We start from the raw sequence: 71,876 nt of genomic DNA on the forward strand, positions 1-71,876 counted from the left end.
TTTCCCAGGCTTACTGAAGTGGAAATCATTGTAGCCCTTTGCCAGTTTTGTTGTGTACTCATTGCAATTTAGATCTGAATCCTCTTGGAAATAATTGCTTGGTGAATCGCAGTGTCTACATTTACATATCTGTGCCCAGCATGGACACTATCATCCTGCCATCAAATTTTGCTGTTAGTTTTTAACAATGGCATGGGCTCATGTTTCTAGTTTGTTGGGTCCCTTTTGACTCACTTTTTTTTATTCTCCAGGCCTGATAGTTGTTCTGTTATCAACTTAGCTTACTGACAGGAAGGTCATCTATAGATATTATAGAGTGACCCAATCACTTTAAGATCTCATCATCATTGGTGTAAATGCTTCCTGGAGATCAAAGAGAGTAATGATCAGAATTTTGCAAGACTTCAGTGCACCCTGACAATTTGATAAGCCAAAAATTTCATAATAGCTTCTTATTTGCTGTTTTTCTTGCCACAAATTTGGATATAGGAATCCTATAACTAAAATTTCATCTGCAAAGGAAAAGAAAGAAAATGATGCATTTCTGGTGATTATAGATCCTATTATCCTTGCCGTCTTAAATTTAGAGTATATCTGAATCTAACGTAGGATTGTTTTTATGTCAGTTATCTTGTAGTTGGAATTTGAATCACTCACCCACCAAAAGTGGTCACTTGATAACATCTTTTCTGTTTGCTTTACATGCAGGCCAAGCCAACAGAGAAGCCATGTCTCATTGTAGCGAAGGTTAGTATTATGGGTCCTATCCTTGTATGTTCATATTGATGAATTGTTTCTCTCGTTTGAAGAAAATTTGAAGTATGTTTTGCACCAAAAAACAGAGAAAGAAATAGGATTGGCCTACAGCTGCTAAAGGGGTAGACACAAAATTGTTTGAAGGACTCTACTGTATCCATTATATGTGGCACTTAGTCATTTAGGGAAATTGATTTGACTGTAACCTATTGGTGAATGCAGAAGGAGATTCATAAAACATAAAACTTTTAATTCGGCAAAACCAAGACGAAGTCTAGGTGTGATTTTACATGGGATGGGTTCAATTTATTTTTGGCCTCCCACCGAGGTTATGGGCCTATTGCTAATGTAGTGTGTTCTTATAAATAATCCATTTTGTGTTACAGTATTGATATGTAATCTTATGCTCTTATTGGGTTTCTTTATTTGTCTGGCAGCTCAAGCGATGGAAGCGGAAGGAATGTAAGCCAAACAGCCTTCCAGTTCTACTCAAAATGCATGTTAAGGTGGGAGATACAGTGAAATTAATATCTGGACGTGATAAGGGAAAAATTGGCGAGATTACAAAGGTCTTTAAGCATAACAGCTCTGTGATAGTGAAAGACATAAACTTGAAGACAAAGCATGTGAAGAGCAGAGGAGAGGATGAACCAGGCCAGATTCTTAAGGTTATTTTTACTCCAATGAAAACATTCATCAATTTTACTTATAAAGTTATTATTATACTCTACTACATTCTTGCACATGCACCCGGTGGAACTTGAACCCACAACCTCACTCTCCACCTTGCTACATAGGGAGAAAGTACAATTTGAGCTAAAGCTCATTGGCTGACATACATATTAATATTCCTCCTCACATCCTATTGTTACATTGGATGCATATGGTGGAAACTGATCAAGTGATTATTTAGTGATCTTAAAACTAGGATTCTTGATTACTTTGATTTTCTCATCATGTTTGGGAATTTATGGACAGCACAAATTGATATTCCTTTGAATTTTATTGATGTATACGGTTTTTATTTGATCGTTGCCGGTCACGAACAGATGTTTTAATTTGGTATTCCAGATTGAAGCGCCTGTCCACAGCTCGAATGTGATGCTCTACTCAAAAGAACAGAATGTAGCAAGTCGGGTGGGTCATAAAATCCTTGAAGATGGTAATCGAGTCCGTTACCTGATAAAAACTGGGGAAATAATCGATACTGCAGAGAACTGGAAGAGACTAAAGGAAGAGAAAACGAAGACTGAAGTAGCTGCTGCTTCTTAGAAGTCAAATTCATTACTTCACCACTGATGTAGTTTCTGAGTCTCTAGATGTATTCCTGACCTGCTTTTATCTTCATTTGTCCAAATATTTTGTTACTGCCTCTTTGTGGATCCACATGCACAAGAGTGATATAGTTCTCTCCATGCTGTATTGGTTCGACCATCTAGGGCGAATTGGAATATGGAACCCTAGCCTAAACATTTAGGTTGAATTGCCTTGTAGTTCATGTAGTTAATAGACAGGCTTGTGCATGTTCTCTCATTTTCTTTTACCTTTCCATGCATTCAAAGTGAGAATCCTCTATATTTTTTTTTTTTTTGTGTCTGAGTTCCTTTGCATTTTGAGGTACGTGTGATGCAACTTGGGACAGCATGATATTAGCACTGTTTAGATATATTTTTGGTGAAATGATTGAAGAGTCTGGGTCAAACCTATGACCTCCACTTGTGAAAGATGGAGAAATACCACTATACTGCAAAAGCAGATGATTTTAGATTTATTCACTTTTTCTTGCACTAATTCAAAGTCATGTATCATTAAACTTTTTGTCCATAGCGTAATCCAAGATTTGACAATCCTGAAATTGTGGCTCTATTTGTTAATGCTCTTTAGAGAGTGTTTTGTTTTTTGTTTGTAGAAATGTTTTAATGCGAGCAAGTATTTTTTTGAGTGTTTTGTGATTATTTTGTGTTTTTAGATGTTTGTTTATGTTTTTGTTTTGAAAAAAGAAAACAAAAGGGAGAAAGAAATTGTTCTATCAAGCAATCCCTCCACTTTTTTTCCTGCTGCGTTTCACTCAGCAATGGCAGAGAATTATACCATGATATATTCTTTGTATTATTTCTTTTTTAAATAGGGTTAAATACTTTATTGATATATGTGGTAAATGTCATAATCAAACAGTCACCTTGATTTCAAACAGTTGCCTCGATTTCAAAAAGTATTACAGGTAGTATATGTCTTTAATTGAAATACTCACAGGGTACTTTCGTTCAGGTTCTATCTATTTTTTTTATGGCCATCTACGTCACCCCTCAAAATGGTGACACCTGTCCTGGTTGTCACATATTTTAGCCAAGTCAGAATATCATCCTACGTGGTTGTGTATCACTGGTGATACTTTTGCTTTTAATGCCACGTATGATGCAGAAAATAAAATAAAAATAATAATAAAAAACTTCAAATAAAAAAAAATGAAAAAAAAGAGAAGTCGAGGTATTCTTTTATTAGTCTTTGCGTCCTACATGGCATTCAAAGCATAAGAATCACCTTTAATACATGACCATGTAGAATGATAGTATGAGTTGGCTTAAATATGTGGTAACATTTACAGATGTCACCATTTTGAGGGGTTGATGCGGACGACTGTAAAAAAAAAGGGGCGGAACCTAGAAGAAAGTACTAGGCGGAAATTTTCATTAATGATGAGTATTATCTATTATACTTTTTGAAACCGAGATGGCCGTTTGATCATGGCCCTTACCACATATACCAACGTGGTATTTAACCCTTTTCAATAAATAATTAAATGAGGAAAAAAAAAAACATAAGACCTTTCAAAGACAAAAAAGTACATGCATGAGTCATTATGGGGCCTGCTTGGGCTCTTTGACACGTAATGGGTCATGTATACACCAAACTTGACCTTATTTATAACCCTCAAATAAAGGTGGCTAAAGTAGTTGAGTGTTGTGGGTATTACAATTTTTATTATCACCGATGAAAAAAAAAAATCAGCAGAGATTTTGTGGCTAGAATCCGGAGACACTAGCCAGATTCGTCAAAAATTGGCAGGTCAAATTCCAACAACAGTTATTGAAATTTGACACAATGGCCGAATTCTAGTCAATGTCGTTAGAATCTAGCATAGTAGCTGGATTCCAACAAGGCATTGGCTAAATTTCTGCCAGTTTCACTAAAATTTAGTAGACCTGATTCCAGCAACAGTAGCCAGATTCTAGTGACAGTTATCGGAACCCAGCAATGGTGGCCGGAATCAAACCAATACCGCTGGATTCCGGCGACTGGATCCCAAAAATTCAGGGATTTTCGGCGACAGATTCGAGCTACCAACAAACTCCAATTGCCGGCCGAGATGGGTTTCCACAAACGTGGGTACAAGAATGAGAGGTTTAAAATCAGAAAATGATTTACGGTTTTAAAAACCATAAATCATTTAAAAAAAAAAAAAAATCGATCAAATTGATCATAATTTTCATTGATTATAATTTTCGATTACATCAAATATCGAAAAATACATAAATATTTTTACGTCCAAACAAATGGACCTAAGTATCGTTTTACAATTTTTTTTACATCCATTTTTTTTCCTTTGTTTTCCTCTGTTCAGAGAATCGGAGCAAGACACCGATTTGTAGGCATAACGGTACGTTTCAATAGAGATCCTGTGGCTCGCCGCTCATCACATGCATGCTTGTGACACTAAAGACAGAGTTTAGATGAAACCGTACAAAGAATATTTTGATGAAACCTATTTTACTAAATACTAGGATTCTCTAGATTTGTTAAGGTTATTTTTGTGGTGGAATTCTCAAAATTTTGAATGTTATTTTTTAAATTGAATATCATAGCCCTTAGCCTCTTACCATATGTGAGATACAACGAAAATTATCATTGAATGTGTGGGGTCTATGTAGGTTCCTCGTGTGGACTCCACAAATTTAATGATGATTTAATTTTTAAAGGTGAAAGAAAGAGAGAATGATGTATCACACATCTCGATTTTCAATGCCTTGACATTTTAGTTGTATGACAATCGTATAACAGTCTATTAAATAGTATTTATCATCTTCTAACTAAATATGGTAAGTTCTTAGTTGGAAAATTTTCAATTTTTTTTAAAAATAATTAATTAAAATTTTAAGAACTCTATATCATATAGTTACTAAAGAAATTGAATCTACATATCTTTATGCGTTGATAAAACCAAAAAAAAAAAAGAAAAAAAAAGAAAGACTTAATTCCAAGGGTGATCTGTTTGCGATGAAGTCCAGGTCACAGACAATTTAATATCATACATAATAAGCAGCAAATGCTAACCTGTACGTCTAGCTAGTTGTTTCTTAAACTGACAATATATAAAATGCTTTATATTAAAGAAATATACAATATATTAAGACCACTGAGAAGTTTGAAATGAGTACTCATTTCATGTTGGCATCAGAGAGATCGAGTTGAAGGAAAATGGACGAGGATTTGGAAGGCGTGGTGGGGGGGACAAGAGAGGGGCCGCCGACGTACTGTGTTACCGGTGCAACAGGGTATATTGGGTCTTGGTTGGTGCAGACTCTGCTTCAAAGAGGCTACAACGTTCATGCCACCGTCCGAGATCCTGGTGAGTTGCTCTTTAATTCACTCTATTAATTCTCATCAACTCATCTTTTGCTCTTTTTCTTTCTTTCTTTCTTTTTTGGTTTGCTTTGATTAAGATGCGAAGAAGAAGAGAGAGTTGTGTGCTTTTGGTTTGAATAATTAACATAGCATTTGATGAAGATCGGCTTCGTTGACCCTGAAATTTATGAAAATATGAGATTAAAAAACACAAAAGGTTAAGAAACTTCTTTTGGTTAAACAGAAGTGCATATATATATATATATATATATATATATATATATATATATATATATATATATATATATATATATATATATATATATATATATATATATATATAGTGGCTCTGTTGGAATTTCTGACTTTTGCAATATCAATTAACTCCTCTATCATTCTGGCAAAAAAAAAAAAAAAAAAAAAAAGGAAGAAGAAAAAGAAGAAGTGAAGGAATAAAAAATAAACCATGCAAATTATGTGAATTTCTTAATTAACGTGAGAAAAAGTTGATGCAAAGTAAGATATATCTAAGAATTTAAGGACTTTTTGGTTGTTTTTTAGGAACTGTTCTCGGAGAACAATACAATTTAAATAAATATCATATTTATTCTTTCTGTCATTTTCTTTTGTTAAACTGAGAGCGCAAAACAAGAATTTAAAATATGATTTTTAATTATATTCTATTTATATATAGAGAAATGCTTGGTTGTACACTCTAATCCCACTCCTATCCCACCTTTGCCTACTTGAACCAATAATATTGTTAAAAAAAATGGGTCCCACTACACTTTCTCCACTATCTCTTACATTATTGGTCCAAATAGACAAGAGTGGGATAGAAGTGGGATGATAGTGTACAACCAAGCATTTCTCTTATATATATATGCTGTTTCTAAATTTTTTTTTTTTTTTTTTTTATAAAAAAAATCATTCTAAATCAATTTTCGAAAATGTGCTTAATTAACGACATCTTTATGCATTATTTTATGCCTTTTTTTTCTTTGTGAATATGCGTACATAATTATTACTTTGTTAAAATCTTTATTTTATATATATAATTTGTTTTTTATTCTAAAAATAAAAACATTAAAAAATAATCTAAAGCCCAAACCATTGGTTAAAATACAAATTTAAAGCAGATTTTACTTTTGTGTTATATTAGAACATTTTTTTCAAACCAAAAACAAAAAACCTCCAAAACACATATAAACAAACATTTTACCTACTTTGATTAAGATCAAGTTAATCTATGAAAAAAAAAAATTAAAGCCCAATTATATTTTTATTTTAGTCATGAATTCAATGTATTCAAATTTTGATGAGATTACATTGTTTCTTTTTGGAGCCGACATTTTAATTTTGTAATGAGCAGCCATTAATAATAGTCTTTTACTTCCGAGGGCCAAACTATAATTTTAAGTTTCGGAAGAACAAAATTCTAAAAAAATCTTTTTAGAAGGGTAAAATTTTAATTTTAGAAAACTGTGAAGATTTTTATTATTATTTTTTTAAAAAAAAAAAATTATGGAAAGGGTTGCATGCTTAGGCATAAGACATGCATACAATATGGTTTGGATCGGAATTTTCTAGGATCGGTTATCCGAATACTAATTCGGGTAGTCCTATAAAGTCATAAAGAGACGGTTACAACACTCACCTCTCATGAATAGGTAGGTCTCATATTTGTACGATTCGGGCAATCTCATAAACAGAGTGTTGTAGGGTCCATAGTCCCGGATAAACGTCCAAGGACAGAATCATAATTTTTTGCGATAGGTATTCAAACCTATGTAAATAAATACATAAATATATAAAGCCTCTTTATGTATAGTAAAAGTCTTGAACTTAATTTCTTTATAATTAACTGTCTAGTCTTGTTAATTGTTATCATTCAATTTTTATAACAATTGACAATAATCAACATAGTTAATAACTTAATACACACGCATGAATTGATGAGCTAGCGATGATCGAGAAACAAAAAAGAAAAAGGGATCTTTTTCTTTTTTGTCTTTTTGTTTTTGTCTCTGAATTGTTTCTTTTGATAAGAAGATCTTTTCTCTTCTCCTCATCAACTTTTTTGCCAAAAGGATTTAAAGTTTAACAGACTTCTATTAAAGTCTTCTATCGGTCATAGGCTTTTGTCCTTTTTTGTTGAAGTTCTACAGAGTTCTATAATTCCTATTGGAATTTGTAATAGTTCTTTTCTTTTTCTTTTTTTTTTTTTTTTTTTTTTTTTTTTTTCTTTCTTGTGGGACATAAATTTTTTACAAATTAATTTATAATAAATTTTATACAATTTACATATAAGATTGATATGTGTTTTTTGGCATGTGAGAAGCACATTGTTTTAATAGTATATACTTCTCATATGCTTTTTTAATAGCATTAATAAAAAAATATGTGATTCTCACATGTTTAAATGACACGTCACTTTTATATATGGATTGTATGAAATTTTCTATAAACTAGTTTGTAAAAAATTTAAGTTCTTTCCACAAAGTCTCATTCCCGGGGCCTAGTATTAAAAAAAAAAAAAAATTGCTATTATATATTTTTTTAGCATAAAATAAATTGTTATTTTATTTTTTTTAACTGAAATTTGTCTAAAAATAAATTGAGCATGCCACATCAGCTAATGCTTGGTTTATGTTTTCTGGAAAATATTTTCAGCATTTTTTGGTATTTGGTAAGGACAAAAATAATGGTCAACGGAAATTATTTTCAGTTTGACCGTAAAAATTTCTTTAATTTTTGAAAAACGATTTACGATTTATAATTTACTGTGGGAATCTGCCATCGTCGGGCATTGGAATTTGTTGGTAGCCTGACTCTACTGTCGAAGATCCCAGAATTTTGGTATCCGATTGCCGAAATCCGGTGGCATTGGTTGGATTTCGACGGACTAGATTCTGGCCAAACTGGCTGGAATCTGGCCAGTACAGCCGAATTCTGGCTGTATTGTCCGAATTCCGGCCAGCTTGGCCTAAATCTGAAAATTTCTGCCGAATTTTGGCTAAATTAGGCTAGATTTCGGCGAAACTAATCAGAATCTGGCTAGATTCCGACTGTGCTGGTCAGATTCAAGCCGTGGTTGGAATCTGGCGACAATGGCCGGACGTCACCAGATTCTGTTTTATGCCGTTGGTATTTTTTCGTACGAGCTAAACACCAAAAACTATTTTTAGAAAAAACCATTTTTTTTGAAAAATGATTTCGTTAACATAAAATATTTTCCGTCCAAACAAACAGAATATAAGTATGCTATGTGCTATTGGCTGCTTTGCCTATCTATTCTATTATGACCGGCTTCGAGACATCATAGGAAGACCATCATCTCTATCCGGGTACGATTAACACTTCTAAAAAAAAAAAAAAAAAAAAATTAACACTCCGTATATTTAGTTCTTCACCATTTGAACCAAGACTTGGGTGGTTTTTTCTGCAAGAATATTTAGTACTACTATATTGAAAGCACTCAACATTTGTTTTTGGTTGCACTAAAATTAAATCCATAATGTTAGCCACCTAAAATAATAATTGAGACATAAATGTTTGTGTGATTGGTTTGGTTTGTGTCATTTGTCTGTCTGTACGTACAGAACACAAGCAGGATCGGAGGCCCAATGTATCTCCTGTCTTCAATTATTGATGTACTACCTCCCCTTCCATCTTATGTGTTCTTACTCCCATTAAATATGTTTGATCTTCTTGTAATCATCTCAGAAAAGTCATTATCCCTATTATCACTGTGGACGAGCAGTGAGCGGTTGAGATTATTCCGAGCTGATATGCAAGAGGAAGGGAGCTTCGATGAGGCTGTAAAGGGCTGCAATGGTGTGTTTCACGTAGCTGCTTCAATGCAATTCAACGTTCATGAAAATGAGGACATAGGTAATCCCATGAGAAACCAATTAATTAATTATCCAAATATATTAACCTTTCAGTAGCAAATTAACTCGGTTTCTTTTCTGAACTAGAGACTTATGTTCGATCAAACGCCATCGACCCTGCAATCAAAGGAACCTTAAACGTCCTCAAAGCCTGCTTGCAATCGAAATCTGTGAAAAGGGTTGTTTTCACATCTTCCATTAGTACTGCCACTGCCAAAGACAGCTCTGGAAACTGGAGACATGTTGTCGATGAATCGTGCCAAGCTGCTGTTGATCATGTCTGGAATACGAAAGCAAGTGGATGGGTAATGCATTATGCATGCTTCCTCTCCCTCATGTGTTGTCGTTTGTATGTATATACATACGGTCGTTTTTACTCATCTTATATACTATGAATTTTGGCGTCGTAGGTTTACGTACTTTCAAAGCGTCTCACGGAAGAAGCAGCATTTAAATTTGCAAAGGAAAATGGTATCGATCTTGTCTCAGTGATAACGACAACCGTAGGTGGTCCGTTCCTCACATTGGATGTCCCATCAAGCATTCGAGTTCTCTTGTCACCAATAACAGGTGATTGCAATCATCCCTCTGTATTTCATTTCATGAGCATACAATCACACGATTTCATATATGAACAGAGCAGGGGATGGGAATTTTAGAGGACATTTGGCCCTCCTCTGTTCGGACTTCAGAGAGCTATTCGGGCAATCTAAGCCTTTAATTGTCCGAGTACTTGCTCGAATAAATAGGGTCCAAACAATTTCTCACATGTTGCATGGAATTTGATAAATAATATTTATGATCATAGTTTAAAGTTTGTGTATTTAACGGTGTACATAATTCGACATTATTTAAATTTTTTAAAAGATATGCCAACATTAACTTCATACACCAACTTTAAATCTTAGTTATGAAATTGAGAGGATCTTGGAAATAGAGAAATTAAATGAGGTATTTATAATGCCCTACTCACATCAAGCTATTACTTAAAAAACAATACTTAAGAGTGTATACTCTAGTATGATACGAAGCACGTACCGGATGCCCAGGCGCATGCGTGGCAGCGGGCTGTAGTGCGTTAGTGACGTTTTTGTGGTGCCTTGATCGCGCACTTGACACTTAGCACGAAGCTCGGAGCTATCAAATCATGAACGTTAATTTTTGAATGGTCATGCTCATATGATCTAGTGATTTGATTTGGATCATAGAATGCTTCTAAGGTAAATCCAACTGTTGGATTTACTTAACCATTAGCAAAGTCTAACTATAAGAATAAATTAAGTTTGATATAATGGTTGAAATTAAGTAGTTGTTACTAACAATTATGATCTAACGGTTATAATGAAATAACTGTTAATTATAAATTTAATCTAAGGATCAAAGATTAAGTGCTAGTTAATATCAAACAGTCAAATTTTAATGACTGTTGAATTAGCTGTTATTTTCTATTAATTTTGATATTACATACATGTATTAGAACATGCATTGAAACTTATAAATTGACACTAAATAGTTCACTATAGACCAGGTTTTTAATACAATGAAATTTTCTCTTCTCTCTCTCTCAAAATCCTTCGACATTATTAAAATTTATCTCTCTCTCTTCTCGCTAGAGTAAAAACTCCGAGGGTGTTATGTTTTGGTTTCGTTTTGTGCAAAACACAATCAAATTTTAAAGGTTTTTTGGGCTTCATTATATCTTGAAGAAGTATTTACTATAACCCGGTGCGTAGAATTTGTTGGTACAGTTTCTAGTAAGGTGACGTGTCGCCTTGTGATTCGCCAAGTGAGTTCTTCGTCCTCCCTGGAGATCTACAAACAATAGCAAACAACTAGTCGGGGGCACTGACTACGCCCACTCCGATAATAAAGTCAGTACAAAATTTATGACTTTCAGGGAGAACTAAAAATCTCAGAGCTTAGAGAATACGTACCAAAATACCTGGTGTTGTAGTCTTATTTATAGGCTTACTGGAGTTCTTAAAGTATATTTGAACTAGGAGTCTTATCTTAGGTTTCAACCTTATCTTCATAGAATTTGAATTGAGTACAAGTTAGATAAGACTCCGCCGCCCCTTTTAACTGCTTTCAACTGAATTCCACGTTGATAGGGATCTGTATCCCATTAATCTTGGGATACGGATCCACACCAAAAATCTTGGAATTTGAGACTTAACAGAAATCCTACGAATCTTTGATATAGAGTTCTAATAGTTAACAAATACTTACTTGCTGAAGCTAAAAAGATAATTTTACAGCACTTACATTGACCAATCCTCTGAGGTAGAAATGCCTTGAGAAATGTTCGCTCCATACAAACTAGGAGATCTCGGAGTATTCCGCACCCTGCGAAGTCTTTCAGTCCGAGGTGCTCAGGCACCAAGTTGATTTCCTTGTATAGAGTTATGACAAACATCCGAGGCATTCTTACCGAGGTGACCCTGCCGGGTCGGACCAAGGTGGCCCAGTTGGGTCAGACCGAGTCGAACCTATGGGTTGATCCTCCAACTTAACTTGGTGGCCACGTGGCTTCGGGTCTAATCATTTCCCCAACAGAATTCATAAAAATTGGTGGGGGCAAATATCTTATTCAAGAAAGCAACTCTGTAACCCACCAAAGGAGCATTTCTTTTTCGGTTTTAAATTTCTGTAGTAAGTAGTAACGTGCAAAACAAGAGAAAACTATTTCGTTGCATATTACTTAATGACTTGCTGATGTTTGCAAGTCTAGTACAAAAGAAATAAGCCAATAAGGATACAGTACTTAACTTAAAAATTGATGACAGTCAATAACTTTTCTACAGCACCTGAAACGTATAAAACATTGACACTTCTGATACACATTAATTAGTATTCAATTTCCCCCAACTAATTTCTGAGATATCTCGATGAATCAGTAAGTCGAAAATATCATTTTTCTTCCATACTTCTTAAATGATGGGTTTTCTGGATGAGAACATATATATGTACAAACAAAGTTAAGATGCTTAAGCATGCATGTGGAATTGATGATCCATATATGATATAGGAGACCCTGAGCTGTTTAGTATATTATCTGCTGTGAATGCAAGAATGGGGTCGATTGCTTTGGTTCACATCGAAGATATATGCAGTGCCCACATTTTCCTAATGGAACATGCTAAAGCAGAAGGTCCATACATTTGCTGTGCCCTAAACTCTCTAATGTCCAACTTGGTTGAGCATCTAGCTGAGGAGTACCCCTGCTCAAATATTAGGTACCTTTTTTTTTCTTTTTTCTTTTTTCTTTATATATATAAACTTGGAAAGTAAATGATATATGTTATAAGGGAACTTGCAGGTCTGTGGAGAAAGAAAGCAATCTAGTCCCTCCTGAAATTTCTTCAAAGAAGCTAAGAGATTTGGGTTTCAATTACAAGCATGGAATAGAAGACATAGTACATGATGCAATCGCTTCTTGTTTAGATTATGGCTTTCTACCTCCTATTGCAAAGTAAAGGCTAGCATGGTGCTATATATTGTCAACTAACTGAACCTTGTAATTCAAAAAGCTCTAACATTATTAGTTGGTAGAAATAAATGAAGAGAGAAATCAAGTGATCAAATTCAACTTCAATGTTTGGTATATGTTGTTTTCTCTTAGCCATTATTAATATGAACATAAATGTGGGCCTGACTGAAAAAAGATAGTAAACCTGATTTTCGGCGATAAACGGACTTTGAAGGCGTTGATTCCGGTCCCGGTTCCAAATTAAACTATAACTAAAGGTCAATAGGGAGTTAGGGTTGGTCAGTATCAAATTACTGATCTTAAACTTGTTTAAGGCATCGAGAATTGAATGCCAACAAGTTGCTTAGAACCAAATTAAGACAGCCAATTGATGTATGTCGCCTAAAACGGCTAAAGTACAAATTAATGGATTAGAACTTTAATTTTCTGCCAAAGCATGTTTTCGCACGGTCGGACTGATCGACGGGCCACTTGGAAAACAAGAAAACGGCCACTGGAGTGGCGCCTGCTGGGGACCGGCAAAGAGCCTCCGATGATTAAGTCAGTAGAGCGCTCATAGACGGAAAGTAGAATAGATAGAGTTTATGGAGAAATGAACTCTTCTCTTTTTTGGGGATTATCCCTCCTCTTTTATCTTAAACTTATTGTTTAACTGCCACCTAGTAGGCCTCTAATTGTGGATGTTCCTAAGGTTTTTAGCGTTTCTAATAAGTAGGCCTTTTAAGTGTCCATTGGGCTCTTGGCTTATTTATGGTATCGCCGAGTCGTAAATAATAAATACAGCTTATTGGTACAGTTTTCAGTATGTTGTGAACAGCACGTTCTACGATGTTCTTCACGTCCCACTATCGCTGCAAAACAAACAAGGTCAATAGAATATGTTCAGGGGTTGGCCCGCGCTCCTCCCTCTGAAGTCTAAGTTAGTGTTTTGGTGAATAATACCCTATAGCACAATAAAATTCAGTCTTAGGTTTATACCTAGTGTAAGCGTCTATTTATAGGCCGAGAGGTGGCGGCCAACCTATATTAGGATTCTATTTTACACTTGACAGCTTGACCTAATATTTAATTAGGGTTCCACCTGTGGGCCGATGTTGGCCTGAAGGCCCATAGCCTTTATGAGTGGGCCGGTCTTAGTTGGATTATTCTCAACACAGCTAATGATGTCTTGCGGCATAGTAGTAACAAGAAGATTTGGCAAGAATATAACAATAATGCAAGGAAATCATTCTATATGCCAATAGTTTGAAAATTATTCAGAATGTTACATTTGGGCTATGCAGATTTTGTTAGAGAATTAACTAAGTTCTATGACTTCTCTTTGGAGATGCCTAGATGAATTTTCTTGTTTCTCATTGGGCTTAGCAGGAAAATATTTCAGTTATAGCCAAGTCAACTCTCAGCTTTCTCACTATCTCACTCTTACTTTCAAGGGTAGTTTATCTGCTAGGTCTAGGAAAAGGACATGACATTCTAATAATCTAAATGTCTAGAAATGTGACCACGCTATGATCATGGTTAGTTCATTCCAGGAAGCTAAAGTTGAGGGCGAAAAAGAAGAAATGGGTTGTTATCTGCTCGTGCCACGAAGAGGCAAGAACAATGTAGCATAACCAGGTGAAGCTTTTATCACATTTGTGTTATCGCTTCAAAAGGACTAATGACGCTGGGTAGAATTACAATTGTTCTGATAGCGTTTGATAGCAATAAAAATTAAGAATTGAAGATTGAAAAGATAATTTAGGAAGAGAGAAAATAACAAATATGGAAGAGAAATACAATAGTTGTCCCAAATAAACAAATAGAAAAATAATTCTGAAAGATTGATATTTAATTAATACTTCAAAACTTTATTTCAAAATAATACAAATCTGCCTTTATATAATCTAAGTTTTGAGTACTTTTCAAGCAGAATACTTGAGGAAAAATAAAGAAATAAAAATACAAAAATAACCCTAAACTTGGAGACAAAGCAAAATACTTGTAAAAAAAGTAAAATATATTATTCTAAAAATAATTTTCAAATATTTTGTATGATTCTTTCCATTCTTGTACGTACTGATCTTATTCAAAAAAATAATCTTCAAATCTTATGCCTCCGATTTTTTCCTGCATCAACTAGTCAATTTGAAACTTCTATAGAATTACTTATAAGGCTGAATCTCACCACCTAGCAAGGAACCGATATGAAACTTAGTATCCATGAGTGTTTTTATAATCCACCAACTCTTAGAGGCTATTTATCTTCTCAATGTAAGACTGGAATGTTACAAACAAATTGTCGAAATAGTATTTAAGATGACAATTCTTATACACTTAATGCATATGAGTCCTGGTTTGAATGCTTCCCACTGAGTGTCATTCATGCACATGTATTCTTGTTATTATATTTGTTTGATTTAGCCATCAATCCCAAGGAGATGTCTGCATTAAACATTTCTAATGTTTTTCTAGTCAGTCAGAAGATTAGTAAAATCTTTATATGACAGAGCAATGGCAGCCCACCAGATGAAGAGTCCATATCAAGAGTGATGGCATCTGCACTAAATATCTCCTTCATTGTGTTCATCTGCTACCAAACTACCCCCATTCAGACATTCAAGACTGAACATGAATATCAATTAAATTTTCTCCATTCAAAATTTCAGACCAAGTACGTGTAATGAGGGTGGGTTAGTGTACATTTATGACTTGCATGTGCCAAAGAGCTTTAAATGCTGTCCAGATGTTCCAGCAAAGAAAAGAAATGACTAAGCATACACGGGTGGATGCCCTTACAAAAGCCTTTCTGAAGTGAAGAACAAAACTTACCATTTAGAGGTTCAAAAGAGAGAGACAGATGGGTCCCCTGATCTTATCCCAAGCTTTGGCTTCTACTACACCAAGAGAACCCATGAGCTCCAGTAGGGTTGATAATTTTGACACGATTCGCAAATTCGACACGAATATATATAGGGTTTAGGGGTTTAAACTATAACCCGTTTATGATCCGCCATCCCATTTGACACGTTTATGACCCGTTTATGACCTTCCAACCTGTTTATGACTTGTTTATGACACATTTTTTATCAGATTAGCTAAATGGATTGACACGTCAATCCGTTTTGCCAAGCCTACAGTGCTTCAGTGGAAAGCAAACCTGAGAATCAAAGAGTATCAGAATATTTGCAATACAAATTCAAATAGTGATGGGAATAGAAGAGACAAAAAACATATGCTCGGGCTGTTAATCCTTGATTTTTGTCCTCTGTTTTTGGACTAATCTCTGTTTGAAGCATATCCCTCCAACAAGGACCACACCACATGCCTCTTACACACTGAATGCTGCTTGCGGGTATTCAATTCTTTAGTTTGGAAGTATGCATGCTGGAAAATACAAACATGCATAGAAGAGTCTAAATTCAAGCTGGCATCCTTTTTTTTCAAAAGTCTAGAAGGTTTTACAATATATTACATCGAATTGATCAATTTTTAATTACCATTAAGACGGTAGCCAAGCCAAAGTCCGAGTTGGGAGTTTAAAAAACTGCATCAATCTGCGCAGACTGACACTACCATGTGGATTTGAATAATTCAATGAATATCATAATTAAGGACTCAAATTGTTTCATAAAATTAACAAATCATCTAGCATGATTTTCAATGAAGGCATCTTTCATTTTTATTATACCATGATCTCCCCAAGCTGATATATGAAAACCTTCCATTCTTGAATTTTTCAGTTCCTATTCGGGCATTTGCTGTTAGACTTTGACACTAAAAACAAGGGACGGGCAAGATATCCGATTGCGGCATACCGACCGCCTACCGATTACCATCAAACCACCACCGACCGCCGAAAGTCGGAATAAAAAACTTTTGACGTCAGTTCGGTTTGGTAGGTGATAAAATTTTTATTACTTCGGTTAACCGAACCGATTTGACTCTCAGTTTTTTGAATTACTTGTTTATCTCAAAAACATGTCCAATAAACACTTGTTTAACAACAATTTGTGTCAAAAAAAATAGCTCATTTTGGCCCATAAAAGTAGGCTTTGCCCAATAGAAAAAGCTCATGACTAACCGACTTAACCGACCGTCATTTAACCGATAGCCATAGTGTCATCGATTTAACTGATACCCAACCCTTACTAAAGTTCGTTTAGGTTTGATATTTTAAAAAGTGCGATTGAAAATAGCAACTTTCAAATGTGCGATTAAAAAAAATTATTTTTAAAAATGCAGTTAAGCGTTTGAAAAAATCGCAAACTATCTTTTAAAATTTTGCGTGTTCAACAATTTTTAAAACGCAGTTCCCAAACGATTTATGTTCTGCAATTTAGTTTAAAATTGCACTTATTATCTATGAAATCGCAATCCCAATCATACCCTAAAAGTCTCTTTCTCAACAACCCATGCCAATGCAGCAATGCTAACTACCCTTCATGCACATCTATATGTAGCTGCCAAAGTTTCTTTCAGCGCTACATAGCTTGCAAAGTGACCAAATTCTTGCAGTTTGCTATTAATTTCTGCAGTAAAAACACCAGCATTCAATAAAGAGGAAGAATGGTAGTACAACAGCGTGATAAATGAAAAGGTAGGAAAGAAGTACAAATCTTCAATATATTGGCAAGCAACTAGAGGCTTGAAAGAAGAATCAAAGTCCTTAACAAATAAATGGAAAACAAAAACCTCCAGAAGAAAAGATTTGAAAAACCTAAAGGGATTCACATAACTTAAAAATGATACATGTAAGAGAAGATCTTTCTATCTTTCTTCAGGGTTTGCAGATTACCACAAAGCAAGGAAGGAGAGCTCTTGGATTGAGCAAATAAAGCTCCTCAATATTTGAATAGAGACCTACTTTACCAGCCAATGAATCAAATCCTGTTTGGCCAGCCATTTCTTGTATGTTCTCCAAAGGCCTGTGAACCCTCCCAGCAATCACTCTGCAGACTATCAAGGCTTTTCTAACAGCTGGGTTTTCCTCAAGAATTTCAATACCTTCAAAAGCTCTTCCGCTTGTGGAAGTGGTGAAAACACCTATTCCATCCTTGAGCTCCTTCTTGGCAGAGAACCCATTTCTAATGATTCGACAAACACAACATTTTTCCCATACACAGAGGCTGGAGGAACCATTTAGACCAAGACAGCATGACACAGTCGTGCCATAGAACCTCAGAAGTTCATTACCATCGGCGAGGCACCGAGGGTGTTTCTTGGGGAGTTTGCTGGCTTTGATTTTCACCATCTCCCTATATTCTTCGAATCGAGCAAGAGTTTTTTGCATGTTATGAACTTTTAGAACTCTCTCAATCCGGCCACAATGGTTCTCAGACTTCAACCAGCTCGTCCGGCATATAATTTCAACAATTTTCCTAGATGAGTCGCCTTCCACAAGTTCAGTAACTGTAAAAGAGAAAATGTAGTGAGCCGCTGACAGAAAAAGCTATCCCAAAATCTCGAGAATCTCAACTACCTTATTCCAATTAAAAAGGTTTGGGAAAACCACAATGAATTCCAGGAATAAAATGACCTTCAAAATGAAAGTTTTCTTACCAGCATGCTTGGAGAGATGATGAGCTTCAGCAGCTTCCCATTTGCTAAACTGCTCTCCGCATTTATGGCAAGTAACCGCAGAAGAACCATTAGACTCTGTTTCAAGAGAGACCCTATTGCTTGAATGAATTCCACCACCACCAAAAACAGCAGAACTCCCTAATCCAGACCCTTCTCTATCTGATACAGCAAAAGGAGACTTCCTTGGTGGAGTTGATGATGTCCTAACAGAAGGATTAAAGTAGTGCATTGTAGGGTGCCCTCCAGGGCCAGGAGTCCCAGGCGTTAAAGTGCCCACAAAGGTTGAACCGCCGCCGCCGCCGCCGCCATTGTTACCAGTAAAACCACCACCACCACCCCCTTCGTGGAAACCACCAAAACCAGTGATTTTGAGCTCACACCTTGAGTTACTCAAAATCACTTCATGGGTTATTGGGTTGAGGAACTCACTGCTCCCAATAGATCTTGGACTGCAACTTGGTGGCTTCTCCAAATGTCTCTTACTTCCATGGATGACATCTTTGAGATTTGCTATAGACCTTGAACACCCTGACCTTCCTGCTTTTCTAGTCAAGATTGTGCCCAATTGCTTCCTCGATTGTGGGTCGTGAACATCTGATGGCTCTGATTTACAGTGTAGAGACCTCTTTAGAGAGAACCACACTGTTGGCATATTTTCCTTCTCGCCTCCTACCTAATCAGCCTACAAAGCTTCACAACCCTTCATTGTTTTCCCATTCTTCATTCTCAAAAAAGCACATCACTTTCAATTCGTATTTACCATTCTTTTTCCACCATGGAAAGCTGAAACAAACAAACAAAAAAGAAAAAAGCTAGATGCCACCAACTCTTTCTCTACAATTTTTTTTCTACTTTAGTCACAATACCCACTTGACTGAGATTTCCTTCCCATTTTCAGAAACCAAACACTTAAACTAACAACTCAAAAACCAAAGACAGTACTTGAGAAGAACCAAACCAAATACTCATGCAACACCCAGAAAAGAAGTTCCGAAATTCTCAAGTACCATTCTGTTTTGCGGAGCCATTTTAGGCACACGAAACATTTAGATGTTTTCTCTGAGATGGATATCCACGAGGCTGCGAAGGAGGAAGAAAGTGAGAGAAATTGACTCAAAACCAGAAACCAAGGCGGCCCATTTGATTAAGATATTTTGAAATTTCAAGAAATGGAGAATCTTTGGCTCTTGTGGAACATGACAGCCAACCAACGAAAACCTTGTTCGGTGACACCAATAAATGCTAGTTACTGAGGAAGGCAAACAGGAAATGAGGAAAAGACTTAAAAAGACACACTCTGAAAAGCTAAACGGGGGGGACTCTCATGGCTCATGGCCTCGTATCTGAATTGAACTGAGGTGTTCAAAGAAGAAAACCTGCAGTTTGCTTCAGATTTTACTCAGGCCTGAGAGATTCTTTGGTAAATAATACAGCTAAAAATCTGTACTGTTATCTGAAGTGACTGCTGTCCGATCACCATGCCCCTTCTGGCCTTCTATTCTACTAAAGCACAAACTAATATTTGATGATGATTATGGCCCTCCTAGTGCACTTTTGGGGTGCATATTTTCAATCTTGCTATTATGAAAAATAAAAAAAAACATCAAGCATAATATATTTCTATGAGTATCGCCGTTTTGTTTCTAAAAGCTTTTTCACTTTTTTTTTACAAAAAAAATAAAAATAAAAATACAAAATACTTATAAAACAATCAAAATTTCTTTTAAGAATAATTGCATCGTTGGTCCATGTAAAATGTCATAATTATTTTTTACTCCTTATGGTTTAAAAAGTGCATGGAAGATCCCTGTGATATGTAATAATTACAAATCGATCCCTACAGTCAAATTCCGTTAAAAATTTTAACAGATTCTGTCAAATGCCACGTCAGCGTCATGTGTCGCCATCTTATTGGCAACACGTAGCGCTGACATGTCCATCTTAATAAAATAATATAAATTTATTAAAAAATAAATAAAAATACTTTTTTTTTGAAAAAATTAAAATTAAAATTCCCAAAAAAAAAAACAAAAACAAAAAAAGGAAAAAGGTGGCAATGGGGTGGCCGCACACCACCCCCAGAGGCCGCCGGAGGTGGCGCGGGGCCATCCCCAGGCCATTGGGGGTGGCCTTCGAGCCACCCCTAGTAGATATAGCGGGCCACCCCCAGCCACTGTGGTGGCCGCGCGCCACCCCCAATGGCCTGGGGATGGCCCCGCGCCACCCCTTGCCTGCCAATTTTTTTTTTTTTTTTAAATAAATAAATTTATTAATAAATTTATATTTTTTATGAAGATAGACACGTGTCGCCATCTTATTAGCGACACGTGGCGTTGTCGTGTAGGGCTAACAGATTCCGTCAAAATGGTGGACGGAAAATCGACCCAGAGAGTAAAACATAATTATTGCATATCACAATGACCTCTCATACACTTTTTAAACTATACGGAGTGAAAAATAATTATGACATACCACAGGGACCAACAGTGCAATTATCCATTTCTTTTATATTTATGTCAACCAAAAAACAGACTAAACAAATATATGTTTGCTTGGAACAGTTTTTTTTTTTAAAAAAAAAGTATGGAACAGTTTCAAGTCTTTAATATTGGATCACAGAAACATTCCAAGATTTAAGAGATCAGGTGAAGTAACTCTTACATTTATGGAGTTGCAGACATGTGATTTTCCTTTGGCTAATTAATTATTAGGGGTAGGTTGAACACTCCGACAGATTCTTTTTTTTTTCTTTTTTTTTTTGTAATCACTTAGGCTACGGGGTGTGTCCTTTATAACTGTTAAGAGTATATTTAGATTGTTATAAATTTAGGGTAATTTAATATTAATTAAAAGTAATACAATTCTTACCAAATTTTTTATAATGATTTGATGAAATTAAATCACCCTAATTTCGAAGTAATCCAAATATACTTGAACAATAACTTTATCGATGAAAGCAAGCATCTATTTTTTTTTCTTGCAAGAGCCAAGCAAGTTTATGAAGGTCCCTTTGTAATAAATATTAGGAAAAACTTCATTTAATCTCCTTGAACTTTCATCATTTTTACAATCTCTCCCTCAAAATTAAAAAAAGTTTAATTTAGTGTATCAAACTTTAAAAAGATTTCAATTTCACCTGTCCGTCAAGATTTTTCAAAGAAAAATAATTATTTTTTAACGAGTATTTTATATTTTGAGTTATTGGTTAATATATTCATATTTGAGACTAGAAAAAAAAGAAAAAAAAAAAAAAAAAAAAAGAGTTAATACTCCTCAAGTTATCAAAAGGAGTGGACTTATTGGACAATTCTTAATTATTATTAGCATTCGAAAAATGAAAATGATAAACTGAGAGAAGCATTGGATGTGAGGCGCCATTACAGAAGAGCACGGATGGCAGATTCCCATGCAGTAAACCCACAAGATTCAAGAACACTGCCCTTCACTGTTTGTCCCGTGACTCACTCCAGTCAAGTCTTGCCCTACTGAAAAAACAATTCTTAGCTTCATACTCTTGCAAGAAGTCAAATTTAATAAACCAATCGATTAAATTATATATATAATCATTTACAATGTAGATTTAACCTTAAAATTATGTATTTATCTTATTATCACTTTGAAGCGGTCAGTTGATTGTACACCGAGTCCTGGATTGACAATGCCTGCAGGGTAAGGAACATAGAAAGGTCAAAGTGACCCTGTCGGAGGTCTAGCAAAGGGTCACTCTAATGCCTAAGTCATTGGTGAGCTTTAAGAAGGAAAGTAAGAATGTTTGGCAAGGAAAAAGTGAGTGCACGCCTCAACGATCCAAATTCTTTTCTTTTATAGAGTATTTCTCGCGAATAGTCGATTGGGGGAGAGGGTCGAGACTAACATAATTTGATTACGTAGGCTCCACTCCTTTGGCTCATGCTTCCGTCATTCTCTGGTTATAATGGAATGCGAGTAATTCAGGTGACAAGAGGTAGGATACTGTAGATGCAACTCATCTTAATGCCCCCTACACCTGCTTATTCATGAAAAGTCCGGTCTCATCGAACAAATTGAGTTAGGTTTGATGAATCTAATTAAGTTCGATCAAGCTTGCTCAGCCCAACATAAATGATGTTCGCTCGGTTGCTAGGTTTTGTTGCTAAAGGTCTGGCTTAACGTCGTATCGAAAATGGGCTAGTTTAATAATGAGGAAAAGCCTTCTCTAATTAAAAGTGGTTTATTACATGATCCACCGCACTTGATTATGTCATTTGCCTTTTTTTTTTCCCTGGTTGTTACGTGATAAACATATTTAAGAAAATATTATAAATATCCCCAATAATTTGAGATATAAAAATATAATTTATCATTACTTTTCGAGTTTAATTACCTCTCTCTTTCACATGATAAAGATTAAAGAGCCGCTGCATATAAATGTTTTGCATTTTTTTTTTTTCAATGATAGCAAAGGTGAAAACATGCACCCAAAGGACCATAATCAAAGTTTAGTGTGTGCTTTTGGACAATCAAGATAATAATAATTTTAGTTAATCATGTTTGGCTGTACCCACCACGAAACACTAAGCGGGTCTTACTTTTTCTTTTTTATAATATTAAGCCTCTATTACTTATTTACATGAGAATTAATGACGTAATGAGAAGTGATAAACGTGAAAGAGAAATTGTGTTCTCAATATATATATAAAAATTAACACACGTTAATAGCGAAAATTGATAATATTATTGATGGCAAAAGTTGTTTATTCCATCACAATTGATCCTAATTTATAATGAATTCCTAAAGATACAAAATGGTCAAATCTTCTAATACTAGAAATAAAATAAAAAAGGAAAAATATAATAACTAAAACAATTATTGACGACTATATTAATCTAAATATGATAATCTTCTAGAAGGAAAATCAAGAAATTTAGTAAAAGTTATTATTTAGAATATTTTACAAATCACAATTGATCTGTCAATAGTCTATTATTTTCTTCTTGGATGACATCTAGTAGTTCACCATTTCATTTCCTGCTTAAATCTTATTGATTTAGTATATAATTAATATGATATATGTTATGGATGTAAAATAATCAATCGTGTCAGGCCACATCATAGACCAATTAATTAATTTCTAGTGATATTGCAAGTCTTGCCGGTATTTTTCCTTTCACTTGGCCTTGGGCTCGGCAGCCTGTCCTTGGGGTCAAAGGCCCTGTGATATACTAAAAGTCTCGTCGGTAATTTCCTATTCTTTCTTGTCAGTCTTTTACCACTCTTCATCGATCCCTTTGGTAGCTTTTTCCTTTTGTACTTCCATCGCCAAAAATTAGCTGTCCTCATGTCCACTTGATGCTGACGATATGAAATGTCCCGCTTAAAGTAGTTTACTCGTCAAAACCTATGGTTTACTTTCAACGGTAAAACATTTTCTTCTTGGCTTGCTAATAACCCGTCGGTAAAGCTCTTTATTCGACGGTAAGATTGCTCCTTAATAAGTCTATTCGTTAGCAATTCAGACGGTAAGACAGGTCTCCTCAATAATAAGAGCCTATCGAGAACAAGATAGAATTCTTGTCCTGCATCACTTTAAGTAAAATCCACGTAATTTTACTTAGAGTTAAATGGATGCATGACCTAGATTTGTTCAATTTGTGAAGTATTATTGGGAAATGAAACGACCTCAATAATATTAAATGATCACTTGTTTCAAAAATTTAAGTTGATAGGAAATAATTAATTTAAGAATTAATTTATATTCTAACATTCCATCTCACGTGCAAAGAAAAATTCTTTCTTAATACAATATGTAAAATATTTAATTGAATTGAGATGTGAATTGATGGAAACAAGTTTCAAACTGAAAACCTTTATTATATTAAATCACCATTTATTTTAAAATTTTAAATTAATAAAAAAAATTATTTAATTTATATTATAACAAATAAATAAAGACGCGAGTGCTCATGTTTTATTTGTTTATCGAGAAAGGGCGTAAGCTTTTGCTATAAAAACGTTTTACAGATTTCAAAGGTTTTTCTTCTTCTTATTATTATTATTTTAAATTTTTAAGAATGTTTTACCATGAAATTGTCAGCACTTTTTGAAAAACTTCTTCGGCACTCCAATGAAAAAAAATTAAAAAAATAGAAATAGAGACTCCTTAATTTCTTTTTTTTTGATGTATTATAATATATTAGAAAATAGATAGACTGAGAGGTAAGCCGTACGTCATTTAAGAAAATTATTAATCACAATCTTCAATCTGTATTTATCTTTTTGGTGTATCATCATCTTCATAGATATCAATTAAACAAATCCTTCAAAAAAAAAAAAGATATCAATTAAACAAAGCCTCATTCCATTGTTGTTAGTAATATCAATAATAATAATAATTGTCATACTATGTTTGCCAAAATTATTGCAAGTTCTTCATGTAACCCATGATTAATTTTCATAACAAAATACTAATAATTATTATTATTATTAATTTTTTTTTTTTTTTTTTTAACAAAAGATCTAAGTATTTCATTGATCAATTATCACAAGCTTAAAGCTCTCACATCACAAAGCATAAAGCTCTGCAAAATCATAACCACATGCTATGAGGTTACATAATCATAGATACAAACAAAATTATTATAATAAAGTGTTATTTATGATTTTCATCTTCCACTAAACTATGTATAAAAATAGTTAAAAAGTATATTTGTTCCGAGCATACTAGATCTAAGATAATGGTACCCAAATATTCTAGAAAAAATTATTTAAACCGGCATTGAGAGATAACCCATCACACCGAACTATCCAGGGGTTAACCCCTCACTCACACCTGACTAAACATTCATCTCATACATCGCTTATGAGGGTAAATTTAAAGAGAAAAAAACGCTTATTCAAAGTAAAAACACAACCAACAAACAGCAGCAGCAGCCAGGGAGGAGATGAATGGCACAACACAGATGTAAATGGATGGATACATAACGGAGAAGCCAAAATTACTGATCTGATTAGAGAACACCTACAAACAAAAGAAAAAACCAGAATGAGAGAGGGAGGGTAGGAGCGAGGAGTAGAAAGTGAAATTGAGAAGAGGAGTGAGCAGATCTGCTCCATCTTCCTCTTAGATTTGTTTTCTGATGAGTGAAGTCTAAGACCAAATATTAATACTCCTTAAACGAGCAATTAAGCTAATTTTTAGCTAACTGTGCACATGTAACATAACTTTGGAGCTTGTATGCTAAGACCAATGCATTTTCATTTGAATTGATGCCAACCAAAGACTAATAAGATTGATTGGTGGGAGAAACTTCATGAGATGCCCAGTGCACCAATTGATAAATTTTGTCCAATCATGTGCACGAATTCCAAGGCCTGTCACATACTTGGAGGGGCCATTATAATTTATTGATCAAAGACTTTCAAAATTAAGATGTTTAAAAAATACTAGGGCTTATTGCACCAATTACATGTTTACAAATCATTTATTCTAACCAAATGGTAAATTCTAAATTAATGGTTTAAATTTTTTACCTCCTCATCATTTATTTTCTATTGATTATACATCTCACACATTTAAAATTAACACTATTTACTTTAAAAACAATATATATATAAACAATTAAAAAAACTCTTAATCAAAATATTTTACACTAGAAAAATCGCAGGCAGTTGCATAAATACCCGAATGGATAATTTTTTTTATTTTTTATTTATTAAACCCGAATGGATAATTGGGCATTGAATTGAGCACATCACTATCAAATGCAAATAGTGTAAAATTTCCTTTATGGCCGATTGACGTTTGAGCGGTCACAATGTTTTCCTTTGAACAAGATGGTGTCTCGTAGGCTCGTAGCGAAAGAGAGGGGAAGTCCATATTCAGATAATTAAGTGGATACACTGTAATTGCTTAGAAAAAGAAAAAAAAGATAAGGGAAAAAAAATATACTCAAGCTTTTATGAGTTACTATTTTTTTTTATTATTATTTTATATGTGCCTTTTTGAACTACCAAATATGATATTTAGATATATCAAACTAACATCATTTGACAAAAACATGTATGTCAGAGTCAACGTTAAGTCCCATTATTTTTCATTATTATTCCGGGTGTACCCCATTTATTTATATTATTTTTTATTCTGATTTTTAAGAAGAAAAAAAAATTAATTTTAATGTCTGACTATGATGGATGGGCCTTTTTTTTTTTTTTTTTTTTCATAAAAATTAGTATATTAACTCATTCAAATGCCCAAATATATATATATATATATATATTTTAAAATTTTTTAATTTTTAAAAAAAGTGCTCACTCAATAGGCTTTAAGTATCACACGCGCAGCACAGGGCTCTCTCTCTCTAGACAATCTCCTCTTTTCGCCATCCTCCACCTCATGCTACGGTGGTGTTATTGTTTCATGGGTTATTTTACTGGTTTTTTTTTTTTTTTGGGGAGTGGAGGGTTCTTAGTGTATTTCTGTGGGGATTTGATTCCTGCACTACACCATCACAATAAGTGCACAACAACTCTTCACACGAGGGTGGACCCCAGTGTGTGAGGTTTATCCTCATGTAAAGGGTTGTTGTGCAGTTGTTGTGTTGGTGTTATAAATCTAATATTTTCCATTTCTGTGATTTGTTGTCTCAATTGGTTGTGTATTGTTTATCCTTGTGATGGAGATTGTGTTGTGCTTGTCTCATTTTATGTTATTGTCAGTGCTGCTTCCCCCTCAACCGACTACTGATGGTCGTGATTGTTACCAGTCAAAGGTTCAAATAGGGTTGAAAGATATTTCGAGTGTCATACCCTTGATTGGGTTCCCTGTTTGGTGTTAGTACCGCTTTATGTGACCTCTATTGAGAAGATCATGTCATTTTTTGATCAATTTCTTATTTTTTTACAATGTATTTTTCATTTTGGGTCATTGTTAGGGAGCCTATCCTTTTTTTTAGGTCTTCCACTCTTTCTTCCTTTTAGATCAAGAGTGAAAACAACCATCCCTTATAACTTTTTTCCATTTCAATTAAAAAAATAAATAATTAATTAATTTCCAAATAAAATTTGTCTTACTTGTGCCCTATTCCCCTAAACTTTGCATTCATAGAAGGTTTCCAAAGTTGCTTCACAGGAAAAAATTAAAATTAAAAAATGAGTGCAATAAATTCGTAAGGTAGATAAATTAGCATTTGTCTAAAAATTGTGAATATCAAGAGAATTTAATTTTTAAAATTATATTGACCTAAAAATTTGAGACAAAATTAAAATAGAATTTAATATTTAAAAATTAACAAGTTACCCAAACATACCATTAACTCGTCCTTAAATTGTGGATTAAAGTAAAACAACAATAATGAGAAGGCAGACCTCGTGGGGTTTGGGGACGGCAGAACTCATTATTAGCTTTGACCACTAATCTCCATACAATTCAGTTTCGAACCCACCAAAAGGGTGGTGAAATAGAGGCATAGAAAATTGCTCCAACTCCTCGTAATTAGATCTAATAATATTGGGATTACAATTTTTTTCAGACTTATTTGGGCCATTTTTTAAAAACCATTTTTATTTCTTGTCTAAAAAAAGGTCTTTTAATTTTGAATAGTAAACTGATATGGGATGTTAAAGCAAGTCATTCTTTAATTCTCTTATGCAAAAAAATCATATAATTACATCCCAGACTGAATTACAAAAATTGTCTTAAATTTGAAGAAAAACACGGAGAGCGTTAAGTTCAAAGACAAATGTAGGACGGTAATTTGAGTTTACGATCCTATTCATTTCAAATGATGGTCGGGGGTTTGAAATTAGTACATCAAATAATATACATAATATTAATGTTGGTATGTTTTTTAATAAATTTAATAATACAACATTATGTATACTCTTAAATGCACGTGTTTTAAATTTAGACTTGAGACCATAAAATGAAAAAAGATTCCTATGCTAACAATAGTAGGCAACAAAAAGGCAAGAAATAAGTGAGAGTGGGGACCAAATCCACATATTGGAGAGGTGGAATATGTATGCATGGACTGTTTCAATTCCATCCATGAATGCGAGCACATGTGACATGATGCCTTATATAGGCTGCATTCATTCTTCCCCAGACCCTGGCCTTTATAATCCGGACGAAAGCTCTGACCTGGCAATGCCTTATAATCAGAATTCACTTCAAATACCACACACCAAATCCAACAAATCCATGATCCATTGAATCAACGCCATGAATTAATGGTCTTTAACTTTTTATTTTTTATTTTTTTATCCCTCCACTAGGATTTAACAATAAATCCTAACGAGGTGTCAAAATTTTTTAAAATGCCTCAATTTTTTTTAGGAAAAAAAAAGAAGAGAAAACACTGGCAAGAATTTAGGCGTTGGTAAGGATTTAACGAAATTTGCAAAAATACCTACGCATGAATCTTTGAATTTTTATTTTTTTTTAGAATTTTAACGAGATTTAATAGAAAATCCTAATGGGGTGGGAAAATTTTTTTAAAAAAATAAAAAATAAAAAAAATTGAAAGATGAATATACTAAATTTGAGAATTTTTGAAGCTTATGGAATTAATTGTAAAAGTGTCAACAATTCAAGATGGTTAAGTGAATTTCCCCAATAACTTTTTATGATGCAATTTTTAATGTCCTTAATCATTATTTTGAATTAAATCATTTCAATTTTATCAACTTAGCATAAGATATGTTAGAACAATTTTCAGACGGTCGAACCGACAATTGAGTGCCTAAGAAAGAGAAATTGAATGGACAGAGGGGAGGCGTAAAGAGAAATGATTATTCACCACCTAAATATACAACTTTTCACTACCTTGTCTATGTGGCAAGGTGGTCCCCTACTAACTTTAGATTTTTTTTATTTTTAAAAAATAAAATAAAGTGGGAGACCACCTTGCCACATAGATAAATTGGTGAAAAATTGTATATTTAAGTGGTGAAGAATCATTTCTCATGCGTAAAAGACCTTATTTGTATTGTTCGGAGAAAGTTTCCTTTATATAGTGAGAAGATCTTCGATATGACACTTGGATGCTTGTCACGTGGCGGTCTTAAATACCCTTGGATTATTACTGACGTGTTAATTTTTTTTTATAACAGGCTGTAAATGAATTCTCTAATTTTACTGAACCCATTGAGCGGAAGATCGAACCAAACGGTGAGTGCCGAGGTAAATGTGTGATTCCCTTAAATTCACCCCAACCCCTCCCTCACACTGACCCACGAGAATTTTGGCGGGGCGTGATTACGGTGGCTCGTGAGGTGTTTGAACTGGCCTAGTGGGCCAGGCCCACGCCATATGAGGATTTTGGGTCGTCCTTGTGGCTCATCAACATTTTGAATTGTTTTAGTTTGCCAGGCCCAATATTTTCATTTTATTGTTCTACATGCAAACCCATTATTGTTATTATTATTTTAGGTACAAACCCTTTTTTTATTTTATTTTATTACAAGTGATTAAATATGTGACCATTGACGGTGAGTGGTCCGACGGCAAAGCGTAGGTCACCGTAGGTGTGGAGTAGGCCTTGTGATCAAATTATGGGCGTAACGTTGGTTATCTGAGGACTATTATTGTCTATCGTTTGATGTAATTGGGACTCCGATAAAGTTGGGGTCAAATTACGTGTAACACCCCGATCTCATATTGAGAATAAATGAATAGCTTACAAAAAGTGAGTGATTTATAAAAATATTTATGAGTGCTAAGTCCCACATTACTTAGTTATTAGATGAAACTGGGGTTTATAAGGGATTCTAAGAAAGCTCCAAACTGATTAGTCATTTTGGAGTGATAACGCAGTTATTGTAATGACCTAGAGAAAAATACTAGTCACATTTGCCCTATCACCCCAAAAGGACTAGTCAATTTAAAGTTTTCATAAAATTCGTTATAAAGTCCAGTTTCACCTATTAATTGGGTAATATGGAACTTAGTACCCATGTTTATTTTTATAAGCCACTCACTCTATGTGAACTATTCATCTCTTCCAACCATTTCCTGAACCCTCTGCCTCTTTTGAGGTGTCTATCCTGCTATAATTTTTTCTAGAAAAATCTAAGTTTTTCAATACCCTGTCCCTACACAACAGATGATACCAATTTGCTCCATCTTCTTCCACTGAGTGTTTTGTGATTTTTAGATAGATTGTAAGTTTGATATCTTTGGATTCAGATCTACGCTCATCTGTTCATCTTTGCATGACACGCTCCTCATCAATGGGTTCATCGGTGTCCCCTGTATCCACCAACGATCGTCGCACCTCCATCCTCCACCCACGCATCGGCGCGTGGCCCACACGTGCTTGGGGGTGTTTCTCTCTTTCCGACACGTGGTGGCTCCGCTCGCCTCCCATGCCTTTCTCCACCAAGACTTTCAGTGGATCCAATCAACACCGTCATTTTCTGCTGATGAGAGGCCACCACTCGGCGACGTGTGGTTCTCACGCACTATCAGTAACGATTCCCACTCCACCTTCCTCAACTGCTTCTGTTTATTTGTTGTCTATGTTTTTTGTTTATGTGTTTGTTTTTGGGCTTTTTTGTTTCTACTTTTTCTTGTTTATCTATGTTTTGGTGTTTGGGTCTTAGTGACCTTGTATGCATCTCAAATCACCTTTACTGGTGACCCCGGTTTTTTGGCATCCGTGCCACAAACTATTGGGCCCGTATCTTTGGAAGCATTGCATTCGCGTACTTTTGTTCTTAGTTTAACTTTTGGGTTGCCCAACCCTTATTGTGTAATTTATTTCTTGTTGTAATTTGTTTCATGTATCTTAAAAAAAAAAAAAAAAAAAAAAAAAAGAGGAAGCATACGTTTTGTACATAGAAACTTTTTAACAATGGTGTATTGTTTATATTAATTTTATAAATAAATTAACAGTAATTATTATGTTATATTATTTTCTATTTTTTTGTTAAGCAAGCATATTTGCGATAGGATCCAACCTGTCTGTTAATCAAATTACGTGTAAATGACACACATACAAAAAAAAGTCATGGTACTATAGACACGACGGGCCCAAACCCATTAAGAATCTAGCTTTTATGACATCACGGCCCAAATCAAATTCACAACGGCCCCATCCTTACCGCTTGTTAAAGGGCTCAGATTCCCCTACCAAGATGGGCCATGGATTGCCACACCTAGTTACTTGTGAGCATGGAAGCTCTAGTGGGCCTGATATTGTACGGCTATTGTGGGCTGAGCTTGATGGGCCCGAAGATGATTGGGCATATATTGGAGAAAAAAGCTCTAGCGTAAGAGTATCCTTAGCGAAGTCTTCATTTCAAATTTTGGTATGAAAAACTCAAAAAAATTCAATTCAACAAATTCTTCATAATTTCTCAATTTTAACTCTTTATCAGAATTTCACTTCAAATTCAGTTCAAAAATTTTACAAGCTATTCAATATATATATATATATATATATTTTCCCGCCTACGTACCAAAAGTTACAAAACAGAAAAACAACAAAGAGCCCAACAACAGCTATAACGGTAGAAGAAATCAATAACGGAGAGATGCGTGTAGACCACCTGTTGGCGCATGGAGGGCTGACAGAAGCGTTCGAGGTGGTGTAGAGAAACAGAGAGGCCAGAGACTGCAGAGTACTGGCGCGTCGGTGGGGGAGACATATGGGCAGAAGACAATGGCGGACGTATTAAAGGGCCAGCAGGGAAAACAAAAAAAAAACCAGTAATGCACTTTTCCTTTGGCTACTACCTTTTTCTTACCTAGTGTAAGGTTTGGCTCCACCAACTTGGCACCTTTTCTTTGTTTTTCTTCTTGCAATAAGTCAGTAAGTGTAAGACCAACTGGTTGACAGAAATGCTTCTCTTATTCCCCAAATCGACACCATTTTTCCCCCTCCCTTGCTTTCTACCTAATCCAAAACCCTGGCAAGGCCTCCCCATAATAGTTCTAAAAGTTTTGGTAAATAAGTCCATAGAGGAAATATCAGTTTTCCATGGGTGATGGCTAGGATTGTATTCGAGCCGAATCGAGTTAGTTGAGTATTGAATGTTCAAGTTTGACTCATTTAATTTTATTTCGAACACGAGTCGAGTTCGAATTTATTACCGAACAAGATATTCTATTCAAGCTTGGCTCGTTTAATTTTATTTCAAATACGAGTCGAGCTTGATCTTATCACGAGTTGCTCAATTAACTTATTCATTTCTTATATAAAGTAAATATCAAATCTATACTAATCATTAATTAATTAAGTATTGTTAAAATTTTATCACTTGAGTTCATTAAATAAATTAACTTGAATCTTAACTAATATAATTTCAAGTTTATATGTATGTATATAAATTCATTATGCAAATACACAAATTGCGTGCATGCATACACACAAAGATAACTATATATACTCACAAACACACTTATTTACACAAAAATCTAAAAAATTAAACTTACAACAATAATTCAAGTTATATCTATCATATTAGAAAGATAATTCATTTTTACTTAAAATGTTCTTATTATAAAATTAAAATAATACGATTTTTTTTTTTGTTTTTTGTAAAAATAAAGGTATACGAGTTTATACAAACTTATCTTAGTCGAACCGAGTTTATACGAGTATACTTCGTTTAATATTCGAACATATTATTGTGTTTACGAACGACTCATTTATTATTTAAATCGAGACCAAATCAAGTTCAATCGAACTTAATCGAGCCGAATTTACTAGTAGTTGAGCTCATTTTACACCCCTAGCCATGACCCTTCCAACCACAATTATCTGGGTTTGTCACTGGCAGAAGATGACATATTTGGTATGGAAAAACAAAATCTAATCTTCCAAACCCTCGTGAGTGCAAACCGTCGGTTGGAAACGGAGCAGAGGATCGAGGAGAACAAACGTACAGAGGCTGGCGAGGTGGAGCATGGGCCGCATGGCGTAGCTGAGGTGAAAGGAGAGGGCGGCGCGCCGGCGCTGCAGTAGTTGGACGGCAAAATAGAAAAAAGAAAAAGAACAAAAAAAAAAGGTAGAGAATAGAAGAAGAAAAGGCTAAGGAATCAAGGAAAAACGAAAGGGGAAAGGGAGGAGGGAGTAAGTCCAACCCTCTTCACCTAGGACAACCGTTGTAGGCAGTGAAGAGCCTCCCTAGGAGGAGGAAAAACTTCTAGTTTCAAGAAAGAAGATGGAGCTTCTCTCTAAACAAGAGAGTAGCTAGCATTTCTCTTTACGTAATAAATAGTAGTTACAAGACAACGTATAATATAATTAATGATGTCTATTAATATTTGTTTAGCTGTTTGACATTCCCTCCTCCTATACTAGAATTTTGATAACCGGATGATGCTATTATTTACAACTAGTAGTCTAGAGTTCCATGAAAGAGCTAAAAATTAAAGGTCAACTCCATGTCTTTAATGAAAAGGAGCTTCAGTAACTTAATGAAGACAGTCATTAAATTCTAAAAAAAAAAAAAATGTTGGGTTTACAATTCCTTTTTGCATTTTATGTCTTTGTCTGATGGGTGAGCATGCACTGATCGAGCTATTAATTATGGCAAGAAGGCGAAACATGAAATCAAAAGTGAAAAAAAATATAATAAATAAATAAATAAATAAAAGAGAAAAGTGAAAGTGGCTGCATTGGTAATGACAAGCATAACATTTCACACACAACAAAAAGTCGAGTTAGAGCTTCCAATGGCTTTAGGGTTTTTTTTTTTTTTTTTTTCAAAATGGTTAATTAAAACTTATTTTTTTTTTTGTTTTGTTAACCATTTTTCAAAACTTCATCCAACCGTTTATCTACATTCCTTCTTTATTTTATTAAAATAATCATTTTTTTTAAAAAAAAAATTTATTCAAACAAAAATCAGCCACTTAAATCCATTTTGCAAATTAGACGAAATCAAACAAATAGAACTCGATCACATAGTCACAAATCAAACAAAAATCAAGGCAATCATCAGCCGCAGCATTCACATAGTCGCACGGCCGATGGCCCACTACTTGCCGTTTGATCTGGATTTTGAATCAGGAGTCTGTTATTAGACAAATGATGGAAACTGATTCAAAATAGCTAAATGGTTTGTGGTGGTGGGTCACTCGGGTGTTCATCTAGATTTTGACTTGGTACGAAAATCAACCACCACCCAGTACGAAAAATCAGCCACCGGAGTGGGCTGCTAGTGTTACAAGAATAAGGGGTCTTAAAAGAGTAATAGCCTATTATAGTTTATTTCTTATTTCAATAAGGAAAGTTATATTCCAACTGCTGTGTTAGACAAGTAGAGAGATTTTTTTTGTATTTTCCTAGTTGAGGTAATATTAGTATTATATTTACGGTACTCTTTTATTTTTCTAGTTTAGGTAATATTAATATTTACGGGTCTTATAGGGATTTGACTTGATTTGATTTTTTAACCCTATTTAAACCAATGTTTGGTTAAAGAAATAGAATGCAGAAAATTAATCTCAAATATTATTGTGTTTAAAAAGGTTTAAATTCCCTATTAGGAGTTCTCTTACAAGATAAACCTGGCTAGCTATACCATTATGGTAGGTGTTAGGTTTAATTGTGTTGGTAAATTCATGAGTAAAAACATGAGGTATTTGAGATGTAATTTGTAGGGTTTGAGTTAGGATTGAGTTGGTTTAAAATTCAATTCATTAATGCATAAAGAACTAGAAACTTCACTCAATTCACAATCGACTCCCACTCAATCGAACTAGTGTGATATGTAATTATACAAATTCCTAAGAGTTCAATCGAGCAAACTAATGCACTGAGGATGATACAAAAGTGCTAATTAAGAGCGAACTAGTGCGCCAAGGATTTGTTTTATGGACTAGGTTATTGTTATTTTGATGTATTGCCTTGATCACGAGAATATCCTATCTATCTATGACCGAGACTCTGATGTTGACTTATTGTTAAGTTATGTTATGATGTTTTAAGTTATATTATGATGTTTACTAAAGGGTTTTACAAAAAATATGGAGTTTTACTAAAACATGTTTTCAAATGATAGTTTACGAAAGAAATGTTTTACACCAAATCATTTGAAGTCTTTAGAAAAATGTTTACAACATTTATGAAAGAACCGTTTTACAAATAAACTCTCTATGTTTTAATTAGGATTGACATCATACATTGCTCATGAATGATATTTATTTACTGAGTCGTGAACTCACGTTTCCATGTGTAAAATGTTGTTTTACAGAAATTGAGGTAGACGGTGAGTAACCGAAGTGATCGATAGGCGAAAGCTTCTAGGGTTTTGGGATTGTAACATTTTGCCTTCCTTAAGTTCTGTTATGTAAAATTTAGTTGATGTAGAGGTTGATAGAATGTGATATCTAATTAAGATAGTGACTTGAACAATCGATATAATTATGAGAAATGATTCTTCACCACCTAAATATACAACTTTTCACCACCTTGTCTATGTGGCAAGGTGGTCCCCCACTTTATTTTATTTTTTAAAAATAAAAAAATTCTAAAGTTAGTAGGGGACCACCTTGCCACATAGATAAGGTGGTGAAAAGTTGTTTATTTCGGTGGTAGTGAATCATTACTCTATAATTATACATGTGACATGTGAATGCACGTACTATGTTTCTGTTTAGTGCTTGGGTAAATATTATTTATACAAATGAGTCATAGTTACTTAAAAAAAAAAAATTTATAACTATTTTCAATGCGATCGAGTTTAGTGTTAAGGCATAGTAATAATGCCTCAAGGTATTTATAAATTCATAAGTATTGGGTCGAAACATATAAGCTTAATTAATTATCCACTTTGCCGTCCGGCCTCCATCTTCGCCGTTGTTTACTTCATTTATGTAATCATCTTTTAATCAAAGAACAACGACGTAGTTCATTGTCTTTGACTTTTGCCCGCTTTTGCCTTTGACTTTGGGGAAGTAAAAAATGACAAAAATACCCTTTAATAAATTTTTTTTGAAAGTCACATTGACTTTTCCGCGATTGGTCGAGGAGAAGACAGAAAACCCATTTCCACCTATGTCTCTTCCATGGGCCACGGCCAAGCACCGTGTACAAGTAGAACTAGACATTGTGAACTTAATTTAATTTATTTTAATTTCAAACCTATTGTCGATACTAAGTAGCAGCCAAAAATTTGTATCCGTTTTTCATGATATTATGCATGCATGGATCAGACATATAATGGCAAATTCTTCCTAAAAAATTGTGTTCGGAAATTATGATCAATGATTACTCTATCAACCACCATCTACTTCAAGGATCCCTGTTGGAACATTTTTCAATTACAACAAAAGTTTAGTCTCTTTTCACGAATTAGTGAATTAGGCCGATTTTTTTTTTTTTTTTTAACACATAATAACAAACAATCGGTCAATAAGTTTCATAAATTTTCATCGTAAATGTAAAATACTTAAATAGACAAATAAAAATGCGAGAGAAATAAAAAAGATGTAGGATCGTTTGTCTACTTGGCTAGTCAAACATGGGAATTACAATGAAATAATTGAACAGCCCCCCATGGATTAAAATTAAAACAGGGTGAACAATTAAAGAAAATAGATAGATGAGAGATAGGAAAGAAAGAACTAAGTAAAAATAGTTCTCATAAGTTCACTAATTACTTAATTGTTGGCAAGTCTCTTTGTACGTGTTGTCTGGAAAGATGAGGACTCGATGATTATTTGTTCGCCGGAACCAGAAGTAAAAATTTTGGTAGATAGGAATCCCATAAAAACTTCTTTCAAGCGATAGGCCAGACCCGATCATTTCTCAAGAAATGTCACAATATCTTTTTTCATACATGTTAAAATGATGGAAAAGAAATGATATCTTTTATGTATCCATCGAGTTTATCGACTTTTTTGAAAATGACACCAAAAAAAAAAGTCTTTGTTTCCAATAGAAAAATTTTCCTATAATGAACTGTCTAATAATTGAAATTAGGGATAATTACACCGTTGGTCCCTGTGGTATGCCATAATTATTTTTCACTCCTTATAGTTTAAAAAGTTAATGGGAGGTCCATGTGCTATGCAATAATTACGTTTTATTTCCTGAGTCGATTTTTCGTCCACCATTTTGACGGAATCTGTTAGTTCTACACGTCAGCGCCACGTGTCGCCAATAAGATGGCGACACGTGTCCATCTTAATAAAAAAAATATAAATTTATTAAAAAAAAAAAAACAAAAACGGGAAGCAAGGGGTGGCCTGGCCGCCCCCAGCCACCCCTTGCTGCTTTTTTTTTGTTTTTTTTTTTGAGTTTTTTTTTTTTTAAAAAAAATAAGTTTATTTATTTATTTTTTAATAAATTTATATATTTTTTGTTAAGATGGACACGTGTCACCATCTTATTGGCGACATGTGGCGCTGACGTGGCATTTGATGGAATCTATTAAAAAATTTAACAGAATTTGACGCTAAGAATCGATTTGTAATTATTGCATAGCATAGGAACCTCCCATGAACTTTTTTTTTTTTTTACATAATAACAAACAATCGGTCAATAATTTTCATCGTAAATGTGAAATACTTAAATAGACAAATAAAAATGCGAGAGAAATAAAAAAGATGCAGGATCGTTTGTCTTCTTGGCTAGTCAAACATGGGAATTACAATGAAATAATTGAATAGCCCCCCCATGAATTAAAATTAAAACAAGGTGAACAATTAAAGAAAATAGATAGATGGGAGATAGGAGAGAAAGAACTAAGTAAAAACAGTTCTCATAAGTTCACTAATTACTTAATTGTTGGCGAGTCTCTTTGTACGTGTTGTCTGGAAAGAGGAGGATTCGATGATTATTTGTTCGCCGGAACCAGAAGTAAAAATTTTGGTAGATAAGGATCCCATAAAAACTTCTTTCAAGCAATAGGCCAGACCCGATCATTTCTCAAGAAATATCACAATATCTTTTTCATACATGTTAAAATGATGGAAAAGAAATGATATCTTTTACGTATCCATCGAGTTTATCAACTTTTTTGAAAATGACACAAAAAAAAAAGAAAAAAAAAAGGTCTTTGCTTCCAATAGAAAAATTTTCCTATAATGAACTGTATAATAATTGAAATTCTACCAATTAACAAAAAAGGAACAACATAAGCAACAAATTTCTAAATATAGTTGAAATTCTTCATTTTCATGTCACGTGGTCTCTGGAGACGGGATCCCTTCCGTCGAATGTCACGCCCTTTTCTGGTTGGTTCCACTGGAAGCCCAGCAGCGGAGGAACCGTATGGAAAATTCGAAGCGAATGCCACGCCCTTTTCTGATTGGTTCCACTTCCACTGGAAGCCCAGCACTGGAGGAACCGTATGGAAAATTCGAAGCTCAACTCCCGTTAGGTAATTACTGAAACGGCACAGGGGGCAGTTCCGTCAATTCCGAATTCCCCAAAGCTGACTTCGATTCCCTCGTCACGCAATCCCAATCCGAACCTGCGGAAAGGCAGAGCGGTGAAGCCCCGTAGTTATAAAATCTCCGCCGTTCCTCCCCATCCTAATCCAACGGTTATCATACGCGATCCGCGTACTTTAATCCCATTGGTCCAATTCCAATCCCGACCCACTATATATACCCAAGCTCCGTCTCATTATGTTTCATCTTTATCTCTTTCCCTCTCTATTTCCTCTCTGTCTCCGTGACCCTGCGTTAATTAGTCCCTCAAATCAATGGCGGGTCGCGGTAAAACTCTCGGATCCGGAGCCTCCAAGAAGGCCACTTCTCGGAGCAGCAAGGCCGGCCTCCAATTCCCTGTCGGCCGTATCGCCCGGTTCCTGAAGGCCGGCAAATACGCCGAGCGTGTTGGCGCTGGCGCTCCGGTCTACCTCGCAGCCGTCCTCGAATACCTAGCCGCCGAGGTATCAATCTTTCTTCACTCTCTCTCTCTCTCTCTCTCTCTCTCTGTCTCTCCCTCTCTCTCTGTCTAAGGTTTCAAATTTTGTGCATAACTCTTGTGGATTTTTTTTACATACATGGGCACGAACCTTTTCGTTAGATCTAGGGTTTCGAATTCGTAAAAAATGCTCTGCGATTTTGGGTGTATTTAAGTATTTACATGTATGTGCAAGAGAAAGCCCAAAAGAATTACGTCTTACCTTGTGTTTTAGCTGTTCTTCCCTGTAATTCTAGGGTTTCGATTTTCTTCGAAATGTTGTATTTTTTTATTTTTTTTTTAAAATCACATAGTTCGTAGTGTTTGGAAATTGTGTAAAAGCTGATAGATCCATTTAATTTTGGGCTGAAGTCTACGATTTTGAGTTTGTTTTGTGAATTAAGGGTTTGTAATATGTGCCTAATATTCAAAATTTTGGGCCTTGTTCAGGTTCTTGAGTTGGCTGGAAATGCAGCTCGGGACAACAAGAAGACCAGGATTGTACCGCGCCACATCCAGCTGGCGGTACGGAATGACGAGGAGCTGAGCAAGCTTCTCGGTGACGTGACGATTGCTAATGGTGGTGTCATGCCCAACATCCACAACTTGCTACTGCCAAAGAAGACCGGTTCTTCCAAGGCCTCTGGTGCAGACGATGACTCTTAGATTGAAGCGAGAGAGTTAGGAACTGCGGAGTTCTACTTGTTGGGATGGAATTGAATGCCTTTTCTTTAATAGTTTTTAGTTAGGTTTTGATTCTCTGTGTTTGTGGGGGTTGTAGTTAGGGTTTCAGGTGGTAGTGAATGTGAATATAATCATCTTCTACTAGATATAGAAGAGATTGTTGAATTGTTATTTTATCTCTCTTTCTGGATTGATAGCTAATGACATTGATGCGACGTTTAAATTCGTAACACTTTCTTGTTCTTGTTTCATGTGAACCTGAGTAAGCCATTCCTATTTCATAAAGTGGTTAATTGAATCTTGTTTTTGAAGGTATTGTGGGTTGATGGTGTGTGCAGTTTTGTGGTTCTAATGGAAACTCCAGCATTCAAGGGAGAATTTGAGAGAGCCGTGGCTGAGAAATTGAATGGAAATCTAGTGTTAGATGTGCATTTGCTTGCATGGTTTGTTTGCACATCAAAACATACCATGTTTTTTCTTCTTTTGTCCTTAGTACCATGTTTGGAAACGAGGAGAGTGGAGGTTTATTTATTGAGAAGTGATTATTTTTCCTCTTCCTGTTCCTTCTCCGTCCAGCTCCTTTGCAAATTTATTATTTATTATTTATTATTATTATTTTTTTTTTTAAGAGGTAGCATTTTTGCTAAATATAATCTCTCCAACTCTTTGCTAAATATGACCACCTTTGTGATAGGGATAAGATTAGGGGTGAAATAAGTTGAGTCGGAATAGATTTCTATTTGAAGACCATTTTGTTGTTATTGAAGAAGGGGAGAAAATATTGGGAAATTGCGGTGTTCCAACTTCGATCTCCTACCCTTATAAGTGGATACTTGTTGGTCTCTTGACTCTCTTCTACGTACTAAAAAAACACGACAGCTGAACTTGGACTCCAGTTATTGAATATATGGAATTTCTTGATGATTACACGTCCCAATCGTTACGCCTTACGACAATAAAGGAAGGAAACTTAATTCAAACTGACCTTGTGTCAAAATTTCAGCGTTAAAATTCAATATATGCAAATTAATGGTAGAATTTTTATCAACAAAGGAACAAAACCATGTGGATGCTTGTGATAACGATTAACGACCCTGAAAAAGAAATTAAAGAAAAGAAAAAAAAAAGAAGATTTTATTATCAAAGCTTATCTTTAATTATCTTTAGATTGAAGCAGAGTCATCTCTTGGATTCTCATCATCACCACCACCACCATCACCTTCACCACCAACCTTATCCTTTACCTTTATCATTTTCTCCTCCTCCTCCTGATCAGAGACACCGTCGTTAGCAGAGTTCTCGAATAGACGTTTAGCTGGCATTCCCAAAGGATTACGGAGAGAATCAAAGTTCTTTGCAGTTAGAGTACTCTTGGGCTTCAAATTAGAGACCCTTTTGGAAATGAATTCTTCTTCATCAGGAGAAGTGGCTCCTTCTTCGTGATCATCTGAACTGAGAAGACCCAAGCTGGCAAGAACGGCGTGAGCAACTTCTTTCTGTGGGGCTGAGTTCATAACAGCATGTGGTTTCAGGCTTCTTGCGATGGAAGTTTTCTGAGCAGAAGGTGGTAGAGTGGCTACCTTTCTTTCATCTCCTCCTCCTCGTGGTGGTTCTTGAGAGGGTTCTTGGAGGTTCTGATCTTCTTCTTCTTTTCGTTGTTCTTCTTCTTCGTGTGCCAAGTTTTCTTGGATTAATGGAGATGTTTGACTTTGGTTTGACATTTTTCAGTTTGAGAACGAGACAAAGAAAGAATTGGAGAAAATGGAGTCAGTTTTATAGTTGAGATTAAATCTTTCATATATCATGGTTTATATGCTGGGGAATGAATTCATGCACTCATGGTGCACAACAAATGTACTATCACAGGCACAATGGAGTGGGCCTTATGGTAGTGCACTTGTTGTGCACTATAAGTACATGTAGTACATGTATCACTTTCCTTTCCTTTATATGTTTTGTGCATTCTATATATTGTCACGTACTTCTAAATATCGTGATATAACTATATTGTTAGAGATAACAAATCAAAATTTTGACGGTCAGTCAATTTTAAGTGAAATTGAGATAAAATAGAGTACAAATGCATCATTCGAGTCCCACAAACTATCAAAGAATGCCAAAAAGACTTATTTTGTTGAAATGTTTCTATAAATACCCTTATTACGTGTCATATATTCAATTAAAAAATAAAAAAAAAATAATTAAAATTCAAAGAAAAATTAAAAATATTCAAAAAAAAATATATAAAAAAATAATGAAGGGGTGGCAAAGAATTACACATGCTTTCATTTTCACTCTTAATTGCATACTTAAAAACACTTAATAACGTAGTAGTGAAAAATTACGATTAAATCTACAATTTAATAATGATTCATTCAAAATTTAATAGTGATTTTTATTGTTAAGTCAAAAAAAATGTATACTTAAGAGTATAAGAGTTGTAGTGTGTATATCATTTCTCCTATTAAAACGATACGTGTCAGAAAAACTCCAGCGTCACTTTTGATGGGCCAAACTTTTGAGCAGAGCTACTTGCAAAAGGTTGTATGGGCTTTTTTTAAGGCTTTGCTAGTTTTAGTGGGCTTTGCTAAAGCTTATTTATAGGTATCTAGAAATCAAACGGAGGGAAGAAGCTCGTAACTCCTCTAAAAAAGCACACTTGATCGAAGTAAAGTGCATATTTTTGGAATGAGAGCCCCTTCTATAAAGATGGGGTATAAAAGTGATGTTTTATAGCATTCAATAAAGAGTTGACACATCATTCAAAAAGACAAAAATACATTAAGCATGAAACGCACCCAATATTTTTCCTTTCAAAGAACCCAACCAGTTTTAAATCCACTACCTGTTCAGCCCCACCCGCTGACAACCACCGCCAAATTTGCACCGGAAAGTGGAGTGGCAAAAAACGGCCATATCTGGAACTGTTGCCCAGCACGCCGGCCTACCACGATCCCGACCATAACCCCCGACCATCGCCAGAAACTCATGCACCCTGGCCCACCAAACCCAATTTGGCGAAGACCGAGTTCAAATTCAATGAGAGAGAGAGAGAGAGAGAGAGATCCCGCGAAGCTCAAGCCTGAGATCCAGTGTCGCTTAAACCGGCACAGATTTGGCAGTTTTTGGCCAAACCAGCGACGGCAAAATCCGACCATATTTGGTTTGGGTGCTGTCGGGGTGGTTCTCCGGTGGCTGTTGATCAGTGGTTTGGTCGAGATTCTGGTGATTGTCCACTGGAAATTGACGAAGATTTTTTTGCAAAAGAAAATAGAACCCGGCGATGTGGTCCTCTGTTCGGCGGAGGCAAGGGTCCGACGAAGATTAAAGAGAACAGAGACGAGTAGAGGATTGGGTGTTTTCATGTTTATAATATTTTTGTTGTAATTTTTGATTTTTTGTGAGGTATCAACTTATAATTGAATGTTGTAAAATAAGGGTTTTACGGTACATCCTTATTAAAGGTATTTTCTTTTTGAATATATGTCGAGTCCATTTTATTATTTTGGCCTACCGTTGGGTTATGTTGTCAATCTTTTGTTTTTTTAATCCTTGGTGATCATATATAATGCCTTATAACTATAAACTCTAAAATAAAGATTAGTACAATATTCAATATAGAAAAATTGAGAATTGTGTGGATGGCGCAAGAGTGGCGGCTGAAAAAAAACACGAACGACCGAGTAAAAAAGACGTGTGAAATTAGCAATAAGCAAGGACAAGCAAAAGACGTCACCCAGAAAAATCAGTAGAAAATGAGTTCGTTTTTTCGGTCTTGAACCCCATGACTGAGTCGATGGGCTTACGACTTACGAGTCACATCACATAGACCCCGTTTGGAAATAAGGTGATTAAACTTAATCAAACTCTGACCAGTGAATTAACTTTCATATTAATCAAACAGTGTTCGTCATAACTTTTATAGTTATTGCAGAAGTAGTTGGTAGTTTTTGCTATTGTTTTTGTATAAATCCACTTGGAAAAACCGTGGATCTTGGATCTTGGAGAAAATTTCTCACAAGCTTACGACGACGGTGATCTCTCAACTACTGAGAATGGCTCTATTGCCAATCAAAAAGCTCCGTTCTATACATTTCAATGGAAAGCTTCCTTTCAGTTTCTGGTGCTCAAATGGATGAACTTGCAACTGGTTTGCTTGATAGCGGTGCCAGATTCTTGTGGGTGGCGCGTGGCGAGACTTGTAGGCTGAAGGAGATTTGTGGTGATATGGGGTTCGTAGTGCCATGGTGCCACCAATTGAGAGTGTCGTCTCATTCTTCAATAGGGGGGTTTTTGACGCATTGCGGGTGGAATTCCTTTCAAGAAGGTGTGTTTTAGGGTGTTCCTTTTCTCACCATCTCCATATTATTTTAAGCTTCTTCAACAGCCATCAATCATCTTTTCTCACGAGTCACAGCTAACTCTAGCTTTCATGTTGATTCTGTTTCATTGAATTCAAGACACACTGTTTTTTTATCTAAGCGACATGTGCTTTTTATAGACTAACCATTCCTTAAGAAATGATTTGATTATCTTGGCTTCACATTGTTAAATCCATGAAGCTTTATGCATTAGAAAATCAATAACAACTCCTGAACTCAAATTTTCAGAAAAGCAAAATAGATTGAAGGGTAGAGTCCGAAGAAATAAGCTTCACATTGTTAAATCTTGACTTCTATTCGTTAGAAAATCAATGGAAGCCTTTGCCCATCTTTTTGTCTACTCTTTCTTATTCTCCTCCCTCTTTAGAACGTCCATTACACAAGGCACTATTACTCCAACTCAATCACTCAGAGACGGTGACACTTTAGTTTCAGCTGCCCAATCATTTCAATTGGGATTCTTCAGTCCAGGCAATTCCAAAAGTCGATATGTGGGAATTTGGTACATGATATCTTCCGATATAGTTGTATGGGTAGCCAACAGAGAAGCTCCGCTTAACGATCACTCTGGAGTTTTAAAGGTCACTGATGGCGGAATTCTTGTGCTTCTTAATAGCACCAATAGTATTGTTTGGTCAACGAATACATCAAGAACCGTTGAAAATCCAGTTGCACAGCTCTTGGACACTGGTAATCTTGTTGTGAAAAATAGAAATGATGACGACCCATATAACTTTTTGTGGCAGAATTTTGATTATCCTTGTGACACACTCCTACCAGAAATGAAGCTTGGATGGAATTTAGTAACTGGTCTAGATATGTTTTTATCATCTTGGAAGAGCGCAGATGATCCTGCTCCAGGTGAGTATTCAGTACTGATAGATCTTCGTGGGCTTCCGCAACTGGTTTTCATGAAGGGAGATTCAATAAAGGGTAGAGCAGGGTCATGGAATGGCCTTCTTTTTACGGGTCATGGGTCGGGTCATGGTGTAAGACCGAATCCAGTATTTGAGTATGAATTCGTGTTGAATGAGAAGGAGGTATATTACGAGTACAAACTCCTAAACAGTTCTGTTTTCTCAAGATTCGGTGTAAACCCATTAGGCGTTGCGCAGCGATTCAATTGGGTGGATCGGACACACAGTTGGGAGCTTTTCTATACATCCCAGGCAGATCAGTGCGAAAATTATGCCTTATGCGGTGCATATGCTACCTGCAACATCAGTAACTCTCCTATATGTGCATGCTTGGAAGGATTCTTATCCAAGTCTCCAAAAGATTGGGATTCAGGAGATTGGCATGATGGGTGTGTTCGAAGGGCTTCTTTGAAATGTGATGATGGAGATGGATTCCAGAAGCACACGGGGGTGAAATTGCCCGACACATCTTCTTCCTGGTATAACAAGAGCATGAACCTCAAGGAATGCGAAGAAATGTGTTTGAAAAATTGCTCCTGCACAGCATATGCAAGTTTAGATGTCAGGTGGGGAGGAAGTGGCTGCGTGCTCTGGTTTGGTAGCCTAGTTGATATAATAGAATTCCCTGAGGGCGGACAAGACCTCTATATAAGGATGGCCATTTCAGAACTGGGTACGATTTCACTTCTATTTTTCTCTTTGGATTTTGATGATTTTTTTTTTTCTTTTATTTTAAATAAGAGGACATATGGACAATAATATCTGTCGGTTAATTTTCAATTGGTGATAGCAGGCTTATTGTATGCTTGTTCATACTTCTTGCATGTTTTCTGAGATGGAGGGGGAGGAGGTTGCGGGTGATAACCAGCATTGATAGACACTAGTTGATATAAGAGAACGTGGCATATCTTTGAAAGCTTGCTTCATAAGCTGATCATACAAACCATAAGCTAGACAAATTGTAATGCCAGGGAAACTAGCTAGGAAGTGTTGTATGTGGTGGTGTTGATCTCAATTGCTTTATCCACCTCATGTGTACCCATTTTCCCTTCTAGACTATGGACAAAATGAAGTCTTTCTTTTCTTCAGTTTTCCTTGGCAAAATGCATGTATAATATGACGAGTTATTCTCAAAATCACCTAACTCTGTTTTGTTCTTTCAGATCATCTTGAGAAAAAGAGGTACTCCAACAAGAAGAAGCCAGTAGCAATTATCATCGGTTCAACATTTCTAGTCGTGGGAATGACAATAGTTGCACTGGTCTCATTCATATGGAAGAAGAAACTCAGAAACCAAGGTAGATTTCTAAGAAATGGACTATGATAATAATTGATTCATGATGGTAGATTTATAGCTGTTAACTCACTACTTATTGATTTATAGGAATGTGTAAATTTAAAAATTTAATCAAACGCTTTAACAATAGCTAAGAAATTAAATAAATAGGTCATTCACAGAGTACGGGTTAGGGGGTAAGTAATTTTCTTTTGATAAAAGAATTATCCAAGATTTTTTCATGCCCATGCATCTCTTGTTATTTTAGGGATGACAAAAAGAAGTCAGATGAAGGATCATGATAATGAAGGTGGGAAGGACGACATGGAGTTAAAGATATTTGATTTGGCTGAAATAGCTAATGCCACAGAAAATTTCTCAAAAAACAACAAGCTGGGAGAAGGTGGCTTTGGACCTGTGTACAAGGTAAACAACAACACAACTAGTTGAGCTATATTTTTTATGTTCCAAAATACCGACTCTTTGATTTTCAGGGTACATTGCTTGAAGGGAGAGATATAGCTGTGAAGAGGCTTTCAAAGAATTCTGGACAAGGACTAAACGAGTTCAAAAATGAAGTTATTTTGATTGCCAAACTTCAACACCGTAATCTTGTGAAGATTCTCGGTTGTTGCATTCAAGAAGATGAAAACATGTTAATCTATGAATACATGCCCAACAAAAGCTTGGACTCCTTTATTTTTGGTTTGAACCTTAACCATAACTTAATCTAGAATATTCATGTTTAGTCTTATCCTTTTTCATTACTGAGATTGTTTGTTGAGAATTCAGCTAGGTATATACTAACATGAATGTGAATTTGGGCAGATCAAACAAAGAGTAAATTACTAGATTGGCATAAGCGCATCAACATTATTCATGGTGTTGCTAAAGGGCTTCTTTATCTTCATGAAGACTCTAGATTGAGAATTATCCATAGAGATCTCAAAGCTAGCAATATCCTTCTAGATAACAATATGAATCCAAAAATTTCGGACTTTGGCCTGGCTAGATCATTCGTGGGAGATGAAATTGATTCCAAGACCAATAGGATTATGGGAACATTGTAAGTATGCTTAAACTTCTTTTATAGGTTAAGTTTAGCTGTTTTTAACTTCTTTTTCTCTGCACAGTGGTTATATGTCTCCCGAGTATGCGGTGCATGGACGGTACTCAGCAAAATCTGATGTATTTAGCTTTGGAGTTTTAGTATTGGAGACAATGAGTGGGAAGAAGAACAGGAGATTTTGTCACCCAGACCACCACCTTAATCTTCTTGGACATGTAAGCACAAAGAGTGGCAAATCCAACTAATTTATTATTATTATTATTATTTTTTTTTTTGTGAAAGAAACTTCTTATTACCACCACAGGTACTGACAGTACAGAGGGTCACATGATGCTTATGTTATTCTGATCCTCTTTTAGTAGTCATGGGCCAATTTGAAGGCATGCAGTCCAACCCACAAAAATTTGGTTTTCATTTCTTTCAGGCATGGAAACTATGGATTGAAGACAGGCCAATGGAGCTGCTCGATGAATTGGTAGGTGACTTGTGCACTCCATCTAATGTATTACGACACATTCATGTGGGTCTATTATGTGTACAACAAAAACCAGAAGATAGACCAAACATGTCGTATGTGGTTCAAATGTTGAGTAGTGAGAGTTTATTGCCTAAGCCAAGGCAGCCAGGTTTCTTTACAGATTCACTTGAAACAGATCCTTCATTTAGCAAGCATGCAACTTGTTCAACAAATGGAATCACCATGACATTGTTGGAAGCACGGTAAATATCATCAAATTAAGAGCAAAAACAAAGATTCTTTTTTAATGTAATTTATGTAATAATGGTTTCAGCTCATTTAGCTGAACGAAAAAGATCTGGAAGTGGCTACTCTTTAGGACAAATGGGTCAAAAAGATAAATAGCTTTGGCTTACTGCAAAGCTGCTTCTACTTTATTCATGTTGTTTATTCATCTAGTGGATTAGTCTTTACACATAGGACTAATATTATGGGTTTCATAGTGTATTCTTCTTTGAATAATTTTAGAATTGATTCCTTCTATAATGCATACTATAAATTTAGGCTCCGTTTGTTTTGATGTAAAATATTTTCTAGAAAATGATTTTTGTATTTTTCGGTGTTTGGTACGACCAAAAATTTTGGTCGAACCGAAAACATTTTTGGTTGACCGGAAAAACCTCCTTTAAGCCACGTAAAATGGTTTTCCTTTTTTTATTTCCGCAAACCATTTTTCAAGTTTGAGCTTCTCTTTCTCGACCCATAGTACCTGACCTCCTTCTCGACACCACAACCTTCTCACACACACTCTCTCTCACTCTCTTGTAGTTTATTCATTGTTGCCATTGCTGTTGGGTTTCTTGCATCTTAGGTACTCTCGTCTCTCTTGCAGCTCATTCTCTTCAATTTCTCTCACTCTTCAATAATTTGTCTAAGGAATTGTTGTTGTAAACGCAGTAGAGATATGGAAATCTTTAGATCAATGTTTTTTGATGGTTCATATGCATGTTTGAATCTTTGTTTTGATGGTCTGTAGCCTTTATGATGTTCACTCGAACTATTTTCTATATGATGGTCTGTTTTGGAGCAAATCAGAGCGGCTTGGACATGGGATCCATCTATTGGGGAGGTGTTGAACTGGGCATTTCTGATGTATGCTCGCGGCACAAATGTGTAGGAAGGGCTGCTTTGAGCATAGACTAATTTAGAGATTTGGTCTGGGTGGTTGGTTTTCTTTGATAGGCATTGGACAAAGGTATCCTAGACTGAATTTGAGTCAGCGCATGAGGTAGGGATTTTAAGAAGAAGCAGAGGAATCTTGATAGACACAAAAGGATTTCTCAAGGAGGCTGATTTTCTCATTGGTATCTAACTGTTTTGGTTTGAAACAATTAATAAGAAGCAGAGCAATCCGCACATCTCATTCCACTTGCAGATTAAAATCCTCTAAACAATGTCTTGAATAGGTGTATGCTTGTCGTTTTTTTTTTGGGGGCAAAACTTTGGGTATTATCATGTGTTTTAAAATAGGTTTGGCACTTGGCTTTTCTTGAGTCACCTCTCATTCTACTTGCAATTTGCATTTTACTGTCATTGGCGGGCATGTGTTAGGACTTGTTGCATTTCTCTCTCTCTGTCTTTGTGTGTGTGTGTGTGTCTCTGTTTCTCGTCTCCTGTCTTTTTTGGCAATAGTTTAGTTTAGTTTAGTTTTTTTTTTTTTTTTTCTTGGGTAAATAGCTGTAGTTTAGGTTATTCATGACTAGTTGATTGGAATTGTAGTAATTTCTCAGGTTAGACTGCTTGTTGGTTTTCTAAAGGGGTTAGACGGCTTCTTTATCTTCAGTTAAAAGAATCCTATATGCAAAGTAATTGATGTAGTGCAAAGAAAAACAACTGAAATGGGGATATAATGGCGGTTGTTCTCCTATCTCTAGTATAATTGTAGCTTTTAAAAAAGAATCTGGGTAGGTGGAAGTTTTCCTACTTTCCCACTGACCCAGATTTTAATGTGTTTTGCTAGCAATTATTTACTTCTATGTAGATTTAATTTAGCTATAGGTTGAATGTACTTCTAAATCCTTAGGCTCTAAACCTTTTCCTTAATTAGGTTTGATTAGGAAGATTCAGTATGGATTTACCTTTTCAGATCAGTCAGATTCATGGGTTACCCATTTGTAGCTATCACAATTGAGGAATACTTTATTGGGACTCTTCCTCTGGGGCTCAAGCCACCATTGATTTCTGTCCCTTGGGATATATGTGTCTTTGTTGCTAAGCTCTTTTAATTCAATTTAGAATTAAAAGAGAATTCATGACTTTAATTCTCTAGTCAACTCATGTATGACAGCTTGGAACCTAGGTTATGACTCATATTCTCCAAATTAGATTTGATTTGGTTAACATAGCTGATTGATATTCCAAATTGTTGCCTTCTAGTGCCACTTCTGATGGATGGACAGCAATTCGCCAATATTTAGAAATAACTGCTATGAAACTTTGTTGAGTTTGTAAGGATCAATTAGGATGTTTACAGGTACATAGAATGCTCTACTGCCAGCAGTTATAACACAGTCTTGGACCAAGCAGACCAGGTCTCGAGCTTTGCTAGATATGTCTTTAGCAATTCCAATGTTTTTTCGATCTTGCTTCTCTGCACAAACAATTTGGAGGAGCATGATATGAATTGAATTGTTTGACTATTGTTGTTGTTATGCCAGCCCCAGCTTTGGATGAACTATTCCATTTTTTCCCCTGCTCAAACTGCTACTTCCCTTTTTGGAATTACACTTGATCCTTCATTGGGACAGAATGATTAAGGAAATGGTCCTATGGAGCGGTCTATTTGGGCCGGTGACTATCAAATGGCTCATAGATGGAGAAATGGTAGGGAAAGGAGGGTATATTTTCCATATGAATGACCATTTCAAGATTTTTTTTTTTTTTTTTTTTTTTTTTTTTTTTTTTTTTTTTAAAAAAAAGACAAAAGAAAAAACCCTGCCTCAAAGCAGTGGAACCTCAGCTCTTGATGTTATGCCATTATGTATCCAGCGGGGCAGGTGATCCATTGAGTTGGGAGAAATCAGTTTTGTGAACCCTTTTGAGTGTATAATATGTTGTTTACTTGAGTTTGTTATATTCTTTGTTATCAGCAGAAGAAGTGGTACGTAATAGTGTACTTCATACTCAGAAAAGTCCCACATCTTCGGTTTATGCTGCAATTTTGTGGTCTGCTTGGTAAGACTTTGCAGATTTTGAACATGGTTTGTGCTGCGGGGTCAGGGAGCATTGTTAACATGTTTAGTCTATAATTTTTTTGTCATAAAATGCTGCTTTACTGTGTATATAACAATCACAATGTATATTGAGGGTATTGTATTCTAGGTTTAGAGAATTTTAAGCTTTGATGTAAGTTCACTTAAGATTTTCGTCCAAGTAATGAATTGTTATTCTCATCTTATCTTTAATTCCCAAATTTTACAACATTATGTATGTATCTTCCTTGTTTGTTATTTTTGTTTTATGGCATATTATATATGCACCTAAAGACTAGTGATAACGTGGTTCCACCATGATTTTTTTAATGGCCTAAACTGAGGAGGAAGAGATGCAACACCCGGTTGAGCATTGCTAGTCTATTTTAACTGCAACTGGCCCTATGATAGTGATTAGTGAAGATACTTATAGAGTTATAGTCAGATATCTGAACAATTAAAAGAGGTTGCAGCAGCATTTAAAGCTCTCTATAACGGTCCAGTTGATGCAGATCACCTTTACGAAGAAGTAATGAAGATAAAAGGATATGATGAGGTTATGCTTGTATCTGCATTTGAACATTTGATATACTAAGAAGTTTAAGGAGAAAAGAGAATATACTAAAACCTAAGAGATCGTCTTAGAACCATGTCTAATAAGCGGAAGTTATTAGTTTGAATCTACCATCTCTATTCCTTGGGGCCGACCCCAGCTGTCAAAGAAAAGAGAATAGAGAATATGCTTGACAATACCTACATGCCCAAGAAGGTTGATATTATCATCACGATGAATGAATTTCCTGTTTTTCTTACCACTTACTATCTTTAGTACCAAAACATCGAAGCTAAATGAGTTATATTTGATTGAAAAGAGTCCAATTGCGTACTCTTGACACATGTACGTAACTGCCATCGCAAATCATCGATGAAATCAGTATATTTATGGACAAAGGTTGCGGTATACAAAATATATAGAGATTCTTACTATGTTTCAACCACTTTGCTTGTCTTTGCTTCAATTTCATCTCCTCCGAATTGTCGAGAGAGTTTTCAAAATGAGATAAATGCAAAATTAGTCCACGTGATTTGGAATTTTGACAAATAACTTAAACAATTTTAAAAAGTGATTAAACACCTCCTTTTTTTTTTTTTAAAAAAAAAAAAAAAAAAAAAAACCCTCTAGAAAATTTGACAAAACCGGTTAATGTGCCACATAAGCACTGCTTCGAATTGTGACCCTTTGGTTGGCTTGAGCTTAAACGGTGCTTCAAAGTTCAAACACCCTTATATACGATTTCCAGTTTCCTTGGAAAAATGTGTCATAATCGGAGTTGAAGAGTCGTACATCAACGAGGAATGCTAAAGTTCTTTTTAGTATTTTTCTGGTGTCTATCTAAAATGATATAAATGTAATAAAAAAAATTACATCTATGTCTTTTTAGATGACATGGATATAATTTTTTAATTTTTTTATTACATTTATGTCATTCCAAATGGACACTATAAAACACAAGAAAAAACTCTAGCATTCCTCTCGGGCAGCACCTCATAAACCCAGGAATCAGTTACGAGTGGAAGCAGAGTAAATCATCATGAACAAAATCTTCAATGATTGATAGAGAGAAAAAGTTGAAGAAGATTTTGTAGTTTCGTACATGAATGAAAGGACATGCACAACTTGCATGGAAGAAGAAGCTCCGGAACAAGCCATTTTATACTCAAACCTGAATCAAGTCACTCGATCACCATATACACTTAGAAGATCCCAAAACAAAATCCAGTAATGGGTTTCCAAAATTGGAAAGAAATACTGAACACGCACAGTACCATCTAATTCTTGACCGGAAAAAAACTTATAACCTGCGGGTGATGATGATGATCGACGACGACGACGACGACGACGACTTCAATTCATCCACTTCCTTCATCAAGTACTTGAGCTGCTGTAAAAATCCATCAATTTCAGACTCTTCCAATATTCATCATTACTTCCAGCACCCCATATCTTATTCGCCAAATTAAATGCTATTTGATCGCGAGGATCTGCAAAATCCCCAGTCGCACCCTTCCTTGCCATTGTCCTCAAGTATTTCGTCCTCAGCTTTCTAACTAAATCAATTAATTCCTCATCTTCAGGAACATCGACTTGAAGCCAATTATCGACGAAATCATCTAAAGCATTGTAATCATGAAAAGGGTATCTCCCATTTGTTGAGTGGTAGTCAATAATGCCATTCAAGAGGCCGATCTGGGTATCAACATCTGTCAAAACCCTGTGGATATAAGAATCACTCGGTTCATTTCTTGGATTATTCTCATCTTCACCACCCCGACGTTCATCAACCTTACCCTCCATCTTTTTCTCATTTATACGAAGACAAATCCTTTTCTTGGGGGGACAAGTAGCGTCAGATAATTCTTCATCATCAAGAAGAGGGGGACGACGACCATTCATTGCGGAGTTTCTTGCAGTAGAATCTTTCCAGGCAGAAGAGTACCGTAGAGGAGTGACCGCCTTTCTTTCATTCTCTTCTCCTGTGCATTTTTCTTTCAGTTTCTTCCATGATGAGGGGACAGATTTCGAAGCAGCAAGGTACGTTTTCTCAGAACAAGGTGGCAGAGTTTCTTTTTCATTCGGTTCATTTCTTGGATGATAATCAATCCTATCCTCCGTCATTTTATTCTTGCCCCGAAAGATCTTCATCCGTGCCAAGGTTTTTATACGTTTAGCTGGCGTTGCCGAAGGCGGAGGAAGATCAGACAAGCTGGCATGGAAGGGACGAGCAGCTTGCGAAGCAGCAGGTGGCCTCATCGCGGAGTTTCTTGCAGTAGAAGCTTCCCCAGCAGAAGATGGTAGAGGAGTGGTAACCTCTGTTTCGTCGTCTTCTTCGTCATCACATATGTATCGTCGTCGTCTTCTGGTCACCTTTGTCTCGTCGTCTTCTTCGTCGTCACTTATGTATTGTCGTCGTCTTCTTCTTTCAGATCTTTTACTTCGTTCAGACATTTTGCACTCAGAGAGAGAGAGAGAGAGAGAGAGAGAGAGGGCTTTATCTAGAAGTGAAATGATATATATATTGGGGAAATGCTAAAGATGCACCACTTATCTTCCCTCGTCACCCTCTTTTCCTTAAAAATAAATTGATTTTTATTATAAAGGGGTGATAAGGGGGATGAGTGGTGCATGTGTAGAAGGGCTCTATATATTGTATACTACACCCCATTAGATTGGAATGATGATGTTTGACACTAATTTTTAATCTCGATAAGAATATAATACAAAATTAAAGAGTTAAAATTCACTAAAATATGAATTTGATCAAAAGGATCCACCTTGATGTACATGACTAATAAATGAATCAAATTTGTGTACCGGTATAATTTAATTAAAAATTAATTATGGTTATGCAAATCTATTGATATTAAATTGATTTTGTCAAAAATCTAATTTTGAATGTGTATAATTAATATAATTTATGCTTATAGGATATGAAATTGTGTTGGGCAGGTTAGATCATGAATTTGTGTCAACTAAACCCATTTATATTTGTATTCATAGCAACCCAACACGATATGTTTATTAAACAAGTTATATGAGTCGTCATGTTGTGTCACTCATTTAGTTAAACAGATCGTGCTAAAATTGAAGAGTTTGACATGACTAATTAAAATGGGTATTTTACCAAACTAAGCATTTGTAGTACAAAACTTTGGCTCTGTTTGTTAATATGTTTTCAGGAGTGTTTTTTTATTTCTAGTTTGAAAATGTGTTTTGATTTGATCTAAAGATAAAACTGCTTTTGCATTCTCAAGAGTGTTATATATTTGAATTTTTTGTTGATGTTTTTGTTTTAAAAACATAAAACAAAGGGAAAACTTCACATACAACTCCTTATCTTTCACCATTTTTACAATTATGATTTATGATCCTAATCTTTAAAAAGTGTCAATTTAATTTATCAATTTTTTAATATGTTTTGAGGAGTTCTAGTTTGAAAATGTGTTTTGATGTAATATAAAGATAAAAATTGTTTTTGCATTCTCAAGAGTGTTATATATTTGATTTTTTGTTTGTTAATGTTTTTCTTTTAAAAACATATAACAAAGAGAGTACTTCACTTATAATTCTTTATCTTTTATTACTTTTGTAATCATGACTTCAAACTTTAAAAAGTGTCAGTTTAGCGTATTCATCTTTTAGTTTTTTTTTTTTCAATTTCAACCATCCGTTAAATCCTATCAAAATTTTCAAAATACCATTTTTTTTAAAATATATATATATATATAAAATTTTCAAAAATTTAAGCATGAGTATTTTTGTAAATTTCGTAACATTTTGACCCACACTTAAATCCTTGCAATTTTTTTCTTATTTTTTTTCCTAAAAGAAAAAAAGATAAGTATTATAGAAATTTTAACAGGATTTAACAAAAAATTTAACGGAATGTTGAAATTGAAAAAAAAAAAAATTAAAAGATAGATATACTAAATTGACATTTTTTAAAGTTTGTAAGTGAAATTTTCCCTCAAACAATTAAAAGACGTAAACAAAAGTTTGTTAACAAACAGAGCCTTGCTTTGTTTGTGGACTGCTTTAACCATCTTGGGCAAGAAATGTTTCCCTCTAGAGAGTCCTAGGGCTATCCCTTGAACTTGCTTTCATCTTAGTACGGTTATTTCTTTCTATTATCTTGGTTTGATTTCTTCATACTTTGCCCCTAAATCTTATCTTGAAAGAAAAAAAAAAGTTACCTGTAAAAGCCCGGTAACGTACATTCTGAGAAAAAAAAATTACAGATTACTCTAAAAAAAATCAAAACTTCCTTTTCATTACAGCAAGAGGAGCAACTCTAAATATTAAATAATTAAAAAATAATGTATAAGAAATCATCAAAATTATCAACAAAACAAATAACTGTAAATTAAACAAATAATTTAGAAGAAATCATTTAATCTAACTTCTATTAATGCACAAAGGGGGCTGCTTTAAGGCAAAACAATGGTGAGCCATGAATCTATCTATTCCCGATGGGTCCTCCAATGACATGAAGGAAACTGTACCACTGATGTTTGTATTCAGTCTGGCGTCTGTTACAGTGAAACTTCTCCTTGCATATTGCAAAGGCCATGCGCCAGACAGCACCTCTACTCTGATCCTTTCTAGGATGTTGTTATCAGCCCTACATGCACCTATAATAGGATCAAGAGGACATATCTGTAGAACTGCCAATAAGAGCCACCTGCATTAATCAAGGACAGAAACCACTTCTTAAGATTCCAATAGTAATTACCAAAAAAAAAAAAAAGAAGGAGAAACCCAACTTCCACTGCCTACATTTTGTTAGAAGTCTAGAATTTTGCATATAATATATGGAAAGGTACAAAAAATTGCTTGGCAAGGACACAAAAATGTGGTACCTCTAATATCTATCAAAAAAAGATATCTTATGGACTCTCGTCATCTGAACTAGAATTCTCTATCCGTCGATCTGTAATTGCTGGAAAAAGCCGCTGATAGAGATCAGGAGACTGGCGGGTATCAGATGAAGCCGCCACTGTAGGAGCCTCTTTTATCTGTGTCTTTGCTGGCCTCTTTGGTGTGTCTCTCACCTGTTTACATACCTTATCCAACATTATCAAGAAATCCCTTACTATGACAAACAAGCGTAAACCCTCGTCCTTCCCTGCTTTCCCATGAAAGTAATCACCAGCGCTCTTCACCAAAGCCATGATTTTCTTTTCTTCCTCCAGGAGATACGTGACATCAATCTCAGCATTCTCCACAAAACTTTTCAGTGTTTGGTGGAATCCACTATCTTCCCCTATACTCTTCATCATGTCTGAATTCAGGAAGTCACGGGTTTTAATCAGTTGATGGCCAAGTTTTGCAACAGTTCCTGTTAAGCTGTCCGTATCAATATTCGCTGCTTTCTTAACATTCTCAAGTTCATTGCCCAAACCGGAAACCACCTGAATGAAAAATTCTTCTTTGATATATTGGAATTGCTTGAAAATACAATGAAGGTATGAGAGGCTTTATATACACAGCCTTACATGATTTAGAGAAGGAAAAAATAATAACAACCTATGGAACAGTATCAATTACATTAACACAATATTGACAGCGTGATCTTCTAGCATAATTTGATTTTTGAACTTTCCATTCAGATATGTGATCTTTCCTTTCTGCAGAGAATTGTATCTTGAATAGCACGCAGGTCTTGGTAATGTAACTTGGAGCACACGGTTAGTTCCATAACAGAGTTGTGCTTCATATGTCTTGCCTAAACTGGTTGATTTCTTTCTATCTTGGACTGCTAGGCTAGTTGTCATTCGCTGAGCTGAATCTTGCATATATTTTCTAGCGTAATATATGGGAGCCGCATCCATATATGGTCCAATGTGACCTGCAGTATTGTGTGCATATTCTGCAGCACAATACTCGACTATTGATATGGGAAGTGTGGCCGTGAGTGCCATGTGGGCTACTGGGTGTATGTCTTCTATTGGATGCTTGTCATCTCTAAAAGGTGTTATGTGGGCTGCTGCATGCATGCCATCTACTAAGTGCGTGGCAGCTCTAGAAGGTTGGTTAACAGCCCCCACTACAAAAAATACACAATTGGACATGTGTCTACAGTACCAGTTACTGTAGACACGCGTCCAATTTGTGTCTAATTGTACCATCTTCACAATTGGACGCGTGTATTTAATACTCGTGTCCAAATGGACACGTGTATTATTTTTTGTTCGTAAATATTTGCGTAGTTAACGAATACGTTATTAACTATTGGTTTGTGTAATATGATTTTGTACTGTTTTTGGGTAAAATAAATATTGCGTTATTTGTGGTCAGAAATAATAAAACTTGAAAAAAAAAATTAATAAACCCAAAAAAATTTTAAAAAACAATAACAAAATTAAATTGAAAAAAAATTTCAAATTGAATTTTTTATTTAATTATTTAATTGTATTTTTAATTTAATTTAAAAATACAATTAAATAATTAAATAAAAAATTCAATTTGGAATTTTTTTTTTTAAAAAAAATCGGTTTGACACGTGTATTGAGATACACGTGTCAAATCTGACACGTGTATTCAAATACATGTGTCAAAATGTGCAGTTAATGACTTCCACATCTGACACGCGTCTCACGCGTGTCAAAATGCACGTGGCAAACCGTTTGACATGTGTACAGTGTCGTACACGTGTCAAAATGCACGTGGCAATTCGTAGTGATTTTTGTAGTGCTCCCTCAAGCTGATAGGGGGTGGAACCACCAGAAGCTTGGACTTAAGAAAGTGGAACTGGGCAGAGGATAAGCCTTTGGTAAAAACATCAGCCACTTGATCAAGGGTGGAGATGAACTTGATGAGAATGTCATGATTGAGGACCATCTCACGAACAAGGTGATAGTCGACCTCAATGTGTTTAGTCCTGGCATGAAAAACAGGATTAGAAGCTAAGGCAAGAGCACTAATGTTATCACACCATAAAACCGGAGCAACAGAGAGAGGGATGCATAGTTCTTTGAAGAGCATCCGAAGCCAGAAAAGCTCAGCTGTAGTAGTGGAGAGAGAACAGTATTCGGCTTCGGTGCTAGAACAGGAAACAATTGCCTGCTTTTTGGCACTCCAAGAGATGAGACAATCTCCTAAGAACACTGCAAAACCAGTAGTGGAGCGGCGATCATCCGAACACCCAGCCCAGTCAAAGTCACAGAAGGCATTTAATTGAAGATGACCTTTGGTATAGTAAAGACCATGATCAGGAGAACCGCGAAGATATCGTAACACTCTCTTAGCAGCAACCCAATGTGTCGAAGAAGGAGCATGGAGATGCTGACATAGTTGATTAACAGAGTAAGCAATTTCTGGCCGAGTGAGAGTGCAGTATTGGAGTGCTCCCACAACTTGTCTGTACACAGTGGGATCAGGCAAAGGACTACCAACATACCGGGAAAGTTTGGAGCCAGAGGGACATGGGGACTTGGCAGGTTTAGCTCCACTCATGTTGGTCTTGTGAAGCAATTCGGTGATGTATTTAGTTTGGCAGAGATGAAGGCCATTAGAGCTGCGAGTAACTTGAATACCAAGAAAAAAATGTAAGGGTCCCAAGTCCTTCAAGGGAAATTCACCTTGCAATTTGGCAATAAGAGCGGAGAGGACATGTGAATGAGTGCCTGTAAGAATAATGTCGTCGACATACACCAAGAGATAGAGCTGAACCACTCCTGAGCAGAAAATGAAGAGAGAAGTATCAACCAATGAAGCAGTGAAACCAAGACCAAGAAGAAAAGTGGAGGGTCGAGTGAACCAAGCCCGTGGGGCTTGTTTTAAGCCATAGAGTGCTCTGTGTAATCTGCAGACAAAATCAGGGTGATGTTTGTCACGGAAGCCTTGAGGTTGCTCCATATAAACTTCTTCAACCAAGTGACCCTGCAAAAAAGCATTAGAGACATCGAGTTGCCGGATCTCCCAATCAAAATGAGCGGCCAAAGTTAAGATAACCCGAATAGTGGAAGGCTTGATTACAGGGCTGAAAGTTTCTGTGTAATCAATGCCACTGCGTTGGTCAAAGCCCTTAGCAACTAGGCGTGCCTTAAACATTTCCACAGTACCATCAGCATGTTTCTTAATCTGGTAGACCCACTTATTTCTAATAATGTTATGGTGGAGAGGTCTAGGGCATAATGTCCAAGTCCCATTACTGATCAAGGCATCAAACTCAAGCTGCATAGCAGCCTGCCATTTCGGGTCAGTGGCAGCTTTACTATAGGAAGTAGGTTCTGTCTCAAGGTGCTGGGAGAGGCACATGTGGTAATCAGGAAAAGACTTGGGTTGAAGGGAACCAGTGAGAGACCGAGTGACCATTGAGTGAGGAGGTAGGAGTGGAACTGATGGAGGAGGAGGGATGGAAGTGGTGGGAGATGGAGAGCTGGGTTGTAAGGAAATTGAAGAAGAATGCGGCAAACAAGGGTCAGCCAGAGAGGGTGCAGTTGGAGACAACACAGGGGAGGGAGAGGCTGCATGAGGCTGAGGTATATGAGGGGTAGGAGTAGCTGGTGGCTGAGATCTGGAAGGACTAGAGGTGGCAATTGGTGGGGAGATGGGAGGTGAACTCGGTGCTGCAGGGGATGGGGATACAGGGGAAAAATTTGATGCTGTCTGTGGTAGATTAAGAACAGGTAAAATGAAAGGAGCATCGTTTTGTGCACATACCTTGGAGGGAAGGAGAGAAACAGCTTGGTCCTTTGCAGGAAAGGAATCTTCATCAAAGACAACATGCCTAGACAAGTACACCTTGTTAGTAACAGGGTCCAAACATTTATAACCAGCATGATGGTAGCCTAAAAAAATACATGGTTTGGAACGGTATTCTAATTTATGTAGGTCATAAGGTCTGAGAAGGGGATAACAAAGACAACCAAAGACACGAAGTTCTTGATAGTTGGGTTCTCGGTTGTATAATTTGAAGAAAGGAGAGGAGAATTGAAGTGTGGGAGTAGGCAGCTGATTGATAACATGAACAGCAGTAAGGAAAGCATCCACCCAATATTTATTGGACAAATGAGAGTGAGCCAAGAGGGTCAAACCAGTTTCAAGAATATGTCTGAGTTTCCTTTCAGCAAGTCCATTTTGTTGGGAAGTGTGGGGGCAGGATTTTCTGTGGAGAATGCCATTTTTGGTAAGAAAGGACTGAAAGTGGTTAGAGGTGTATTCTCCACCCCCATCCGATTGAAGTTGCTTGATTTTAGAAGAGAATTGGTTTTCAACCAAAAGTTTAAATTTAACAAAACTGTCAAACACCTCTGATTTGTTATAGAGAGGGTATATCCATGTATAACGGGAAAAATCATCAATGAAAATTACATGGTACTTGCAGCCACTAATAGAAGTAACAGGAGAAGTCCAAACATCAGAATGAATTAAGTCTAGAGGTTGAAGAGAGACACGAGTAGAATAAGGAAAAGGTTGCCTTTTGCCCTTGCCTAATTGGCAAGAATTACAAGCAGAAGTTTTATTAAAGTTAAATTCAGAAACAGGAAGATGTCTATCCTTGACAACACGGTGAACAATGTCCAAGGAAGGATGTCCTAATCTAAAATGCCACATTAAAGATGTGGTCCTTATTCCTAACAAAGCAGTAAATGTCTTGGTGCCTTTGTGAAGATTCCCTCCAAACCGCAATGGATATAGACCATTTTCACTCTTCTCTTCCAGCAGTGTGACGTGTGTCCTCAAGTCCTTAACAAAATAGTGAGAAGAGGTTAGTATAAAATAGCTAGAGTTATCTAGGCAGAATTTTTGAATTGAAAGTAGATTGGCAGAAGCTTGGGGACAATGTAAAATATTATTAAGTTGAAAGGAAGAAGTGGGGGTGTGGATGAGAGAGGAACCGGTGCTTTCGATAGTAAGGCCAATGCCATTGCCCACTGCAACCTCATCATTGTGTTGGGAAGGCTGTTGGATGTGCAGATTCTCCAAAGCATTGGTGATATGAGCATTTGCACCACTATCCGCAAGCCATTGAGGTTCTTCATATGCAGCATTGGTGTGAGCAACCATTGCTGCCAATTGTGCAGGAGGGTTTCTTCCTTGAAATGCATAATCCATTCGATGGTAGCAGTCTATGGCCAGATGACTGGTTTTCCCACAAATTTGGCAGGGGACCCTTGTATTGTTGGTGAAGAAATTGCCAGGAGGTGTAGGCAGGAGGCCCGAATTTGGTGTTCTGGCAGTGCTACTTAGACTTGTCTGCTGATTGGGTTGAGAATATTGCTGCTGCTGGGAGAATTGAGTGCCATGGTTGTGGTGATTGTAAGGTTGAGGACCCCGACTGTATTGATGATAAGGTGGTCTTGCTGAAAAGCCATGGCTTGGCCTTGGATGGTAGGATCTTGGTGCATATCTTGCTGGTGGGTACATAGGCCCTTTGCCCTTGGAAAGCTGAGGATTGGTAGGTCGTTGTGCAGTCAAGGCAAAGGTTGCACTGTCGGTGGCTTTGGTTTGCTGTTGGTTGAGCAGCATTTCATGGCTGAGCAGCTCATCTTGGAAGTCATCAAAGCTGATTTGATGCTCTCGGGTAGCAAAGGAATATGTGGTGATAAAGCTGGTAAATGGAGAATTCAAACCATTAAGAATGAAAGAAATCAATTCTTCATCAAGGATAGGAGTACCTGCGGCAACAAGTTGGTCTGCCAAGCTCTTGGCAGTTTGCAGAAAATCAGAACAAGTCTTTTGGCCTTGAGACAGAGTCTGTAATTGCTTCTTAAGATGAGAGATCCTGGATTTGGATTAGGAGGCAAAGTGGGTTGCCAGGGCTGTCCATGCCTGTTTGGAGGTATGCAGCCCATAGACAGTGGCCAAAACACTTTCTGTGAGAGAAGAAGTGATTACATTGAGAAGATACTGATCCTTCTTGGTCCAGATAGTGAATTCTGGATTGAGGACTTCCTTTTGTTCATCATTTGTTATGAACTTCTGAGGGCACGGTTCTGATCCGTCAACGATACCCAGCAGATCGTGGTGACGCAGTATAGGTAGGATTTGTGTCAACCACATGAGGTAATTATTGTTATCAAGTTTGAGAGAGGCATTTTGATTTGCAGTAGGAAGATTGAAGGGAGGAAAAGCAGGGGTTAGGTTTGAGGATGATGAAGCCATATGTAGGATCGGCAGAAGTTTGGCGTGTGCCTAAGAATGCTCTGATACCATGAAAAATTCTTCTTTGATATATTGGAATTGCTTGAAAATACAATGAAGGTATGAGAGGCTTTATATACACAGCCTTACATGATTTAGAGAAGGAAAAAATAATGACAACCTATGGAACAGTGTCAATTACATTAACACAATATTGACAGCGTGATCTTCTAGCATAATTGATTTTTGAACTTTCCATTCAGATATGTGATCTTTCCTTTCTGTAGAGAATTGTATCTTGAATAGCACGCAGGTCTTGGTAATCTAACTTGGAGCACAGGGTTAGTTCCATAACAGAGTTGTGCTTCATATGTCTTGCCTAAACTGGTTGATTTCTTTCTATCTTGGACTGCTAGGCTAGTTGTCATTCGCTGAGCTGAATCTTGCATATATTTTCTAGCGTAATATATGGGAGCCGCATCCATATATGGTCCAATATGATCTGCAGTATTGTGTGCATATTCTGCAGCACAATACTCGGCTGTTGATATGGGAAGTATGGCCGTGAGTGCCATGTGGGCTACTGGGTGTATGTCTTCTATTGGATGCTCGTCATCTCTAAAAGATGTCATGTGGGCTGCTGCATGCATGCCATCTACTGAGTGTGTGGCAGCTCTAGAAGGTTGGTTAACACTGAAGACCTAGGCTGCGATAGTGCTCTTCTGTGTCATGGGAAGTTTCCTCGAGCAGATCATCTGATTTGATGCTGGAGGAGTTTGTTTTGTGAATTAAAGGTTTGTAATATGTGCCTAATATTCAAAATTTTGGGCCTTGTTCAAGTTCTTGAGTTGGCTGGAAATGCAGCTCGGGACAACAAGAAGACCAGGATTGTACCGCGCCACATCCAGCTGGCAATACGGAATGACGAGGAGCTGAGCAAGCTTCTCGGTGACATGACGATTGCTAATGGTGGTGTCATGCCCAACATCCACAACTTGCTACTGCCAAAGAAAACCGGTTCCTCCAAGGCCTCTGGTGTAGACAATGACTCTTAGATTGAAGCGAAAGAGTTAGGAACTGCGGAGTTCTACTTGTTGGGATGGGATTGAATGCCTTTTCTTTAATGTGGTTTATAGTTTTTAGTTAGGTTTTGATTCTCTGTGTTTGTGGGGGTTGTAGTTAGGGTTTCAGGCGGTAGTGAATGTGAATATAATCATCTTCTACTAGATATAGAAGAGATTGTTGAATTTTATTTTTATCTTTCTTTCTGGATTGATAGCTAATGACATTGATGTGACGTTTAAATTCGTAACACTTTCTTGTTCTTGTTTCATGTGAACCTGAGTAAGCCTTTGCTATTTCAGAAAGTGGTTAATTGGATCTTGTTTTTGGGGGTATGATGGGATGATGGTGTTTTGCAGTTTTGTGGTTCTAGTGGAAACTCCAGCATTCAAGAGAGAATTTGAGAGAGCCGTGGTCGAGAAATTGAATGGAAATCTAGTACTGTAACTACTGTTAGATGTGCATTTGATTGCATGGTTTGTTTGCACATCACAACATACTATGGTTTTTCTTCTTTTGTCCTAAGTCCTATATTGTGAAACGAGGAGAGTGGAGGTTTGTTTATTGAGAAATGGTTCTTTTTCCTCTTCCTTCTCCATTCAACTCTTTGCAAATGTATTATTGAATCTATGAGATTTTTATGACTTTGTGAGATTTACATGGGGAGGACCAGGGGAAGGCTGTGAAGCATGTCACTTATTTATTACCAACTTAGAGCATTTTGTAGTGGGTTAACTCACTTTGAATATATAATAGGAAACCAAAGCAAAAGAAAACCCTTCCAATGGATTCTCTAAACCCAACACTAGAATACATTTGTGAATAGTGTCACACCTCATGTGGCGTGATATTTTTTACAAACTTATTATTATTTTATTTATTTTTCTCTTTTCTTTTTGGGAACCTCTACTTTTTTATTCTTTCCTTTTGCCTGCCTTTTCTCTTTGGCTTTCTTCTTTCTCTTGTGTGTCCTTGCGTCTCCCTCTCTTTGTATCACCGCTAGTTGTTGCATGGGCGGGTTGGTGGCTTTTGCTTGTGTGTCTCAGTTGAACTCAAAAAACGAATTGTTGAGAGGAACCGGCGGAGTCCCAACAACGAGTTAATGGAAACCATGGGATCGAATTGATTGATAGGTGGGGGGGTTAAACTCAAAGAGCATGCTTTGGAGCCATGTAGACATATCGCACCCGAAGACAAAGATGAGGGAGAGGCAGATTCTGGTGTTTTAGTGGAAACCATCCTCCTTGTGGTCCTTCTCAGCCTGATCCAATTGATATGTAAACTCACTGTGAAACCTAGCGACCCCGTTTCAGATTGGGATTTGGGAGGATGGGTATGGGTTGTCAATTTTCTAGAAGTTTTTGAGTTGGGGCGTATGGGTTTTGGGTTGCCGATCTTTTGGAGGTTGCCGGTTGTCTGGTGCGATGGTGATGCCATTATAGTTGCTGGTTGTGTGTAGTCTGTGTGGTGTGTCTATGTGATAATTTTGGTTGATTCTGGTTGGTTGATAAAGGTGTGGTGAAGTACCGTGGGTTGATTTTGATCTTGAAAGTGCAGGTTGTTTGGTTAATAAAATGCCTGTAAGATGATTTCAGGTTTGTGGAGAGGAGTGGATATGAGGTTTTAACAAAAATAATAAAAAAAGTTTTTTAAAAATGATTATTTTAATAAAATAAATATAAATTTAAATAATTGGTTGAATGATAATTTTAAAGGTGGTTATTTAAACTAGCAAAAAGTGGATTTTAGTTATATCAAATAGATTGAAATTTTAATCATCTGTTGTAGATGCTCTTAGGAAGCGGGGAACTTGAGAACTTCAATTGGCATCCATCCATAAAGAGGGAGCGTAAGATTTTGAATGGATGGCATTTCGAAATCAGGGAGGGATGCCTAAGACAAAAAACATTGGCCGCTGGTGGTGGGGGAAATGAATGGGATGGATTTGGTGTAGGTGTTTTGTAAAAAAATTTACAACATATTTACGTTCAAGATTTAATTTTAAGTTTTTTTTTTTTTTTTTTTTTTTTTTTTTTTTTTTTTTTTTTTTTTTTTTTTTTTTTTTTAAGAGAGAATGGAATTAAATTTAAATTGTTGGAAAAACTCAAAAAGGAAAAGAAAAAAAAAATTGCTGTAAATTTTTTTACGGCATTTCATCTAATCCGAATGTGGGGATCGACCATATATAGCATGAGCTTGATTCACTTTCAAATGCGGACCCGGAGTTTTAATATAGCAGATCGATCACCTGATTCCAACATTTACTCTACCTTAACTATCGTATTAAGTTGGGAATTCAATTTTCCAATTCAATGAAAATAACCTGAAGATTCATGGTGTAGTTGCCTCCAATAAGAGAATTAGATCAGCTTCCCTTGGATAGGAAAGTGAAAGGCATTTAAATAGAGAAGGGTCGTTTTAGGAGTGGTTCTGTTTTCAATAGAGGTAAAATTATAAAAATTAAAAATTAAAATGACAATTTTGCCTCTCTTTAAATAAGGAACTGCTCCTCTCCATTTCGTTGATCTTTATAATCCTATTTCCATTTAAATGTTCTTTCAAATAAAGGGTAGGAGAAAGAAAGAAAAGAAGGGAAATATAAAAAGTTCTTTTTTTTTTTTAATAAAATAATGGATATGGAAGCAAAAATTCTACCTATTTAGGTAGAACTTTTAGTTCTCATGGATTTTCCTTATTCTAGAGAAGGACAAGGTTTACATGATTTTTTTTTAGAGGTAGCGTTTTTGCTAAATATAATCTCTCCAATTTCTATTTGAAGACCATTTTGTTGTTAATGAAGAAGGGGAGAAAATATTGGCAAATTGCGGTACGGTGTTCCAAGTTCGATCTCCTACCCTAAGTGGAAAAAAGAAAAGAAAAGAAAAAAGGAAAAAGAAAAAAGATTTTATTACCAAAGCTAAATCAAATGTACAAATGATTTTATTATCAAAGTGTTACGGTCTACATCTTATGGCAGAAGAAGTCTTGTAGTAGCAATACTCTTTTAATTTAAAATAAGAATGTATAATTTCATTAGGAGTTTAAGACTAGAATAGCTTAGAATAAGTTATCTTTATTGATAATGTTAGAATTAAAATTAGATTATGATTTAAATGTGACAATCATTATTGATAACATTAGAAGTGGTTTATTCTAGTTAGTCTTTTATTTTTACCATGCATTGTAAGTGTCTATTTAAAGACACCATAAGTTCATTAATAAAAGTAAGCAAAGCAAAGATTATTATTTATCAGTTCCAGAGTTGATTTGGGAGGTGTTAGGGTTCCTCGAACTACCTTTATTCTATCCATTATGTGCTTAAGAAATTAAGCCCATAACAACTTGGTATCAGAGCCGCGTTGCAATTACGGACCAAGCCAACTATTTCTATCACGCTCTACAAAGAATCATGGGCAAAATTTAACTGGTGAAAATATCAATTTTTCAAGCAATGGAGAGATGAAATTGCAACATGTCGCCGCCAGCTGGAAAAATCCTTCCAATCTTCACCAAACATTTCCAACAACCACAACAAATCCATTAATCCACGTGATTCAACCCCCCTAAAACTCATTAGTTTTGAAAATCCAACATTGCCTGCAACCCAAACACCACAAATCCACCAAAAACCCACCATCCCCATCAAAGATCACAAATTCATTAGACCCCAACGCACTCAGCATCTTAGCCGTACCACCCCAGTCGCACCTTCGTAAATCTCGCAAGCACCGCCACAGTTCCTGTAGCGCCACCACATCAGTTTTGTCTCAGTAGCACCCACATTCAAGTTTCAATCTTTAAGGTTTCATGTTTTGTGGTTCATGAAAAGGAAGAAAAAGAATTTTGCCCTATTTGATTTGTTCAAGAAGCGAAAAAAGAAAATATTACGACCTTGAGGACAAGGTCAATTTAAGGAGAAATGAGTGTTACGGTCTATATCTTATGACAGAAGAAGTCTTGTAGTAGCAATACTCTTTTAATTTAAAATAAGAATGTATAATTTCATTAGGAGTTTAAGACTAGAATAGCTTAGAATAAGTTATCTTTATTGATAACATTAGAATTAAAATTAGATTATGATTTAAATGTTACAATCATTATTGATAACATTAAAAGTGGTTTATTCTAGTTAGTCTTTTACTTTTACTATGCATTGTAAGTGTTTATTTAAAGACACCATAAGTTCATTAATAAAAGTAAGCAAAACAAAGATTATTATTAATCAGCTTCAGAGTTGATTTGGGAGGTGTTAGGGTTCCTCGAATTGCCCTTATTGTATCCGTTATGTGCTTAAGAAATTATTTCCATAACACAAAGCTTATCTTTAATTATCTTTAGATCGAAGCAGAGTCATCTCTTGGATTCTCATCACCACCACTACCTTCACCACCAATCTTATCCTTTATCTTTTTCTCCTCCTCCTGAGAGACACCGTCGTTAGCAGAGTTCTCGAATGGACGTTTTGCTGGCATTCCCAAAGGATTATGGAGAGAATCAAAGTTCTTTGCAGTCAGAGTAATCTTGGGCTTCAAATTAAAGACCCTTCTGGAAATGAATTCTTCTTCATCAAAAGAAGTGGCTCCTTCTTCATGATCATCTGAACTGAGAAGACCCATGCTGGCAAGAACGGCGTGAGCAACTTCCTTCTGTGGGGCTGAGCTCATAGCAGCATGTGGTTTCAGGCCGGGGCTGTTTCTTGCGATGGAAGTTTTCTGAGCAGAAGGTGGTAGAATGGCTACCATTCTTTCATCTCCTCCTCCTCCTCCTGGTGGTTCTTGAGAGGGTTCTTGGAGGTTCTGATCTTCTTCTTCGTGTGCCAAGTTTTCTTGTAATGGAGATGTTTGGCTTTGGTTTAACATTTTTCAGTATGAGAGCGAGTCAAAGACAGAACGGGAGAAAATGGAGTTGGTTTTATAGTCGAGATTAAATCTTTCATATATCATGGTTTATATGTTTAGTGCATTATATATATAGAGTCACGTACTTTTAAATATCGTGATATTATCTATATTACTAGATATAATAAATCAAAATTTTGACAGCCTCTTAATTTTAAGTGAAATTGAAATAAAATAAAGCACAAGTGCATCATTTGAATCTCACAAACTACCAAAGAATGCTAAAAAGACTTCTTTTGTCAAAATATCTTTACCATGTGTCATATATACAATTAAAAAATAATAAAAAATTTAAAATTCAAAGAAAAATTAAAATATTCAAAAATAAAAGATAAACAAACAATGAAGGGGTGGCAAAGAATTACACATGCTTTTATTTTCGCTCTTGAGTGCACACTTAATAAGGTAGTAGTGAGAAATTAATATTAGATCTAAAATTTAATAATAATTTTTACTGTTAAGTTAGAAAGTATATAGGTAAGAGTATGAGAGTCCTAATGTGTATAACATTTCTCCCATTGAAACGGTATGTGTCAGAAAAGCTCCAATGTCACTTTTGATGGGCCAAACTTTCGAGCAGAGCGACCTCCAAAAGGTTGTATGGGTTTTTTTTAGGCTTTGCTGGTTTTAATGGGCTTTGCCAAGCTTATTTATAAGTATCATGGAAACAAACTGAGGGAAATCAAGTGTGCTTTTTATGAGGAGTTGTTGAGTCAATTTCATTATTTGGGCCTACCGTTGGGTATTTTGTCAATCTTTTGTCTTTTTAATCCTTGGCAATCATATACATGGTCTAATGGGCGTAGAGGAGCTGCTCTGACTCGAGAACGTCTTGATAGAGCGATAGCTAATGCTGATTGGAGTAGTTATTTTAATGCTTCAGAAGTCTATGTGTTGCCCCGTTTAGCTTCAGACCATCATCCGCTCCTTTTATCCTGTTCAAGAAATCGGGAGGTGAAGTGGAAGAAGCACAGATCCTTTAGATATGAGGCAGGTTGGGCAAAGCAGAAGGAACATGGGGAGTTGATTAGGAGAGCTTGGTTTTCTAGACCCCTTCAGGGTGATCATTGGCAGACGATACGGGGTAATCTGAAACGATATCAAAAATCTTTACAACATTGGGTGAGGAAGGAAGGGATGCTTACGGAGGTAAAAATTAAGGAGGTGTCCCAAAAGCTGTGTGATGTCCAAATGAATGAGTCGGCACCTAAAAGTGATGAGGAGTCAAGTCTCCAATCTGAATTACATTCCTTGCTTGAACAGGAAGAAATTAAATGGAAGCAAAGAGCCAGGGAGGAGTGGCTCAAGTCTGGGGACCGAAACACAAAATTCTTCCATGCTTGTGCCAATCAAAAAAGCCGGAGGAAACAGATCTTGAGAATTGTGGATAAAGATGGTAGAACCTGTAGTTCTCAAGGTGATATTGAGAAAGCTTTTAGTTGGTATTTCAAAGACCTGTTTTCTACTGGGGCTAGTCTGGAAGTGGATCGTAGTCTGGTGGCTGTCGAAAGGAAGGTCACTCCTCAAATGAATGAAAGATTGGTGGCAGAATTCAATATGGAGGAAATCACTCAAGCTTTGTCTCAAATGGACCCTTTAAAGGCTCCGGGACCGGACGGTTTCCCAGCTGTGTTCTATCAGAAAAATTGGCTTACTGTTCAAAATGAGGTATGCTCTGCTATTTTACATTTTTTCAACACTGGGGTTTTAGATGCTAATATCAATAAAACCTATATTGCCCTTATTCCAAAAAAAGGCTCTCCTGAAAATGTTACAGACTTTAGGCCTGTTAGCCTTTGCAATGTCATTTATAAACTCATATCAAAAGTTTTGGCAAATAGGCTTAAACCAATTCTACCTCATATTATTTCTCCTACTCAAAGTGCTTTTATCCCTGGAAGACTAATTACTGATAATGTTTTAGCTGCTTATGAAACAATGCACACCATGCATTCTCGAATGGGGAGTAAGACTGGTTTTATGGGACTCAAGTTGGACCTAAGTAAAGCTTATGACCGGGTAGAATGGAGCTTTTTGGAGGCAGTTTTGCTGAAGATGGGTTTTGCTGTCAAATGGGTGCAGCTTGTTATGACTTGTGTATCTACAGTGCAGTATGCTGTTTTGGTTAATGGCAACCCGGGAGAACCTTTTAGCCCATCCAGGGGACTCCGCCAGGGTGACCCGATCTCCCCTTATCTCTTTCTCTTTTGTCCTGAGGTGCTAAGTTCGTTACTCTCACAAGCGGAGTCTAAGGGTATTATTTTAGGGGTACCCACTTCACCTAAAGGCCCAAAAATCAGCCACCTCTTCTTTGCTGATGACTGCATTATCTTTTGCAAATCAAATCATGTGGAATGGAGGCGAATTTTGAGAATCTTGGGAATTTTTTAGGAAGGGTCTGGCCAAAAGGTTAATCTGTTGAAGTCCTCCATATTTTTCAGTAAGAATACTTCTCAAGATAGAAGAAATGAGATCCTTCACCTATCGGGTTTGACTGAAACAAAAAGGTTTGATACCTATTTAGGCTTGCCTACTTTGATTGGGAAGTCTAAAGTCCAAGCTTTCAAAAGTATTAAGGATAGGGTGGGTCAGAAACTTACCAACTGGAAAGTAAAATTCCTTTCCAAAGCTGGCAAAGAAGTGCTTCTAAAGGCTGTGGTTCAGGCGATTCCTTCATATAGCATGAGTGTGTTCTTGCTGCCTGCTTCTTTATGTAAGGATCTTAATCGCTTGATGCAAAAATTTTGGTGGAAGAATGGGGCCAATTCTTCAGGCATTCATTGGATGAGCTGGGAAAAATTGGGGAGAGCTAAAAGGATTGGTGGATTAGGCTTTCGGGACCTCCTTTGCTTCAATAAAGCCCTTCTTGCTAAGCAGGGTTGGAGACTTTGCCAAAATCCTAGCTCTCTCACGGGCAGCATTCTAAGAGCTAAATACTTCCCACATTCTTCTTTTTTGGAGGCATCTTTAGGTCGTCGCCCTTCCTACGCATGGAGAAGTATCTTTTCAGCCCGTGATTTATTGAAACAGGGACTAGTTTGGAGAGTTGGTAATGGTGAAAGCAT

The 71,876-nt window shown here is 36.1% G+C and overlaps 5 protein-coding genes across 6 annotated transcripts in view; 4 read left to right on the forward strand and 1 right to left on the reverse strand.

The window, feature by feature from the left end:
* Nucleotides 1-2,289, forward strand: part of LOC133876448 (large ribosomal subunit protein uL24c) — a 3,534-nt gene extending 1,245 nt beyond the window's left edge. The window contains exons 2-4 of the mRNA XM_062314729.1: nucleotides 709-747; nucleotides 1,194-1,424; nucleotides 1,828-2,289. Of these exons, the coding sequence (XP_062170713.1) occupies nucleotides 709-747; nucleotides 1,194-1,424; nucleotides 1,828-2,028 (471 nt within the window). The 3' untranslated portion in view covers nucleotides 2,029-2,289. The remainder of the gene's footprint in view (nucleotides 1-708; nucleotides 748-1,193; nucleotides 1,425-1,827) is intronic.
* Nucleotides 2,290-5,217: 2,928 nt separating this feature from the next.
* Nucleotides 5,218-12,876, forward strand: LOC133876023 (putative anthocyanidin reductase). Its single transcript, XM_062314325.1, has 6 exons — nucleotides 5,218-5,383; nucleotides 9,106-9,273; nucleotides 9,360-9,577; nucleotides 9,683-9,842; nucleotides 12,301-12,508; nucleotides 12,592-12,876. Exons 1-6 carry the CDS (start codon nucleotides 5,233-5,235, stop codon nucleotides 12,746-12,748), a joined length of 1,062 nt encoding a protein of 353 aa, XP_062170309.1. The 5' UTR covers nucleotides 5,218-5,232; the 3' UTR covers nucleotides 12,749-12,876.
* A 4,458-nt stretch (nucleotides 12,877-17,334) lies between these two features.
* On the reverse strand, nucleotides 17,335-19,840 carry LOC133876359 (uncharacterized). The gene is made up of 2 exons (XM_062314627.1): nucleotides 18,304-19,840; nucleotides 17,335-18,153 (listed from the first exon to the last, which is right to left on the reverse strand). The coding sequence occupies exons 1-2, from the start codon at nucleotides 18,974-18,976 to the stop codon at nucleotides 17,522-17,524; spliced, it is 1,305 nt and encodes a 434-aa protein (XP_062170611.1). The 5' UTR covers nucleotides 18,977-19,840; the 3' UTR covers nucleotides 17,335-17,521.
* Nucleotides 19,841-38,886: 19,046 nt separating this feature from the next.
* Nucleotides 38,887-40,084, forward strand: LOC133875558 (probable histone H2A.1). Its single transcript, XM_062313728.1, has 2 exons — nucleotides 38,887-39,154; nucleotides 39,619-40,084. Exons 1-2 carry the CDS (start codon nucleotides 38,966-38,968, stop codon nucleotides 39,832-39,834), a joined length of 405 nt encoding a protein of 134 aa, XP_062169712.1. The 5' UTR covers nucleotides 38,887-38,965; the 3' UTR covers nucleotides 39,835-40,084.
* A 3,752-nt stretch (nucleotides 40,085-43,836) lies between these two features.
* On the forward strand, nucleotides 43,837-48,390 carry LOC133874891 (G-type lectin S-receptor-like serine/threonine-protein kinase At4g27290). Of its 2 annotated transcripts, none has more exons than XM_062312781.1 (7): nucleotides 43,837-45,824; nucleotides 46,315-46,449; nucleotides 46,696-46,853; nucleotides 46,922-47,132; nucleotides 47,256-47,493; nucleotides 47,561-47,711; nucleotides 47,921-48,390. In XM_062312781.1, exons 1-7 carry the CDS (start codon nucleotides 44,546-44,548, stop codon nucleotides 48,218-48,220), a joined length of 2,472 nt encoding a protein of 823 aa, XP_062168765.1. In that variant the 5' UTR covers nucleotides 43,837-44,545; the 3' UTR covers nucleotides 48,221-48,390. The 2 variants fall into 2 exon arrangements, with proteins under 2 accessions (XP_062168765.1, XP_062168766.1); XM_062312782.1 differs by having other exon boundaries at nucleotides 47,801-47,940.
* The last annotated feature ends 23,486 nt before the right edge of the window (nucleotides 48,391-71,876 follow it).

The sequence above is a fragment of the Alnus glutinosa genome, chromosome 8 (genome assembly GCF_958979055.1).
Source record: "Alnus glutinosa chromosome 8, dhAlnGlut1.1, whole genome shotgun sequence".
Classification (NCBI taxonomy): Eukaryota; Viridiplantae; Streptophyta; class Magnoliopsida; order Fagales; family Betulaceae; genus Alnus; species Alnus glutinosa.

Excerpts from the sequence above, each read along its gene's own strand:
- LOC133876023 (XM_062314325.1), top strand. The coding sequence starts at position 5,233 with ATGGACGAGGATTTGGAAGGCGTGGTGGGGGGGACAAGAGAGGGGCCG. Across the intron at positions 5,384-9,105 it reads TGCCACCGTCCGAGATCCTG|AAAAGTCATTATCCCTATTA; the intron begins GTGAGTTGCTCT and ends TAATCATCTCAG. Across the intron at positions 12,509-12,591 it reads TACCCCTGCTCAAATATTAG|GTCTGTGGAGAAAGAAAGCA; the intron begins GTACCTTTTTTT and ends GGGAACTTGCAG.
- LOC133875558 (XM_062313728.1), top strand. The coding sequence starts at position 38,966 with ATGGCGGGTCGCGGTAAAACTCTCGGATCCGGAGCCTCCAAGAAGGCC. Across the intron at positions 39,155-39,618 it reads TCGAATACCTAGCCGCCGAG|GTTCTTGAGTTGGCTGGAAA; the intron begins GTATCAATCTTT and ends GGCCTTGTTCAG.
- LOC133874891 (XM_062312781.1), top strand. The coding sequence starts at position 44,546 with ATGGAAGCCTTTGCCCATCTTTTTGTCTACTCTTTCTTATTCTCCTCC. Across the intron at positions 46,450-46,695 it reads GAAGAAACTCAGAAACCAAG|GGATGACAAAAAGAAGTCAG; the intron begins GTAGATTTCTAA and ends TTGTTATTTTAG. Across the intron at positions 47,712-47,920 it reads ACCTTAATCTTCTTGGACAT|GCATGGAAACTATGGATTGA; the intron begins GTAAGCACAAAG and ends CATTTCTTTCAG.
- LOC133876359 (XM_062314627.1), bottom strand. The coding sequence starts at position 18,976 with ATGCCAACAGTGTGGTTCTCTCTAAAGAGGTCTCTACACTGTAAATCA. Across the intron at positions 18,154-18,303 it reads TCATCTCTCCAAGCATGCTG|TTACTGAACTTGTGGAAGGC; the intron begins GTAAGAAAACTT and ends TCTCTTTTACAG.